The sequence below is a fragment of the Ixodes scapularis genome, unplaced genomic scaffold, assembly GCF_016920785.2.
Source record: "Ixodes scapularis isolate PalLabHiFi unplaced genomic scaffold, ASM1692078v2 PGA_scaffold9__187_contigs__length_104089568, whole genome shotgun sequence".
Taxonomy (NCBI): domain Eukaryota; kingdom Metazoa; phylum Arthropoda; class Arachnida; order Ixodida; family Ixodidae; genus Ixodes; species Ixodes scapularis.
Window position 1 is genome coordinate 34,800,565 of NW_024609884.1, and position 72,089 is coordinate 34,872,653.

The following is a 72,089-nucleotide window of genomic DNA, read 5'->3' on the forward strand; positions in this document are numbered from 1 at the left end:
TGCGGTCCATCTTCTGGAAAATCATGCTCCGAGCTGGGTCGCTGGGTCATCGAGATGGCCTGGACCACGTCGGCATCTACGTCATCATCAAAAACAGCGGCGCCACCTTGAGACAACTATATATACGGCTGGAATCACTTGGCAGCCTTGAGTGAGCACGGGATCACCCTGACCATGCGGACCACTCATTTCGTCTTTCTGCTCGTTCAGGTTGGTACAGTACCCTCGTTAAACGCTAAAAGAACAAACAGCGTGTGTTTACTGGTGTTTCCGTGCTCACAAGTGTTTTGCAAAACTGTTTGGGACTGTGTTGATATTGTAAGCCTCCTTCTAAAAGTGTCCGGCGACGTTGAGGCTAACCCCGGTCCGATGAGTGATAAACAACTGGAACAGTTCAATGACATGCACAAAATGCTGGTAGAGGTTAACGCGCGCTCGCTTAAAATAGATCAGGCTCAGTCCGGTATACTGGCATCGTTAAACGAAGTTAAAAAATCTCAGGAGTCTATTCAAACTGCTATAACAGGTATTAACGCTAGACTGTCCAAGGTTGAAAATAAAACTATTGCCGTGACTGAGGAAGTTGGCGTGACAGGACGTCTAGTCGAAGTAGTCCAACAAGAAAACTGGGCTCTGCGAGCACGTCTGGACGAGGCGCAAGACCGCTCTCGTCGTGATAACGTGGTTTTTTACGGGATAATTATTAACTTATCTGAAACTTGGGCACAAACGGAGGAGGCAATTTTGGACATATTGAGGCAGACGCTGAATATTCAAGTGGCTGATGGAGCCATTATTCGTGACCACAGGATCGGTACTTTCTGTCGCGATAAATGTCGCCCAGTTATCGTTAAACTTGCTTCGTATAAACTAAAAGACCGAATTCTACAGTCCAGGTCATCGTTTAGATCTAGTCGCATTTCCGTGAGTGAGGACTTCTCAGTTGGAACACGTCAAGCAAGGAAAAAGTGAATTGAATTTGCGAAAGCCAAAAATGCCACTTTTAAGCTTCGTCACAATAGAATGTACAATACATTGGTAATCAATGTCTTGTTTATGATTCTGTTCATGATAACGTGCTCGAAAACAGTCCCTCCGTCTCAGCTCATGTTTCCGGGACACAAAGTTTGCCTTCTGCTGAGGACACTCAAACGTTAAATTCGGAATAGCAGGCAGTGAGGGGAAGAGTATGTCATGATCCTGTCTCAAATGTGTCGGTACTTTTTATTAATATTGGAAGCATTATTAAAAAACGAGACGACTTGTGTTCAGTTATTGACTCGACAGACGCGGATATTATTGTCTTAACTGAAACTTGGCTATCTGGGAAAGTGCGTGACTGTGAACTTTTTGATCGGTCTAAGAAATATAATATTTACAGAAATGACAGGCAAGATAGGTGCGGTGCGGGTGTTTTAATTGCAGTGGATTGCAGTGGATTGCAGTGGATTGCATTGCAGTGGATTGCATTATACTCAAGTTGAATCTTTTTGCATTAACGCGACAAGTGGTTTAGAAATACTTTGGGTCTGTATAGGTTCTCACCACAACAGGTGGATTATGGGAGTATGCTATAGACCACCGTCATGCTCATCTCTCTTTGTTAAAGCTTTGCATGACTCTCTAAACAACTTAGTTATGCGCTTTCTCAGTTCACCGATTTTTCTATTGGGCGACTTCAATTTACCTTCTATCGTGTGGAAAGAGTGTAATCTATCCACAATTGCATCATCATCGGAGCGCAATGACTTTGTGAATCTTTGTTTAGATTTTAATCTCACTCAATTGGTTACTAAACCAACCAGAGTAACCCCGTTATCTTCAAATATATTGTACCTTGTTCTGTCGAGTCACCCTGACCTGGTTTCTCCCATATCATATCTTCCAGGTCTTGGTGATCATTGTATATTACATTTTTATGTTACGGCTGCAGTGCTGAAATCACCAAGTCACGTAAAACAAATTCGAGATTATGCAAAAGCTGACTTCGTCAAAATTAAAAATGATCTAGCAACTTTTATTGATACATTTCTAGAAGGATTCTCTGACCGTTCAGTGGAAGCGAATTGGCAAATATTTAAGAATAAAGTAGAATCCCTTACCAACCTGCATATTCCCCTTAGGACTGTACTCGAAGACTCCCAGTCTCCGTGGTTTAACAGAGCCCTCAAACGTCTCTCAAATAAAAAAAAGCGTTTATTTCGAGCAGCCAAATTTACCACATGTGAACGGCGGTGGTCCAAATACCGCACTGCAGCTGCAACATATAAAGAGGAAGTTAATAATGCCAAGCTTGAGTTTTTTACGCGCACCCTACCCGATATGTTAATAAAAAAAAAACTAAAAAATTCTGGAACATCATGAATAAAAAAACTGATTCTTCTGTTAGTCTAAAAAATGAAAGTGGGGATGTTATGCCAATCGAAGAGTGTGCGAATGTATTGAACCGAGTTTTTGTTGAATCCTTTTCTAGTGACAGCAGCACGGAGTGCTTTCTCTTAGACATTTCAGAGTACTTGCCGATGGACCCCATCTCGCTTGACTGTGCTGGTGTCGATCATGTCATTGAAACATTAAGATTGTCGTCTTCAGCGGGAGTGGACGGTGTTAATTCGAAGTTTTTGAAAAGTAATAAGCATTACTCTTCTATCATTTTAACTAAACTTTTTGATCAGTCTATTAGAGATCATGTTCTCCCTTTGGATTGGAAGGTGGGGAAGGTGGTTCCCATTCACAAGACTGGTGACAAACATTCACCTTTCAATTATCGCCCAATCTCTATAACCAGTGTTCCTTGCAAACTCCTTGAGCATATAATATTTTCCAACCTCGTCAATTTCTTAGAATTTAACAACTTCTGTACATCCCAACATGGATTTCGAAAAATATTTTCATGCGAGACACAGCTTGTATCATTCACACATGACCTTCACTGTATCCTTGACCGAGGATCCCAGGCAGACTGCATTTTCCTAGATTTCTCCAAAGCGTTCGATAAAGTATCTCATAAACTACTTCTTCTGAAACTGTCAAAATTTAACATAGATGCTAACGATCTTGCATGGATCCAATCTTTTCTATCATTTCGGTCACAATTTGTTACAGTAAATAATAGTAATTTTTCCTTTTCGTCTGTGGCCTCTGGGGTTCCCCAAGGATCTGCTTTAGGACCTTTACTTTTTTAATATATATTAACGACCTGCCTCTTAATGTTTCCTCGTCTATTTGTTTATTTGCTGACGACTGTGTGATTTACCGTGAGATACATAATGATCCCGATAACATCATGCTTCATTCTGACATTAACGCTATCTACCAGTGGTGTGACCTGTGGTCTGTGACGCTTAATATTAACAGATGTAAGTCCATGCGTGTATCTCGGCAGTCACGTGAAACTCGGAACTACTTTCTTAATCAGGCTCAGCTTGACACGGTATCTTCTTACAAATATTTAGGTGTACATATAACCTCTAATCTCTTATGGAAAACACATGTACAGTATATCACATCTAATGCTAACCGCATGTTAGGCTACCTCAGGCGTAACTTTTCATTGGCACCTGTTTCCCTCCAAGCTAATTCTTTATAAAACTCTAGTTCGACCGAAGTTAGAATATGCATCCTCTGTCTGGGATCCCGGACAGGCCATTCTCATCACCGCGTTGGAAGGCATTCAAAATAGATCCGCTCGTTTTATTCTTTCTAATTATCATTATACATCTAGCGTAACTTCTATAAAAACTACTTTGTCACTTCCGCCCCTCTTCCTGCGACGTAAGCTTTAACGCCTCTCTTTATTTCACAAAATTTATTTTCATAACTCTGTGCTTCGCGACAAATTAATCTCTCGTCCCTTTTATATTTCTGCTCGTCACGATCATCAACATAAAGTTGAGGTACCAGTCGCTGTCACATCTACATTCCAATATTCTTTCCTTCCTCGGACATCGCTCGGCTGGAACCACCTTCCCGGACCTATTGCATCCATAACCGAGAGTGTGCTTTTTAGGTCTGCTCTAACCAATCATTTTGTTTTATTGAGTGTGAATATCCATACATTACAGTGTTTTGATGCCAACTTTGCTCGACCCCTCTGTAATGCCTTCGGGCCCTGAGGGTAAAGCAAATAAATAAATAAATAAATACATAACATGTATGCATTTCGTTTAAGTAAAATCTATAAACAGGAAGAAAAAACCAACACGAGTCTTCTTACTCAGTTAGCTTGTTTATGTAAAAGAACAATCACATATCCCACACGTAGCATTGACATATGGAGCATTTATTCGTGTAAAACGAGTTGGGAGCAAATGATGAAACGCAAACTTCCAGATTCGTTAAATTTCTGTAATAATTGCAATATACAATTAGAATGCACAACAAAAAAAAATTGAAGTTTTTTTTTTCTTTTCTAACACGAGTATGAAGTCATGAGTATCGAGGTGTCAAGATTATGGAGAGTTTATAGTCAATTTCACGAGAAAAAAAAATTGTTGGAATGATTGATAGAGTGTTTCTGCGCGATGTGCTGTACTGTCTTCCCTTTTTGTTTTCTACATTGTATAATTTCTGGGGAGGAGGGAGCTCGTCAAGTTAATTTCTTCAGGTTTTTTTTTTCCACCTCAACCTCCCACATCGCTCGGATGGAAAATAAATACATTATTATTATCATTATTTATTATTAATATTATATGGATCCTGTGTAGACACCCTATAGAAGACTCTATAGGTGTCCTAGTATGGACAGGGCATAGGATGACCTTACATCGTCACTAGAATAGGACGTCCATGGAATGTCCGTTGGCCAATATTCTATAGGGAGTATTCACTGGACGCCATATTTGTGGGTGCTGTTTAGAGCGCATGCTCAGAACGAGCTCGCATTACTAAGCTGCTGAGACAGGCAATCTTGATGGTGCGCAATGCACGCTGCAAAAGAACTGTGGAAGCTCGCCGTCAGAACGCGCTCAGCAGTCGCGCACACAGCTATGGCCGCCAGAGAATACTTCCTATAGGGCGGCCCTAGGCTGACTTCAGGAAGGCCACAGTAGTCGTGGTCTGCCCATCGATGCCTTGTGTCCTTCCTAAGGACGCTGCTCTATAGAACGTCCTCAGAGTGTCCATACATATTTTTGTAAGGGATGCTTTCGCATTAAAATCGTCGAGTTTGAACGGGCCCGAGTGGCCCAGTAGCTCTATCCCGCGGCTCGCCGCGTTAAGGCCCGACCACATTAGCGTCGCGGAGGCTTGCCGCGCCGCTGGCGAACACATTTATGACGAAACCGTCCGATCCGACGTCCGGCCAGGCAATACGACGGTTGGAGGCGAGGGTTTTCAACGCTCTCCGATGCTACGAAAATTCTCGCCCCCCAAGGTCATTCCGGCAGTCCGCACGTCGGATCGGAAGGTTTCGTCGTACATGTGTTTCGCGCTTCGAACAGGCATGAAGCGGAAGTAAGCGGCTTGTCGCGCAAGTGAGCGCTTGGCAGGCTTTGTAAACCTTTTGAGTGCTGGTTCGAAAAGCATCGAGGGCTCCGGATTTTCATTTGTCACCTCAAGAGAGCCTGCTTGTTGCGCAGTAAGAGCGCATGCTGACCCGTGAAGTATCATGGGAAGCCATTCAATGTAAACATTTTGAGATTCTAGTTGATCGAGTGTGTATATGTCCCAAGTTCAAATGCCTCATTTTCGGAATTTAATTCGGAGCATGATTATTAAAACCCACTCAAAGACACCGGAAAGTATAGACCAAAACATGGGCTGAATGCACTAGGAAGCCCAGCAGACGCCCGACTTCCGGGACAAGCATCGAACTTCCGGCGGCTTCACTTGCGTCCTGCTCGGACAGCGGCTATGCGCCATTCAGCCCGCTGTAATAGAGATCAGGGGCCCTCAGCTGCACGCTTGGCGAAAACGACGGCGAGAAATTTGGCGGCCGCGATTGGCCAACGCCACACTTGACCTTGGCGCCGGCCAATCATAGCCGCCGAATTTCTCGCCGACTTTTCCGCCAAGTGTCCAGATTAGGACCCCAGTGCTGCCGACCAAAACCATTTCGCCCTCAGCGGCGCGCCGGCCGGCGCCGCCAAGGCAACCTGGGACCCTAATAATAATAATAATAATGTTTATTTTCCACCATAAGATGGTGGCGATCAGGGAAAAAAGCTGTCAGGTACAGTTTGACGGGTCCCTGACCGCCTACAGAAAGCAGCAACAGAGCCGGAAAAAACGATATTCAAGAGGATAAAAGAAAAAAAAAAATTGTACAATGATTGTCGCTATCACACATTTTAAAACAAATTTTTGATTTCTTTTCCCCTTTTTTACATTGAGGCAGGACAGACAGCAGAGATAAAATTATGCAAAAACTAGTTACAAAGATCACAAAGAAAGAAAGGCAACTACCTTCAGCTGCTAGAGAAAAAAGATGATTTTACTTCTCTTAGGGATAACTTATCCCAATCTATACTTTGTCTTATACGAATTGAGTAAATTGGGGAGAGTGTATTTAAGCATTTGTTTGCCATAGTTTGTTCTTGGTGTAGCCACCTCCCAACATTCAGCACCTCGGGTAGGGTAATTATGAACATTTTTTGATAAATTTCCAAGATTTGTTAAAAAAGTTGAGTCTTTAAGTTGCTCTACTTTAAGGCTAGTGCTAAGCCTGTAATCATATAATGCATGCGCGTTTAATACGCGAAATTTTTGAAATAAGCCAGCTGTGTGAAAATCATACGAGACGGCAGCTATAGCCCTCAGTGCTTTTTTTTGCAATACATGTAACTTTTCTAGGTTTGTTAAAGTTGTTGTTCCCCAAACTAAATGGCAATAATTTTCGCCAAGCTCGACGCTTGGCGAAACCGACGGCGAGAAATCTGGCGGCCGCGATTGGCCAACGCCACACTTGACCTTGGCGCCGGCCAATCATAGCCGCCGAATTTCTCGCCGACTTTTCCGCCAAGTGTCCAGATTAGGACCCCAGTGCTGCCGAACAAAACCATTTCGCCCTCAGCGGCACGCCGGCCGGCGCCGCCAAGGCAACCTGGGACCCTAAGCTGGACGCTTGGCGAAGACGACGGCGAGAAATTTGGCGGCCGCGATTGGCCAACGCCACACTTGACCTTGGCGCCTGCCAATCATAGCCGCCGAATTTCTCGCCGACTTTTCCGCCAAGTGTCCAGATTAGGACCCCAGTGCTGCCGAACAAAACCATTTCGCCCTCAGCGGCACGCCGGCCGGCGCCGCCAAGGCAACCTGGGACCCTAAGCTGGACGCTTGGCGAAACCGACGGCGAGAAATCTGGCGGCCGCGATTGGCCAACGCCACACTTGACCTTGGCGCCTGCCAATCATAGCCGCCGAATTTCTCGCCGACTTTTCCGCCAAGTGTCCAGATTAGGACCCCAGTGCTGCCGAACAAAACCATTTCGCCCTCAGCGGCACGCCGGCCGGTGCCGCCAAGGCAACCTGGGACCCTAAGCTGGACGCTTGGCGAAACCGACGGCGAGAAATCTGGCGGCCGCGATTGGCCAACGCCACACTTGACCTTGGCGCCGGCCAATCATAGCCGCCGAATTTCTCGCCGACTTTTCCGCCAAGTGTCCAGATTAGGACCCCAGTGCTGCCGAACAAAACCATTTCGCCCTCAGCGGCACGCCGGCCGGCGCCGCCAAGGCAACCTGGGACCCTAAGCTGGACGCTTGGCGAAACCGACGGCGAGAAATCTGGCGGCCGCGATTGGCCAACGCCACACTTGACCTTGGCGCCGGCCAATCATAGCCGCCGAATTTCTCGCCGACTTTTCCGCCAAGTGTCCAGATTAGGACCCCAGTGCTGCCGAACAAAACCATTTCGCCCTCAGCGGCACGCCGGCCGGCGCCGCCAAGGCAACCTGGGACCCTAAGCTGGACGCTTGGCGAAGACGACGGCGAGAAATTTGGCGGCCGCGATTGGCCAACGCCACACTTGACCTTGGCGCCGGCCAATCATAGCCGCCGAATTTCTCGCCGACTTTTCCGCCAAGTGTCCAGATTAGGACCCCAGTGCTGCCGAACAAAACCATTTCGCCCTCAGCGGCACGCCGGCCGGCGCCGCCAAGGCAACCTGGGACCCTAAGCTGGACGCTTGGCGAAGACGACGGCGAGAAATTTGGCGGCCGCGATTGGCCAACGCCACACTTGACCTTGGCGCCGGCCAATCATAGCCGCCGAATTTCTCGCCGACTTTTCCGCCAAGTGTCCAGATTAGGACCCCAGTGCTGCCGAACAAAACCATTTCGCCCTCAGCGGCACGCCGGCCGGCGCCGCCAAGGCAACCTGGGACCCTAAGCTGGACGCTTGGCGAAGACGACGGCGAGAAATTTGGCGGCCGCGATTGGCCAACGCCACACTTGACCTTGGCGCCTGCCAATCATAGCCGCCGAATTTCTCGCCGACTTTTCCGCCAAGTGTCCAGATTAGGACCCCAGTGCTGCCGAACAAAACCATTTCGCCCTCAGCGGCACGCCGGCCGGCGCCGCCAAGGCAACCTGGGACCCTAAGCTGGACGCTTGGCGAAACCGACGGCGAGAAATCTGGCGGCCGCGATTGGCCAACGCCACACTTGACCTTGGCGCCTGCCAATCATAGCCGCCGAATTTCTCGCCGACTTTTCCGCCAAGTGTCCAGATTAGGACCCCAGTGCTGCCGAACAAAACCATTTCGCCCTCAGCGGCACGCCGGCCGGTGCCGCCAAGGCAACCTGGGACCCTAAGCTGGACGCTTGGCGAAACCGACGGCGAGAAATCTGGCGGCCGCGATTGGCCAACGCCACACTTGACCTTGGCGCCGGCCAATCATAGCCGCCGAATTTCTCGCCGACTTTTCCGCCAAGTGTCCAGATTAGGACCCCAGTGCTGCCGAACAAAACCATTTCGCCCTCAGCGGCACGCCGGCCGGCGCCGCCAAGGCAACCTGGGACCCTAAGCTGGACGCTTGGCGAAACCGACGGCGAGAAATCTGGCGGCCGCGATTGGCCAACGCCACACTTGACCTTGGCGCCGGCCAATCATAGCCGCCGAATTTCTCGCCGACTTTTCCGCCAAGTGTCCAGATTAGGACCCCAGTGCTGCCGAACAAAACCATTTCGCCCTCAGCGGCACGCCGGCCGGCGCCGCCAAGGCAACCTGGGACCCTAAGCTGGACGCTTGGCGAAGACGACGGCGAGAAATTTGGCGGCCGCGATTGGCCAACGCCACACTTGACCTTGGCGCCGGCCAATCATAGCCGCCGAATTTCTCGCCGACTTTTCCGCCAAGTGTCCAGATTAGGACCCCAGTGCTGCCGAACAAAACCATTTCGCCCTCAGCGGCACGCCGGCCGGCGCCGCCAAGGCAACCTGGGACCCTAAGCTGGACGCTTGGCGAAGACGACGGCGAGAAATTTGGCGGCCGCGATTGGCCAACGCCACACTTGACCTTGGCGCCGGCCAATCATAGCCGCCGAATTTCTCGCCGACTTTTCCGCCAAGTGTCCAGATTAGGACCCCAGTGCTGCCGACCAAAACCATTTCGCCCTCAGCGGCACGCCGGCCGGCGCCGCCAAGGCAACCTGGGACCCTAAGCTGGACGCTTGGCGAAAACGACGGCGAGAAATCTGGCGGCCGCGATTGGCCAACGCCACACTTGACCTTGGCGCCGGCCAATCATAGCCGCCGAATTTCTCGCCGACTTTTCCGCCAAGTGTCCAGATTAGGACCCCAGTGCTGCCGAACAAAACCATTTCGCCCTCAGCGGCGCGCCGGCCGGCGCCGCCAAGGCAACCTGGGACCCTAAGCTGGACGCTTGGCGAAAACGACGGCGAGAAATCTGGCGGCCGCGATTGGCCAACGCCACACTTGACCTTGGCGCCGGCCAATCATAGCCGCCGAATTTCTCGCCGACTTTTCCGCCAAGTGTCCAGATTAAGCGCGATCCAAACCAACGCTTCTTTTTGCGGTTGTAGGTCGTGCGCGCCCCGGATGTGACGTATTCCGTGACGTCGCGCCGGTTCTTCGCTCCTTCCGGGCGCGCATAAAAAAGTTGGATGATTTCAACTTCTTTCTGAACGCGCACGGAAGCGCGCTGTGACGTAGTGGGGCGCTCCTGTCTCCCGGCCAATCGGTGGAGGGCATGCTCCGCGTATCTTTGCCATCCTGGCGCAGCCAGCGCAGCGCGCAGCGGCGCAGTTGGCGCAGATTATCTTCACAGTTGCCTGCGAGTATGGCGGCATGGCCCGTATTGCTGCATCTATAAACTTCCCCCTGTTTTCGACGCGAGGAAGGAGACCGAAAAGAAGGCTGCTGCGGACGCGCAGAGGCAAGAAGAAGCTGCGCAGAAGGCCGCAGACGCTGCCGTCTTTGATGACCAAAGCAAGTGCTTTCAGTTGCTCGAGCTCGTCCGGAACTACCCTTGGCTGTACCCTTGGTCGTACGGGAAGCTTCGGCGCGACGACAAAGACAACCGGAACGGGAGAACGTCTCGAAGGAGATCGCCCGTCTGTTCGGCATCGTGCGCTGTAAGTGCGGTTTTGCATCCCCTGACATCGTGTTTTCGCATTTTGTGTTGCCCGTATGGTTTACTTGATATGGGATGATGTTGGGTTGTTTTTGTAACAATATTGCGAAAAAAATCATTCAAAAATCGACAGACGAAGACGGTAATATTTGTAAATACCCAAATGTACTTTTGTTCTTTTTTCACGTCTTTGCGTTGGTTTGACGATTGTTTCAACCAAAAATGAGAAGGAAGGAAGATGATCACTGCGTCGCCTTTATTCCTCTTTTTGTTCACCACCGAGAAAGTTCTTCCTCGGTTGTATGGAAAAGGCTGAACTCCATTTGTGTCCTTCAGACAATCGATCGTATTTAATTATAACTTTCGATTGAGCCAAGCATTTTAAAAATACTTCTCGAAACGAAATGACAAATTACAGTACCATACCGCCCGAAACAAATTTTTACGATTCTTGTTTTATATATTTGTTCGAACTGGCCCACAAAGTATACATAGCATCGTACACATAGCAGATGTTAGTGAGATCGGTATTAAATGTCTGAACTTGGTTCACTGCTAAGTTGATGGGCAGTGAAACCTATGTACTCTCTGTCTCTAGATCAGCCAGTCGCCTGTCCCCCAGTGCCTGATCCATTCTATGCCCGTGACTACCCGGAGAGTATGACACTATTGTTGATTGTTCCTACGAGCATGTAGCGTCTACCGCCCTGTCAGCCTAGCAGTGAACATACTATGGTCGTTTGCTTGAGAGCTTGGCGAGTCATTTTTAAGTGGGGGATTAAATTGGTTGTGCAAGTGCTTTGGACATGCGTTTTGTGTGTGGACAAATCGTGGATCTATTTCTGGGACAGTTGAAAAGCTAAGTAAGCCAAGACCTGAATTTTCCAAAAACTACTAAACTCTGAAGACATAAAACCGTACTTATAAAGGAACACATTTCCTTTTGAGTGACATCCCACACCCTCTCTTCTCTTCCTGCAGCCAACAAGCCATCGACTGCCCGCCAACAACCCGATTTTTACGGTGCCGGACCTGCCCAATAGAGTGACTGGGGAAGGATTGTAACAATATTAGCTTAGAGGATTTGATACACAAAGACTACTGGACACTACATGGCAGCCCGTTGCTGTACATTGTTCTGCAAGCCTTGTGTCGCACGCCCTCTAAGATGGTAATGTTACTCATCATTCATAGTCAACCACTCTGAAAGCACTGGCAAAACCTTTTCAAACAGCCTTTTTAAAGGCCAACCATATCCGTTTTCGAGATGCCCACTCATGGAAGCTGCCTCCCATGTCTCGGAAACTTTATAGTTGAAACCGTTAAAGAAAAGTGTCCAAATTACCTGGAATATGCCAAGATCTATAATATCATTTTTACTGTGCACTACCTTTTTAGGAGCCTTTAAGTTAAGACACAAAACACAGAAGTTAGAGAGGTACAATCTTTTTACCATTTATTACGTTGAAAGTGCAATGTTTCAGCCCAATGTCATTGAAATATAAAATGCGCCTACAATTTAAACATAGCAACACCACTTCGCTGATCTTAATCACGCATCAACCTATTTTATACCGAATAGAGCTGCATGGTCGGCTGCCCCAGGACAAGTTTGTGTGCACTCTGCAGTCTTTCTAGCCTCCAGGCAATGCTGTCACTTCCATCATTACATGCACCCAAACGCCAAGGCAAAGTAAACAAACCAGAAAGTAACTGTATGGAAATGTCTTTATTCCGTGGGGAGCACAATGACGTCGTGGCAAGACTTTTAGCAGAACCTGCATGCCTGTTGGTTTGCGGATGCAAGCGCCAAGTCTACCAAAACGGAGTTTCGGTTCATTTGTTGTGCGACAAACATTTCTCGCACTGCTAACTTTTAGTCAAGGCAACAAATTCTTGGCCACAGTGTGTACACCAATGATGCTCGATAAAGACGGATCTCCATTGTGATAAATAACTCCTATCCACCAATCGGCAGACGCATTCTCTAGCAGTCAGGCTCTGCCGAGAGCCCCAGGCCCGTACCTGCAAAATACACATGAAAAGCAAGCATTAGACACACAATACGGAACTGGGCAGTCGACGAAGTGCTCAGTTCTCTTACTCAGTTACTCGCAGGAACTGAGCAGTCGACGAAGTGCTCAGTTCTCTTACTCAGTTACTCGCAAGAGTAACCCAAGCTGACTAAACCCATGCTGCTACCAAGAAACGGCTGCAACTGAAGTGCCTAGACATTATCAGGGAACATGAGCGCATGCATTTTAAGGCAAACCTCAGGCCCGACACAGCTGTGATCGAGTAAGATCCCTGTCGCCCTCCAGCACACGAATCTCCGAATAGCAGAGTGCCTCGGCGAGATAAGGAATGAACACAAAGAAAAAAAAATGACCTGAAACTGTCAACCCGACACTTACAAGGGAGCTCGCAATCTCTTTACACGCGTGCAGAACAAACATTATACCTGACTTACCTGCAAGCACCCTCAGACCCACAACCAAGACATGCGGTTAGAAAAGCAAGCATGCCATGTGGCTCAAGACAGCTGTGAGCGAGGAACACCCATAACGCTTTCAGCAACGAGCCAAACCAAGAAGCACAGTGCCTCGGCCAGCGGGTGTTATGCAGTGAAAAGAGAACACCTTGGGCAGCAAGCAACAGATGCTGCATACAGTGCATGTACGAAAGTTATCATGCAGTGTAAGCAGGTTGAATGTCTGACAATCGGAACATGCGCTCCGAGCAAACAACTGTTAGTACGAAAGGATGGGACAGAATAGTTAGCACAACGCGGACCTCCTCAAACTGTGTCGGGATGGGATCCGGAACCCACACCGGTGTTGCTGCAGAAGGTATGTGCACCTCACTCGGGGTTCACATGGAACATACTTACAACCCTGGCTGGCTTCGCAAGTGTTAGCTAAAGGGTATTTGACACAGCATGTGGATATATTTTTCCGTGTACTGCAAGGACCATACTCTCCGTACACAGTTTTATTGCATCTGAGGCTCTGAGAATGCGATATGCAGTTAACGTGAAAGATGGCATGCCTATGACCTATGACAAGGTCATAGGTCATAGGCATGACCTTGTCATAGGCTTGGCTCCTGACTAAAGATCCTTGAAATTTGTGATTTAGGTGGAATATGGAGGAACCCTTTACCGTAGGAATACGCATAGCCTTTCTCCTGCAGAGATAGTGTTGTCGGCGCTCGTAGTCTCCTTGGTCAGCAGTGGAGCAACGAGAGACAGGAGAGGCTCAAACCTTGAAAATACACAAACACAACTGGCTACACGCACTGTTGAACAGATGGGACTCAGGAAAACGTCTATACACACATGAACTGTTGACGTGCAGCACTAGAAAAAAGTGATAAATAAAAAAAAAATAAACGCAGAGAAGCTTGTAAAGTAGGACAAAGTTAATCTTTAAAAAAAATAGGCCAAAATGTAATTTTAAAAGGAACCGAAATTGCATGACCGATTCTTACACATCGTTACATCCACTGAAAAGGCTCGCACCTGCACAAATACTCTAAAGGACTATTTGCAATAGCGCGATATTTGACCAATTTCTCAAAGCGACCCGCTCCATTGGGCAGAAGCTTCTGGAACCAATTCACGAAAATTCAGTCGTTTGCATTAGATGTGACAAAATTAGTGATCCCTGATAGTGATTATTCACCTGTACAAAGCATGCCAGACAGCAAGTGTAGCGAGTATACCTACGGTGTTCACGTGCAAGCAGCCTTTAAACCCACGTGATAGTACCTGGTAGTACACACCGCTAAAGGAAAAGACAACGCTTGTTCTTGTCTCGCACGCGGTCGCGAGAGCGGAGGCAGGGGGAAGCACGGTGTAAGATGCACTCTTTAGGTGAGGACACGGCGGGGTTGAACGCGCGGCGCGAGGAATCGGATAGTGTTCATTCGACGGGCATCCGAAAGGCTGCATCATTCCGCTGCCACCGTGCCCGCGGCTGACAGTGTCGCCGGCGGCCAAACAGCGAAACTGTGTGAGAGCGAAAAAAATTATCCCGTTGCCATGACACCCCGGTACACCATGGTCTTTCTGCACGTGCGACAACCTCGTTGGAGCTCTGCGCGTGTGGAGCATGAGGCGGCACGAGCCGTCTAGTATGTGCCCACGGGTCGACGAGTCACCTGCCGGCGCCGCTTCAAATATAGTGAGAGAGAGTGAAGAGCGAACCAAATCCTTTACTAGGGGGAATACATTCCACTCCTCTCAAATACGATAGCTTCGGCGCGGACAGGTTTTCTGGGCTTGGCGAGAGCCATCTATCGTCGTGGAGGTCTCGGCTACCGGGAGGTAAATATACTTCGTTTCACCTTATGTGCGAGCGAAGGCAAAGCTGGAAGCGCGAGCACGAAAGCTCCGCGCGTTCAGGCTTTGCTCGAGCGCGCGAGCTGGGCAGAAACGCAAAAAGCGCTGCTCTCGCGCTTTTAGCTTTGCCTTCGCTCGCAGATAAGGTGAACCGAAGTATAGCTCAGTGCTGCGCCAAATACTTTGCTGCGCTGCGCCGCCGTAATCTTCCCAAGGGTTGCACGTTGCACGTGCCTCGTGCATCGACGCACCTCGCGGAGACGACACCGCCGCGGCCGCCGCAAACATCCACGAGCGCATGCGCGTGGACTGACGCGGACCTCAACACCGTCAGCGGCGCTGTAGGCGTTCTGTCTAATGCAAATGAGCAGAGTGGAATGTATTCCCCCTAGTAAAGTATTTGAGCGAACTTTATCGGGCACGTCGGAAGGAGCGCGCTGTCCTCACCTGAAGAGTATTATCTTACACCGTGGTGGGAAGCAAAGTATACCTTCATGTAGTCAGCCAGGCGTTTAGACGTATAAACATTGTGAATTTGCCGTCTCGCGAAAGTACAGTGCCTTATTTCACTGAGATGGTGCACGCTTCACGTTAATATTTATGCGGTGGTACATATGATGAAAAATATACTAAACATACCAAATAAAAGCTAGCATAACTTACCTGGCTCTTGACATACGGAAGGACTCGAAGAAGTCCCGGCCGTCAGGGTCCTGGTACATCTGTCGCACAGTGGTGGCGTACTCGCCAAGCGTCTTTCGAGACCTCAACAGCGTGCAGATTGCCCTTCGCTGCTTCTTGCTGATACTCAAGTACTGGTCACATGCAGCCGCAAAAGCAGTCAGCCGAGTCATGTTGACGGTTCTTGCATTGCTGACGTACTACCTTACCACACAAAGGTTCATTAGCTCAGCAATCCCAGCTTCGTACGTGGGATCCTCACGAAACGCCATCACGAACCAAAGGAATGAAGACGGTGCCGACGGCACCGACGGCGCAACCAGCGCAACGATCCCACAGATTAATTTTCATTGGACACTCGCTCTGGACCAAAGCTGCATTTCGATTGGTCGTCATTTCTCCGCCAGAAAGCGCTCGTGCCTACGTGCGCGCGTGCGCGCTCGCCCGAAGCTGGCACCGTCCAAACCAAACCGCACGGTTCTGACTCAGAAAGCGCGCCGGAAATAGCAAAAACATCACGAAATACGTCACACCCGGGCCCCCACGACCTACAGCCGCAAAAAGAAGCGTTGGTTTCGATCGCGCTTTAGGGCCCCTGTCCTTGCGCGGCTGAGAGCTCGCCGTTCCGCACCGCAGAAGAAAAGAGCCAAGGCGTAGATAGTGACGTTGCGATGCCATGGCAATCGCAAGCCGCTTCTCCGTGCGTCTTTTACGTTGCAAAGGAGCGTAGCATTCTTTCGTTTCAGCCTGCTATCCCTACTTCTCCCAATACCTTTAACAACGGAGCGGTTCCTCGAAACTGTGCGACTGTTTATTTTCTTATACAAGACGCAGTCAGACTACCTAGATAAGGGCGCTAAGAACAACTGCTGGGAAATTATAGGAGCTCCGTAGCACTTGTCGCATGTCGCCTGCGTTGTGACGGTTGTCGTGTTGATTTGGTGACACTCTCGAAAGTAGCCTTCATTAGTGTTGACGATTGGGCTAGTTGGTCATTCATATTAGCGGAAAACAAACAGCGCAAGGACAAGGACAGAGTAGAAGGCGGTAGACACACACAGCGCTGTGTGTGTCTACCGCCTTCTACTCTGTCCTTGTCCTTGCGCTGTTTGTTTTCCGCTAGTAGCCTTCATCTCTGGCGCGCAGCCGAGGCAGCAAACCACTGACCTGTCCCTCGATGTTTCGGTAGTATCAACTTGGCCAAACCCAAATCCTGCGCCTCCTTCCCTTCAGAGCGCGACGACGTCGCAAGATCAAGGAGCAGGCTATGATGGTCACATTCACCCTAAACACCAGGTCATCATCGACACGTACCATGTAGGCAGCGAGTGCGGTTTCGATGCTGATATATGCGGAAGATGAGAGCCAAAACGGAAGAATCTGACAAAGAGTAGACGACGAAAGAGCAGATTCCGGTGGTAGGTAGGCGCGCGCACCATCGCGAGAGCCAGTGCTGTCACGTGACAATAGCGCCCGCAAAACAGAGGCCATTAGGGAGTTTTCGTAGATCGTTTTCGCCGTCCCGCAAGGCCCTCCGCAACCCGCTACAATAGCGGGATCTCCCCAGTCAAGGCTATCGGCGCGCAGGTGCAGTAGCAACTTTTTCGTTGCGGAACGCTTAGCGGAGGGGGCAGCGCGGTCTACGAAAACCCCCTATTGTGGCCATGGCGACGCGAGCGATCGAAAGCGTCGCTGTGGCGGCGAGACACACCACGTTGCTATGGCATCACTACGTTCTGCATGCGACGCCTCTCATTGGTCCAATTTTTTGGACCTCTAAACACTCTAAAAATGGGGTTATCACCCTTTTGTCCCATATAATGCACCCCAAAACTTCAGTTCGACATACAGCGCCCTATAGTCGAACACGGCCCCAAATTTTACGAGGGGGTTGATAATGGTGCGATATAGCTTTTTAAATAGCTAAACTACGTATCGAAGTCCACACATATAAAACACTGCGTTTTTGCAGTATGGCCAAGAAAAAAAAGCTAATTTTTTTTCTTGTAGTCAGTAACACGTACATTAGCTATTTTAATAAGTTGTACCACACTGCTATCAAGCCCCTCGTAAAATTTGGGGCCGTCTGTTCGACTATAGGGCGCTGTACGTCTTATTGAAGTTTTTGGGTGTATTACATGGGACAAAGGGTGTAATAATACACCCTTTTTCCTGAGAGTGCAGGGAGAAAGTTCACACAGTCCATTCTCCGACAAGACGGCAAAACGGCAAAATTACATGATCTCGGCGTTGTCAAGCGAAGGACTCGTGCCGTGAGTCGCCGTCAATGTAAGCTCGAGAAAACAACAACAGAAACAAGTTCTTTGTCTTGGGGAATTTGTAGGAACTAGGGAGGCTCAAGTGAGGGTTGGTGCAACTGCTGGATCGTGGATCACGGGATATGGACGCCATTTAATTACTAAATTTTGCTTTGAATCTACGGGCAAAGAGTCGTTTTATTTTCTAACTCGGGTCATAAGAGCTCATTAATGCGCTTGAATAGTTTACGCAAGGTATAAATGATTACTTTTCCATAGCCACCAGTTTTGTCTCGATAGGTTAAGTATTTGTTTAACGCGAAAAATGTAAATTCTGCAATCTCTGATGTTGCTGCTTGTCTGGCAACCCTGCTTTCTCCTCTCGGCGCTTGCATGACCCGGAGCGAGAAGGAAGCGAGAAAGGCTACGCCAAGGCGTTCGTTGCTTGCAATGGGAGGCGAGAGGAGGAAAGGCGCATGGAGCAACAGAGTGGCAACAGACTATGGAAGGCGAGAGGAGGAAAGGCGCATGGAGCAGCAGAGTTGCAACAGACCGGGCGTCTGCTCTCCTGCAGGCAACATTGGTAAGTATCCTTTCTCAATCCTCTCCCTCAGGCGCCGCCATTAAATTGCAAACGCTCTCCAGGTTTTGAGTTGCGCCCACCCTCACTAGAGCCTCCCCAGAAGGAATTTGGTGCTGATGTCGCCATCGCGTTGAACCTATTGAAAATAATCTAACAAAAACAGCCCTGCCAAATTTATTTACACAAATATGCAAATACCAACAAGTTTAGTCTTCCCGTAAGGGTATTAAAATTAAGATGTGAGACGTCTCTAGCAGGCGCTACTATTTGCTTTGTCTAATTTATCTTAATAAGTAATTTAAATTTCAAAATTGCCTCAAAATGCGTTAAAAATGCGTCGAATAGTGACATTTCTGATTTTATTCAAAATCTCCGGAGTTCTCAGGGGAAACATCCAAGGGTCGTTCGACCTTCACTACATATTCATAGTGAACCTCAGAAGTAATCAATACTCTAATGCATCCCTGAAACTCAGGTTTGTGTAGCGAAATTTGCCTATTGCGTGACGGGCGGGTAAATCCCCCTTAAACGCTGTTGCACGCGTTACAGTAAAGTTCTTGTTGTGGTGGGGAGAGGCGTCAGATGTCGAAGATCCTCTCCCCTATCGCCGCTCGTGACTTTGATGACGAGGCAGTGGCAGCGACAACGATTTGATGATTTAACTATACATTTATTCACAAAGGGCCGGAGGACGACACACGTCCGCCACCGACTTCGCGACCTCTCCAGCGAAAACTCTCCCGACCCCGCTTCTACGGGGGTCCACCTCCGTCCCCCAAGGAGACACATTCCTTCCGTGCGGTTGCACCGCGCGCTCGCGGACGGGCCATTTTGCGCACCGCCAGCCCTCTCGGAGAGGAGGTCCGTTCGGCAATGCCGGCAAGTCACCAAAAATAAACAACTATTCGAGATAAACACACACTCTAATCCTTACATTACTCCTCAAAAGTAACGAAATACCGTTACTCGTTACTTCGCCTTAAAAGTAACTAAGTACGGTACTCGTTCCTTTTTTTTAAAAAGTGACTAAATACGTTACTCGTTACCGAAAAAAAGTAACTAGATAGAAGTAACTCGTTATTAGAAACGCGTTACCTACAAACATGTCTGGTTGACACGCGCCCTAGTGATACACCCGCGCGTCTCCGAAATGGGCGAGGGGAAAGTCGCCGGGGTTGCTAGGGCTGTGGCGCCATTCCGTGGCCAGGTTGCGAACTCTATAAACGTGTCCTCCAACCACGTCCAAGGTCCGCGGTAAAAAGACCACGAAGTGATCTTAGACGGAACGCTAAATCTTCTATCTCTGGAATTTGCTATTTACACGACTTCGTCGGTCCTTTGGACTTTGGGGTCTACTTGGACGGCAGGGGCTAGGAAAGCTCCTTGCACAGCAAGAGAAAAGGGGTGCATGCTGGTATGTCTCTTTCCGAAAACGACATATCCATCACGGCAGCACAACACCAGGCCAGCAGCGCACTCGATGAATCCCAGAATCGCAGTCGATCTGTCTGCTCAGAGACCGCCAACATGGAGAGCGAAAATTCCGGAGGCGAGAGGCGCAAATCCGGCGGGAAGCGCTGTCGTCCAAAGAACAGCGACTCGTCTTCAGACGTTCCGCAACAACCAAAGAAGAAAGATAACACTAGCCTCACCGTCATCTTTGTTCTTGTAAAAGAGGAGACCAGGCTTACAGCGCCCAACAGCGTGAAAGTTTCCGAAGCCTTTGAGAAGCTATGCCAAGAGTGCATCACCCAAGTGCGCCCCAACGACCGATTGAATCTGATCGCTGTTGATGTTCACAACAGGCAGGCAGCGAAAACTCTACTGAACACTGCAATGCTCTGCGCTGTTCCAGTAAGAGCCTACTCACCACTGTCAGGGTCCATTTCGCATGGTGTCATCCAAGGCGTCGACGCTGAAATCACCGAAGACCAGATTGCACGAAATCTTCGCGCTGAAGACACATGCTGCAAGATTGCCAACATTCAGAGACTTGGACGCTCCCGCGTCGTGAAGATCGCCTTCACCAATACTAAGCTGCCAAGCTACGTGCTTCTAGGGCACGTCCGTTATCCAGTCTCACCGTTCACAGACAGACCGTTACAATGTCACAATTGCAATGGAATTGGGCACAAGAAAGTCGCCTGCCAGCGTCCGAAGACCTGCTGCCGTTGTGGGCAACACCATGACGGGACGGGTGTTGAATGTCAGTCCACAACAGTAAAATGCGCCAACTGCAGTGGAAAGCAGCAAGCCACATCACGTGACTGTCCAAAATGGATTAAAGAGCGTGACATTATAGTCTACTCTAAGAAGAATTCAGTGGGACTCCGCGAAGCGAAGTCAGCCTTGGATCCTCAAAAAAAGCAAAGGTCTATAGATTATAATAGAAGACGAATCAGAACCAACGATCTCTAATGCAGGCGCCAAAAGCTACGCTTCTGCGGTTGCTGAGGACCGTCAGAAGAAAAGCGTTATCAACAAAGTACCCTTGAATGATGTCCCAAGTGACGAAAGGCGAATGTCGTCGACGCAGCAGCCTCCTCGCAGGCGCTTCTAAGCCGTCAGACAACAAAATGAAGCACTGAAAGGAAAGAAAGCGACGAGACCTCAGGCTTACCCATCGCAACGACACCCGCCTGGGTCTCTATAATCAAGACAGTTGCCAACAGATCCCTGTCAATATTGTCTAAATGTGAAGCCTCGTGGGCCCGAGCAATTGCTACAATCTTGCAGGCAATGCTTCCCCTTTTTGAGGCATGCGCAAGTGGGACCAAGTAACGCTAATGCGCGATGCCGTGGACAGAGGACCTTGATCAGACAAACAGCTCTAATATCTCGCCAAGAAAATAGCACTCGTCAAGAACGGCGCCAGTCTAGTGTTTCCTTCCATTCTCCAATGGAACGTAAATGGGCTGCGCACGCGCCTACCAGGGATGCGTGAATCTTTGAAAACTGTGGCTCTTCAAGAAACGAATGTCGTACCTGGAGAAGAGCGCCTTTCTCCATATGTGTTCTTCCACAGTGCCCCCATAAATCCCAATGATAGGTCACGAGTGACGACACTTATTCGTGATAATCTATATCATAACCCTATAGACCTTTCAGACTTGAATTCGGCCATAGAGGAGTACTCCGGCGTGATTGTTAGAATAAGAGGATGCGAAACAACGATTGTCTCAGCATACATCACGCCACACGGAGTCTGGAACACGAAAGTGCTGGAAAAGATTAAAAGCAGAAGCCGCGGACAGCTCATCGTCTGCGGAGATTTTAATGCGCACAACGAGGCTTGGGGTGGTAGACGAATGGATGCCAGAGGACGACCCCTACAGGCTACCATGGCGGAGATTCAACTTCGAGTTCTATACGATGGGTCCTCCACAATTCGTAGAAAAGGGCTCAGCCCCACTACCCTCGACTGGTATCATCCGAGATATTTGGGTTATGAACGGCTCGACCCGACACAGAGGGAAGTGACCACGTGCATATCTGTGTGACACATCCAACTACAAGCCCCAAAAAACCTAAAAACCTGTAAGGTGCCAAACTGGGATTTATTTCGTCAGCATGTTACTTCAGCCATTGAGAGTGGCAACTATGAAGATCTGACGCCAAAAATGTGCGTAAGACAAAACGTAAGAACAAATTCGTCTTCACGAAACGAAATTATCGTAAGTTTTGCGCAGGTTATGACGGAATCCTACGACAGCTCCGAAGCTGTCTTACGCACTTTTTACGATCAAATCAGCATGGCCGACAGCGTCGCTGAGTTATTTGGTCGCGACGACCAACGGACGTTTATTTTTCTACGTGCTCTTCTCGCGCGTCCCGATTTCAAACAGCAAGAAGAAAGTAAAAAGTACTTGAAACAGACCACGACGAACAGGAACGCTGGATCCACAAACACCCGGGAAAAGCCACAACGGCCACGATTCCACCGACCCCGACCAAGCAAGCTCGGCAATGTAGGCCTAGCAGGGACTGCGAGTCGGCGCAGCGTTGCCCCGACGTTCCTTGGCCAAGACCGTCTGCCCACGACCGGCTGGCGTGCTGAATGAAATATGCCAACGCGACCCTTGTGGACCCTTCCCGTATTATAGTTTGGTCAGTATATACAGCGCCAAAAAACGGCAGGACAAAGACGAGAGTAAACAGGACGAGTCGCCCTGTTCACTCTCGTCTTTGTCCTGTCGTTTTTTGGCGCTGTATATACTGATCATGAACCAACTAGCCCAAATTTCTACTTTGCTATAGTTTCGTCGCCGACCTCAATTTTAGATTAAGAGGTCAGTCTCTTCCCCTTGTCATCTCCTTGTTTTCCGAGGCAGCGGTGACGAACGCTGTCGTCGAAAAGGGACTCTCATCGATTCTATCTCCTTGTTTTGTGCGATATAGAGCTAAAATAAACGCCGTAGGGATTACCTTCGCAACACGGTATATGTACACTTTGTTATTAGCATGCCATTTTTATTCTGACACGACTGCACGTCACTGTCGAGCTATAGCTGTTCGTGGGAGCTACGCAATGCCGGTCCAACCTTTCTTTGCCGAGTGTCACGTCAGTACCGAGTTGCGATCGTAAAAGATCGGTCCCGAAGCGCTCACCAATTCGCGGTCCAACTGCGCGAATCCAGCACTTCGATCAAACGCGCGCGTCCGCTCCGAGTGTGAACAGGTATTTACGTGGCTCCTGTTGACATTCTCGTAGTTCAAACGTATATTTTTTAACATCGGCTCGCTCCTGCCTCTCCGAGGCCGCCGAAAAACGCCGCGTCAATTTGTTTCCGTCTACGTCGCCTTGCGAACGACTGACGCGGGCCGTCTTTTACCAACGATGACAGTGTGTTGACTTCGTAGCGATCGAGTTCGTAGCAGTCAACGGAAGTGGTTATGCATCCCGGCCTCGGCATTCGGGCGCGTTTAGATCGTTTTAGCGTCGACATATCACTGCACGGACACGAACTGGAGACGAGGGATTGCGGAAAAGCCGCCTGTGTTTGTTATTAAAAATCCACGTGCTCCGAACTGCTCCGAACCATGCCGAGCTCTCCGATTGGTTATTCGTGCTGCCGAAGACGCCATCGCCATAGCAACAGCACCGGTATGTTCTAGTTTTTCCGTACGAGAACGGCGCTTTCCTCCTCTCACTTAAGAACGCGTTTGTGAATACCAATTTCTCCTCTTCTTACGATGTTCTTAACTTACGAACTTAGCTAAGTTGTCGTAAACTAAGAAGCTCTTCGTGAATCTGGCCTCAGATATCTTGTATCGTGGAGTGCCTGCGACTTGCCACGCGCTCCGTCACGGTGCCTGTTACATGTCCTGCACCTGACTTGGAATGGCTAAATCTCTCTGCAGCCCCAAGACAATAATAGCACAGCGAAAGGCACTTAGCACCGACGCCTCATGGGACTGGACGGGCTACAACCGGATCGATGCTAAATTTAGAAGACATAAAAAAAAACTTCAAAAATGGCAATGGAGACAAGGATGCGCATCCCTTGGCGGTGCTGGTGGTGGTAGACGTGCTTGACGACTCGCTCGAGCCCTCGCCGGCGTGAAAATACCGCGTCATCCCTTTGCAGGTCTTGCAATCGAGTCCGGTTGGCCTATGACAGTGGTGGCGGAGGTATTAGCGGACGAATTTTCCCGGCAGTGATCCACTCCGTTACAGTACCAGAAACAGTTAGGACGACTACCTCAAGTTCCACTCCTCGGAGGTTAAAATAACAAGGCAATGTTGGCGAGCCATTCCAATTTCACTCTGGCGGAGCTCACTGAAGCCCTTCGCAAGTGTAACAAAAAGAGTGCTCCTGGACCGGATGGTATAACCTACCAAGCGCTCAGAAATGTCGATCCTGCCTACCACCTTGATGTTCTTAAAAAACTGAACCTCGTATGGACAACCGGCATCATTCCTGAGGCATGGAAGGAGTCAACTATCATCCCAATACTCAAACAAGGGAAACCGGCCGCGCAGCCGTCGTCTTACAAACCAGTCTCAGGCTTACAAGTTGTGTCGGCAAACTGCTTGAACAGATGATCCTTCGACGTCTCACCTGGCTATTGGATAGGATAAAATCGTTTCCACCAGAACTAGCAGGCTTTCTAGTAAAAAGGTGCAGCGGCGATGCCATTGGAGATCTCGCGTCAACCCTCGAGGAGACAAAAGCTACAGAAAAGATGGTACACTGTATTTTAGACACCAGTCGTGCATTTGACACTCTCCCTCACTTCACCATCATCCACCGGCTGAAGACTCGGAATTGGTGGACGGATTCTTTCCTTTATCAAGGCGTTCCTTTCCGGGCGAACTATCCGCGCCAAGTTACCTGAAGCTGTCAGCTCACCACGTCCAACCGACCAAGGAGTTTCTCTAGGCAGCGTGTTGAGCTCCATACTTTTCAACATAGCGATGGCTACCCTCCTTGGTTGCTTACCAACAGGACACTCCAATCTCTGTACAAGAATGACCATATACGCGGATGATGTTGCAATTTGGTGCGTCGGACCCTCGAAGAACGCGATTGCAATTCGCAATCGCCTTCAAGTGGCCGTTGATGCCTCGGCGCTAATGATATCAAAACTGGGCCTTACCCCCTCAGCTGAAAAAACAGCTTCACTTCTATACCGGCCTGCAGGTCGAGAACCACAAAATACACCGCAGCTGAAACCTGCTGGGATGCCACTGAGAAGGGTTTGACAGCACTCCTATCTCGGAGTCGTCTTGTATGACTGCGTGACTTGGAGACCAGAAGTTCATAGGACACTGGGTCGATGCTGACGGCTCTTGCGAATCATACGACAACTTGGAGGATGCTCTTGGAGCGCTCCACCAACGCGCTCTTTTCCAACTTTAAAAGGGTCTTATAATGTCCAGGTTTCTGTACTCGCTCCCTCTTTTAGCCATTGTAAGAGCCCAAATTAGAGACCTTGACACATTCCACCGAATTGCTTCTCGCAGCTGCTTGGGGCTCCCCCATTTGGCGGAAAATATTGCGACACTTGTATCTTCCGAGGAATGGCCGCTTTCCCTAAGACTGGAGGACAGAGCCATGCACAGCATTAGTCGCACGAGTGGTGTGCCCTCCGAGTCTAGCATCCGATGTCACCTTCGGGCAAGACGAAACTCTCACCTGGGGCACTTGATATTGCGATTTGATCGAGAGATTGGAGGCCCTGGAGGGTTCCTTCCTTCTTTGCCTCCGCATTCGACACGTCCACCACTGGTGATATTTGAGAGTCTACATCTTCCAGAGCGAAAAGCAAATGTACCGACAACTGTTGAGAGGTCAGCTGCCATAAAACGCCTAGATGACGACTACAAGAACTGGATTCGGGTATTTACAGATGCATCGATCAACAGGACCAAAAAACAGAAACAGTTGCAATCACAATTCCAGACATGGACTTCGATGTTGCTTGACTACTCAACTTTGTGACGCCATCAACAACGGCAGAGCTGGTGGCGATTTGGGGAGTGCTCGAGTCTATCAAGAACATTACGCTGCCCACCATGGCTGTAATTTTAACCGACACTAAAGGTGCACTCCAATACCTCCAACGAACTGATAAACTTAAGCCACTACTTGCTACACTGGAGGATCTAGGGTGGACCCTCGCCATGCAGTGCATCCCGTTTCATGTTGCAATTTCCGGCAATGAGCGAGCAGACACACTGACTGCAAGGGCCCGTGACGATCAGGCGCCGACATTTCTCTTGGACCGATTCAACGAGGCGCATCAATTTATTTATGATGAGCTTCAGCAATTTCATCCACATCCTGGACTGGCGATTGGCAAGCCGCCTCCAACGAATGCTCGGAACCTTCCACGTGCCGACGCCTCACTGCTACACAGACTCCGGGCTGGGTGTCCATACACGGGAAAGCGGCTTCACACGATGGACCGCAAACACGACTCCAACTGTCCAGACTGTTGGCATCCAGAAGATTCCGAGCACGCGCTCCTGTTGTGCCCTGCTCATGAACCCAGAAGAGCGCTTCTTCAGAGTTGCGCCCAAGCAGGACTTGTAAATGGCACTTTCAGCGACATATTGAATCCTGAAGGCTACCGGGAATGACAGAAAGAGCGTTCCGTGCACTTCTACGATTCCTTCGAGAAACAGGCCTTGAAGACAGACTGACTTTACTAGGGGGAGTCGGCCAGATGCTGGTAATGGATCAAAGTCAAATTTGGGGGTTTTACGTGCCAAACCAACGACGGGCATCTGGCACGCCCCAGCGGAGGACTGAGGATCAATTTGGACCACCTGGGGATCTTTTGACGTGCAACCGAAAGCTCGGTTACACGGCGCCTCCTCCTCAATAAGCCTCCGTCAGATTGCGGGCACCTCGGCCGGGATTCGAACCCGCCACATGGGGATCCGTAGGCCAGCGCTCTCGCCTCGGAGCCACCGAGGCGGTTATGCTGGTAATGGATCACGTTTCCAGCGAAAGAGTGACTAGAGAGTTTTAGCATAGCGGTGCCGCGGTGCCGTTTCTGTTGCTGCGATGCCGGGACTGGGCTGGGGCCGTACCGGAGGAGGAGGAGGGGTGATGTTTTGGCCGTCCGTCATGCGAGAGCCGCGCTGGAACAAAAACTCCAGGGCAGTGGTGCACGGTGGCTGGCTGGAGCGTTTTCTCGCGGTCGGTTAGGGGTCTGCTCTCGGCGTGGTGGGGACAGTGACGTTATTGCGGTGGCGTTGTGCTGAACATTTCATGTCCCTTCTTGAGCCTCTCTGCATAGCACTCACAGTATGCAAACATTAGCCTTTTTCTTGTTACTTTTATTCTCTCCTATTCCCCTTTTCATTCCCTTCCCTAACCCACCAGGTAGCGACTCACCGCATCAACGGAGGCCCACAATCTCCTGTTGTCCACCTTTCTCGTCACCCCAGAAATAAACAAACAAACAAGGCCCGCGCATCTACCAGGTACCAGGGCACTAATGTTGACGCATTGCAAGCCGTTAAAGCTACAATTCGGCCTGTGCAGGTGAGTTATAAGGCTGGGGGGACATATTGTAAATGGCCAATTGTCAGTACAAGTTAAAATAAATAATTTGTTCAGAAACGTTTTAGTAGGTGAAAACAGTCCTGCACCATTTGGGCCAGTGGACCGCGCTTCCTACGCGCTCCAAATATATATATATTTCTTATTTACCTATTCAGTGGTTTTCGACGATGCTCAGCCCATTTCTGATTGAAACTAGCGAACCAGCGGGCGACACCACGTACACGGTAAAGCAACAGGCACCAGCCCATGCACAGCGAACGAGGCAAGAGCCACGCGCCATTAGCGGCAGAAACGCAACACAACCTCCGATGGAACAAGCATAGCTACAACCCAGACTCAGCTCGCCTACCTCACATTATCTCGGACTCTCGTAAATTATGCAAGTAACGAGTGTGTCAACAAAAGAAGCCTCTCGGTACGTTACTACAAACCCATAGGCTTTACGCTAACTAAAATGTAACAAGGCTACCTTTAGTATGTCCCCCCGGCCGTATAACTCAACCTGCACAGGCAGCATCATTCTGACTTACATGATTTTCTTTCTTCAAATCTGTAAAGCCTAAAAAAATAAAAAAAAACCTATGCGGTTTAAGTGAATATAATGGCAGGGACTGAACATGTCCCGTCATTGCCACAGGTGTAAACATGCAGTCAAGCTAGGGCGCCCGAGCTCCTTGAACCCCTGCGAAACTTATTCACACATATTCACTTGTAACTAAAAAGCCACATAAAATGGGCCCCGATTATACCGGGTTAGTGAAACCTCCAAACCTATTTTACTTGAAGCTATTTCGAAAACATGAACAACTACGTTAACTTTACCCAACATTTTTTACAAGATCGACTTAATAATATTGTCACGAATGACAAGTGATGAGGCAATAATGACTGAAGAAACTAAACGTTTAATGGGGGCGAACTTGTGCCCAAAAATAAAAAGGAAACAGAAGATAACAGCAGAGCGTCGGGGGCGTCGAAGTCGGCGAAAGAGCAGAGTCGAACGCTGGGGCGAAACTCACCCCGGCTTGCCACGCGGAGCCGCTTTTGTACACGCGTGGGCTTCTGGAGCATTCGGCGTAGACGGTTCTCGAATTTACCGGAATACTAGTCTGCAGGAATAAACAAAAAGATGCGCCGCTCCCAGGAATCGAACCCTGGCCCTTCGCGTGGGAGGCAAGCGCGATAACCGTTAGGCCACGGCCGCGCTGCCTACTTGGCGCGCGGCAATATAGCACATTCAAAAACAGTCAGTTGTCCTTCCTAGATTCGACGGAAAACGACGTTTTCAAAGTGCCGAAAGGTCACCGGTAAATTCCGCCACTTAAAAACTTTGAAGTGATATTCAAACCTTCATTATACTAGCAATGTTCGACCGCCGCTACATTCCTTCGGGGAGGCCGCGCTGGCGCAAGAAACGAGCCAAAAGTTGTTACGATCACTTTATTTCAACGAGCAAAGAGCAAGCAGGGACGACAAGGGTAAAATAGCCGGACAACATTCGAACTGACAATGATATTCACGGTACGTGACTTCTATATAGGAAGAGCCCTATCATTCTATCAATGGGCTCAGCTTGCTCAACTATACTGTATGAAAAGCTACATAAAGAGCCGAATGCGTATATAGCGAGAGAGCTGAGCAATTCAAGCGTGACAGATGACCTGGTAACCTAGGATACCCAAACACCACAAAAATCGCTTTTTTTTTCTTTTTCTTTTTTTTTTTCGAGGGGGGTTGTTTTTACTGGGATGCTATGCTTATGGATCTTGTGTAGCATTCCCGTCATTTCTTTGGGCTCACTTTAGGAGAGCCTTCTTCACAGATCGAATCCACAAACGCATTTATTTCAGGGAGGCTGGCTTCGAGCCTGGTCAGAGTTTCTTCGACATCGTCTACCTGCCCAGCACCAGCGGGCTGATCTCTGTTGGGCTGGAAAAGGAAGGATGGCCCTGGACGATCCAAATCCCGTATGAAGGTCAGCAAGTCGGAGATATACTGCGTCTGGTCCGGAGGAATAAAGGCCGTCTGAAAGAAATTCAAGATTCGTTCAAACAAGTTGTGCAACTAACTGTGGTCTTTTGCAACACAAGGGTGAGGAGCCCCTCCCACGAAATTCTCCGCTTGCCATGATTGGTGCTTTCCTTCTCTCCGCTCGCCTTTTTTTCAGCGTTCGCTTTGCTTAAGCAAAAAGGGTGAAGGGCTTTGCGGGAGGAGCTTAATCGTCGTCCCTCGAAACATCCCTAATGTCGCTGCAATGTTGTCCCTTGTCGCTGGCAGAGGTTTTGAGTCGCTTTATATCTATCTTCAAACCCAATATTGAGTCGCCGCTAATCAAAGACACTGCTGTACAGTGACCAACGAAAAGAAATGGAACAACGGAGCGCATGATTCCGCTGGAGAAACCTTGCGATGCCGATGTCGCGAGTCGTACAAGTGCACAGCTGAGCCTTGCACACAGCAGCTGTTCGCTCTCGGTGCACAACTTTCGAAGGGTTATTGACGCTATAGCCATTGACATACAGAACGCACGTATTTTTTATATATTCTTTTTACTCCCAATAACGTGCATGTTATTCGCAATGGCATGCAACTTGTCCCGAACATCACAGAAAAGAGGAAAGAATTGACCACCCCTGGCACAGAGCTCAGTTTATGCTTAATAAATGTGTAGTACCCAGGATCCTGGGTTCAATCCCCAACCCTGCCCGTTTCCATCTGGATGAGCATCGTAACCGGTGTGCGGTCGACTATCTCTACTGCGTGATGCACGTTAAAGACGCCAGGCTAGCAGTTGTACTGCACTGGCTAAATTTCTCATCTACAGCTGGAAGACTCGTCGCACGTTGAGGCCGACCAAGTTCTAGACTGTATAAATATACACACAACTCTATTATTTTTTTATGTGTAGCGTCATGGTACGTGAATTTTTTATTCAAATAATTAAAAATAAAGCTTTGTTTTTACGCGTGGCGATTTAGATTTAAAAGGAAAAAAAGAAAAAAAGACGGTTGAATTAGAAATGTGTGGTCTGCAGTGATAACGGTTCGGAGGTCTCGACCCGAGTGCGGAAAGTAGCCGACTGCTCGACTCAGCTACGCGCATGTGGGTCCCGCCACACCAAATCGCACGGTTCTTCTCGGCGGATGGCGCAGCAAGTACGCGTGGCCACGCGTTCCGCTGGTCCATTTCGTCTCGATGAGCACTGATCACTTTGTCCTACAGTCTCAACGAACCGAGGTATTGAAATTGCTAACGATGAAGTACGAAGTAACCGAGAGGCTCTCCCCCATCGACTGAAACTGTTTGAAAAATTGTATAATTAATCAACCAACACGAGGACACAAGGTAACCACAAACAAGAACGCCGAACTGTAGCGTCTACACATTTACCCCACAACGTAGGAAAGCTAACTTCAAAAGCCTTGGCAAACACCGTTCTCAAAGCAGACTTGTGCCTATCTCAAATACACTACTCAAGATACTGCATTTCAAATTCTTTTTGAAGTACTTGGTATCTTATTTGAGACTCCATTCTAATTACATTTCTGAGTATCTGGTACTGATTATCTCAATTACATTTGACATTCCGCCAATTCCCGAGTTTTTCCGTATAAAGTTGCGTGGGCTTCGCACGAGCAAACTTGTTCTTTCGAGCAACTAAATCCTGTTGCTAGCTCCGATAACTCCCGATGACTTAGAGTTAGCTCGTGAAAACATCGCTTCTATGCCTATTGTGACTCATATTTCACCCCAAAGTTCGTACAACGAAGGTTTTCCCCTCGCCCTCACAAAAGCGCCTTTTTTCCCCAGAGTTTCTTTCAAAAAATCCACAAACAAAAGGGGCGGTTCTACGGAAGTAAAGATTGTCACACTAAGGCGCAACACAAAACAGGAAACTACCCACGACAGCAATGCAGACTTCAGTGCCAAGAAAATAACGAATAGAAGAAAATGAGAAGTGAACACAAAAAGAATACTTTTTTTTTTTGCTTGTAGTACTGTAAAACCCTTAATGTTCGCGAGCCCTCAATTTTCGCGAATTTCACGAATTGGAGAATTCGCGAAATTTAAGGGCGCGCGAAAATTTCGGTCCTTAAGATTTTCAATGCAGGCGTCTGGAATTCGCGAAATTTAGTGGTCGCGATTATGTCATCTGTGACCGATTCGCGAAAACTAGAGGCCGCGAAAATAAAGGGTTTTACAGTATATTTAACCCAATTACGGCAAAACATCAAGGTTTTTTTTTTTTTCAGTTTGGCATTTATTGTTTTTGCGAACACTGTCTTTAAGCGAACTTTGATAAGCAGAGAACAGGACAGCTGAACTAGAAGCAGGATGACCTCTCAAAATGCCAACAAAGCGTACCCAACGTTGAGTGCCTTCCTGAACGCAACCTACTTGCACGCGATTAGTGCTGTGGCTATTATGTGGGCTCTCTTCGTTATTCATTCACTCATCTCCGTATTCCAAGTTCGTTTATAGTGAACTCGCCCTATAGGGAATATGAATTGTAGTTGAACGATGCGTCTAAGGTGCGCCGCAGGACGTGATATTCAACGATGTCATATAACTGAAATTACTCTTTTTTCCGGAAATTGTAACATGAATAAGTGATATCCTGCTCTTACGATTTTTTTTCTTCAATTTTGTGTTGTTGGGTGTTAATAAACCATTCTGGTAAACCCGATTTGAGCAACTGTATAATTGTGTTTGTCACTGATGTCGATACAGATTACGCAAAGCGAAAGCATCTTCTAAAGTAATTGAATTATATTTCTAAGTATTTGTACTCTACTCAAAATACTTTACAGCGAAAGTAACTTGAGCAGTATTTTAAATACACTATGAAACAGGTATGTATTAACTTAAATACTTTGAGTATTTTGTCCAACACTGTCTCAAAGCAATCCTAACCTACAGCGTGAACCCAGGATGAGTCGTTGACCCTTTGAAGAGACCGCACAAATCTTTCTTAACGTATCGCGCTACGATTTACACAGACGTTACCGTAGGTGATGCATTCATTATTTGAAAGTAAACAAATATGAGCGAAAAGAACTCCTTGTTTTGTTTTTCCTATGGACGAACGTCCAACAGTTTTTCTTTTTTACGCGAAATCATTGAATAGCATTGTGGGCCATTCTGACGTTCCTCGGTGGTTTTTCCCTTCACCGGCATGACGCGCGCGCATAGTCAGAGGCCGCGAGTGCCTCCGTCTTCGTCCTAGACTGTACAGTCTCCAACAATATAAAAGACCCACTCGGAGGGCGTGGCCTAGACAACGCCCGGTGGGGGCGCCGCTCGCGTTTTGGGAAATTCTATGTCGTTTCGAAGGGAGGGAAGGCGCTTCGTCAGTGCGCACCGAGATAATTTTGGTTGGGTTATCAAATTTTGCTCCCCTCGGAGCGATATGGAACTGTAACAACGCACGCCGCGTCTCGGCCACGTGCTCCCGGTGGGTTTTTCACATCGATGGAGACTGTACTATCTTCACAGCTAGCAGGGACACGTGAGCGCGTGGCATAGGGTGCTATCGGGCACTAACGGCCAGCCGCGCGACTGCTGCGGTGCAGATGCGCTGCAGCTCAGTGCTGAACAAGGGAAAAATACAATCACTGTTTAATCAAATAAATTAGATGTGATCTAAATCATATTTATTTCATATAAATCATTTATTTCGTTTGAATCATTTATTTCATTTGAATCATTTATTTCATTTGAATCATTTATTTCTTTTAACTCAGATTTATTTAATTTAAATCATATTTATTCTAATTCAGATTTATTTAAATCAGATTCGTGCGATTTAAATCAAGCTTAGATAATTTAAATCACTTCAGCTAAAAATAGCAACTTTTTATCACTAGATGTGCGTTTTTGTTATGACTGCCTAATATAAATATTTACTGCTTGGCCATTCTTGTTTTAAATACAAAATGCCTTTGGCAAGCAAAGACTGATCGACAAACGGTAAATAGAAATCTTTTCAGTATTATTCTGGGTAATAGTAGTGTTTGATTTAAATCATTATAGCCAAATCGGTGCGATCTAAATCACGATTTAAATCTTGATTGTTATTCTCGGCCTTGGTGCCGTGTCGTTGGAGTGCCACGCGCTCCCGTGTTCCCGCTAACCGTGAGTAAGATAGTACGATCGGCGTCCGCTGATGCAAAGTGTCTGAACCCGGCATACCTGGCAAGCTTGCAATTATATGTGCCCCGCCCACACAAGAAAATACAGCGAAGAGGCCAAAATGCCCCGCTATCAATTGTGCATTAAAGCTTCAAATTACTCTTGACCCATCGTGCCAAAATCGTAACTTACCAGCCGCAAGCCCGTTATTTCAGCAAGCGAGCAGAGCACGGAAAACTCAAGCTGTGGCAAGTCTGAAACGCACATGCTTGCCGGCACCCACGCATACAGTCGGCAGCAAACGTTTGCGGAGCACAGAAGCGCCGGCCGAAAGGACTTGCTGCGCCTTCTGACGTTAAGTTACGTTACGAAACATTACGATGAAGTCACCGGGACCTCTGTGCTTCATATTAAGCGAGGCAACCAGTTCAGGAGAAAGCATGACTCGCGACATTCGAGACACGACTGTTTCGGTCAAATTTGGGGGTTTTACGTGCCAAACCAACGACGGGCATCTGGCACGCCCCAACGGAGGACTGAGGATTAATTTCGACCACCTGGGGATCTTTTGACGTGCAACCGAAAGCTCGGTTACACGGCGCCTTCTCCGCAATAAGCCTCCGTCAGATTACGGGCACCTCGGCCGGGGTTCGAACCCGCCATATGGGGATCCCTAGGCCGGCGCTCTCGCCTCCGAGCCACCGAGGCGGCTAATGTTTCGGTGACTTATACGTAACGTAACTTAACAAAAACAAAATGGGGCAGTGTGAACCAGCCTTTACCAGTTTCAGTCCTACGCGCATGAGATAACCGAGACCGCCGCAAGGTGCCGCAAAACGACATCTGAAACACTCGAGCTTCGTCACTCATCGCGGTGGTTGAGGCAGACGCGGCATAACGGCTTACAAAGCGGCATCTTGCGCGCGGTCCCGGTTATCCCGTACGCGTCGGACGGAAGCAAATAAACCAATTACATAACCGCACGCACGAAAGTATGCGCATGCGCAAAGCGTGGTACTTGAGCGGTGGCGCGCCGTCAGGAGGAGCAGGGGCGCATTTCGGCTGGCGCTCCCACGTCCCCCAAAACTGTTGCAGCCGACTACGTATAGTACACATGCAAGGCCTGCCTGAAATATTCATCGGCGAAACCAGATGCTTGAGTACCATGCTGACTGGGAAGTATAAGACGCCGGTTCTAGAAGCGTGCTACGTTCCTTTGAGCCGGGCAAGCGAGGTTTATAGATTGCGCTGTATACAAGGATAGTCGATAGCAATTCGAATGACTATGAAGCGTTACCTGGGAACTTCCGTCCCGGGCTCTTGATCTGGTGAAACTTGCGCTTGGCTGTTGACTGGTGGTCCGAGCATCGGTGAACACTGGGGAGCCTCTGGGGGCCCTCATGCCTGAAAAGCTCGGGAAAGTCGAGCAGTCCTCAGCCCAAGGGAAGGCATTGGCAACTGGTCTTGTGTCTCCACGGGCTCCCAAGCTGTCGTCGGGGGCGCGCAGACCCGAATAAACCGCACGTTTTGTAGATTCCCGAACCCAGGACATGATATCGAGTTCGCGTTGTGTGGCAAACTGCTTGAAGTCAGTGGGGTCGCTCGTGCCACCGCAGGCCCCAGGTGTGGCATCGTCCTCGGCGCAGGCTGAGACATTTTCACGGTAATCCATCGATTCCTGGGAGGCGGCCTCCGCTGCCAACGTGCTGGGCGTCGGCGAAGTGTCAGCCTTGCTTTCTTGAGGCTTGGGTACCTCGTCGCACATGTTAACGGGCCCTGTTGTGACGCAGGTCCCAAACTGAGACCGCAGCTGCTGACACGGAGAGTGCGGCTGACGATGCCTAATGTCGCTGAACGCTTGCTGCCGATTCTGGCAGGGCCTTCAAAACCCAAACTCGAACAATCTGTCGTTAGCGCTTCGGTCGACGGTCGAGCTTGCTGTGCTCAGTTCCAGAAAGAACGCACGGTTACATCCCGAAATTCAAACCGGCTATTTCATTGGTTAGCAGAACAAAGTGATACTGGTGCTGATAGCGAATTATAAAACAAATTAAAATAACAAAAATGATTTGACTTGGTCCTTATCGTGAACAAATCAGAACATTTTAGCCACGAGACGGTGAAATCGTCGTGCGTGCTTGAGTAAAGGATTAAACTGGGCTTCATATTATCGTGTTTTGGAACGGAGCAGCATACTTTGTTACGCCAAAAGTAAGAGCGCAGTCAAGGGCTGGAAGGCGTACGAACATGACGCACGTACTATAAGCACCAGATCACCGTGGATTCACTGCGCTTGATTGGTTAAAGCAGACTCACAACAAAATAAAAAAAAATATCGTGACGGTGCATTTTTGGCGCTCTTTGATTGGCCTCTTCGGCTCGTAGAGTCGGTTACGCTCTGGCCTAATGTGAAACAAAGTTAAATGAAGGTATTTGACGGCGCTGAAACTGCGTGTTCGTCTGCATGCAGTGGACCACCACCACCCTCCAGACCTCGGAGATAACGCTCGAGGTTTCATCTTGGTTACATCGCCTTTGTACAGTTCGTCAGGACAAAAAAAACGCCCCCCCCCCCCCCCCCCCCCCCTGCCAGTGAGATATAATTGATAAACATGTCGGCATTGCTACTGTGACTGTTGAGGCCAGTAGAATTTCAGCATATCTCTGCACTTCGAGACTATGCCTCCGTTTACTGTTCCACTCCAAAAACCAAACATTTGTCTAGTTAGGGATCTAAACAATTTGCACGTCCCCCGAAACTTTACAAAAAAAAAAAAGACAGGTTTTTCCATTAAAAAGAAATTGCCTAAAGCGCAAAACAAAACGTTATTTTTTTTTTAAATCATTCAAGCCACAAGCATTTGCACAGTGATCACAGAGTTGTGCTCTTACAAAAAACATTTTGCAATAATTTGAGGTTTAGGTACTTATTTATACTCTTGTTTTTCTCTGGACGCTGTCGTGCGTATCCGGAATTCAACAGTTTTAGCAGAAGACGCGGTACCGATATGAGCAATATACTGGTCCCCAGCCTGAATAAGAGCAGTTTCCGCACCTGCACGTCGCGGTGGCCAGATGTCCTGCTTGCAATCGTCTATAGCCAGCCGGCAACAGCCAGGTAGCGTCAACAGAATGAGAGCCCAAGGTTATACCCTGTCTCGTTGTACCTTGGCAAAGGGTGAACGATATGCGCTACATATGCGAGCGCAACGCACACATATTGGAGCATGACGTAGCGAAAAGCGCAGTAAAAGCGCACTCCAGTGATACGTAGTCACGTTCCGATTGGCCCGCCAGGGCCGTAGCTTGCGCCGTACTGGCATGTTATGCGATCAAGGCTTCCTGGCCCCTACCCAGTATTTCTTCCTTCCGACGCTCGGCTACCCAGCGCCACCAGAGTAATAGCCCACGTTTGAACGATGCAGCCGTAACTCCCAGGCATACCCAATGTTTCTTGCTTCAGTCGCTAGATAGCGCCAAACCAAACAGCATTGCAGGTTGCCTTTAGAGTAAGTGAAAAAAAAATGAAAGACGTTCATCCCCTGTAACGCCGTATTAGAGCGCAGCTCTTGAGGTCGAGGAGGGGAAAGTACGGAGAGGAGGCTATATAGGGGGGGGGGGGGGGGGGGGGGGCCCATCCACTCTTACTCGCCTCCCATTTTGGGAAAAATTTCCCCGCTAAATTTAGCGGGGAATTTTTTTTTTTTTTGCTAAATTCAGCTTGGAATTGTTTTTGATAAATTTAGGGGGGAAATTTTTCTGCTAAATTTAGCGGGAAAACTTTTTCACTAAATTTAGCGGGGAAATATTTCCGCTAAATTTAGCCGGGAATTTTTTCCGCTAAATTTAGCAGGGAAGTTTTCCGCTAAATGCTAAATTTAGCGAGGAATTTTTTCCGCTAACTTTGGCGGGGAATTTTTTCCGCTAAATTTAGCGGGGAAATTTACCCATAATGCACCGCGCGGTTACGCCGACGCCGGCGGCGACGGCGCTCAAGCCGGCAACAAGCGCCAAAGAGATGCGCTCTAAAAGCGCCTCAAAAATACGTGGACACGAGAAAGAAGGAAGAGAAGCGCTTGGTTCTGTTCCTTCTTTCTCGTGTTCACTTATTTTTTATACGCTTTTTCACTTAAATATTTACCAACAAGCCCACATAGCTATTTTACCTCAAGTCTATAGGGTTTTTTCACGTGATGTCAATCCGTCACATTGTTGTTTGCATGTTCTGCGATGAAACCCATAAGCCCCAGTGCACACGTATTTGATGGAGTCAAATACATCTTTCAAATGTTCGCCTTTGGTACGAGCCAGGCTAGTTCTAACAACCAAACAGTGGACATAATTACGCCAATGAAAACACACTATAGTCGCAGTTCCGCCCTCCTGCTGAACGGTTGCCTCAGCGATGGTCTACTGCTGTGTTCCGAACTTCCATTGAAACTCGGGAAAGGCTTCTAGGAGTCTTTTCACGAGCTGCCCAGCGATGACTCTTTAAGCAGCGTGTGGAAGACGAAGATACCAAGGACCTATAGCTGTTAACGACAAATCTCAATTTACTGTTGTTTGCAGCAGGCGCTTCAAGCCAGAGGATTACATACCGGGATGGCGCATAAAAAAAGCTGGCCTCTGCACTCTAAAAGAAAAAACTCCGTTCTTGAAAAGTACTTTGACGCCCCAAGAACTCGTTCAGCTTGTGAAGAACGGTTTCGCCTCACGCACTATCCCCCCAGCCGCACTAGAAAGACATCTGGGCGATAAAGCTTGAACTCGTTCGCATAAAAAAAAAAAAGAACACCTTATGGGTTTTTTCAGCAAAAACCTTTATAGTGGGTGCTTAAAAGCAATTTTTACGGTGCAAAATATGGACAAGCCGAAAAACCCCAAGAGTTCCTTTATGACAGGATTTTTCTTTTTATGGTGCATATCCACACACACACGAATGTTTAGAACTCTGATTACTTTCGCCTCGCTGGCCCGCTGTATAATTTCAGAAATTACTTTGTACGTTTATTAAAAAAACTGTTCTGAAAAGTAAAAAAATTAAAGACGTTGACAAATCTCTGTAATGCGAAATTAGAGAGCAGCGCTTGAGGAGGAGGAGGAGGAGGGGAGGAGGAGGAGGGAAGGGTACAGCATCCACTCCGTACCCTATCCTCCTCCTCCGGGTTAAGTTTCCCCGCTAAATTTACTGGGGAATGTGACATCCCGGTATGCCGAGACAAAAGCACTCCCGTCGGGAACCGCTGTGGAAGTAGCCAAGTTTTTCGTTGAGTCTATCGTAAGAGATACTCCGATTGAGCCACACCGACCACCGTCGAACAACGGCATACCACCCGCAGACCAACGGGCTAATGGAGCGATTAAGCAAGACCATAGCCGACATGATCTCGATGTACGTGGACGTGCACAGAAGACGTGGAACACAGCTCCATCCACTGCTGTCGTACGTCCAGGTTGGATCTCGTGGAAGTACAGGCCGGGGTCTTTGTTTCTTAATTTCGAAGTGCACGACGGCACACAACAGCAACGCATGATAGATCTGTCGAAGAGTCAAAGGCAGGCCAAGGTATAAGCTCAAAGACTGCGCTTGAACGGAACCGCGCGCCCGCATGTGCTTGGCTTGGCTTGGGTTGGCTGATCGGTTTTCCTTTTCCAGTACGCCACGTAGCGCCCCGAGCGGCAATGGGCAGCCAATTCACTCCGTAAGTGTGACGCAACGTTACTAAAATACACAGTTGGGAAACTCGCCGTCAAAACCTGGGCCGCTGGCGTCCACCGAGACCGAGCTAAATACGACAACAGCGCCACTCTTTATCATTTGTCTGTACTGCGGTCAACTTGAGCTTTTAGAAAGCACGTTTTTGCGTGAAAATAAACTGAAAAGACTCTTTTTGTTTGAAATTTATTGGAGTTTAGTACAAAATGAACGGCGCGTGATGTTTTTAAAACCTCAGCGGTGCTTTCAGGTAGCGCGTCCCGACCTAGGTGCATTTTAACTTCGGTACTAAGACGCGGCGCGTCCGCCGGGGAGACGGGGCTGGCACCCCTGTAACCAGACTTGTACGTAATCCGTTACAAGTAATGAAATTACTTGTAATCCCTTCCATTTATCAGTAATTTAGTAACGGAATAATTACATATTTTCTAGAGTAATTTTAAAGTAATTCCCTTACATTTTTCACGTAACGGATTCCTTGTAATCCGTTACATTTTTTTGGTCAGAACCAACCCCCCCCCCCTCCCCTTCTAGATAAAGTTTTTTTTTTTTTCTTTTTTTTTTTTCATTTTTGTAAAATCGAGCGCAGTGACACTATCACGCGAATTGACCAGCGCAAAAGGGGGCTTGGCACCTCAGTGCCGCAGAGCCTTTTTTTTTTTTTTTTTTGCAACACTAAGCCTTTGAATTTATTTTTTTTTTAGACCCTAACAACAATGTCAAAAAATCCAAATAAACGTTTCTACACATAAAAAGGGGGGGGGGGGGGGGGGGGGGGAGGGCGGAGGGGACAAGTATTTTTCCCTTTTTTTTAGTCCCTCTGTTTTTTCTTTGCGACCGAAGACGGGGAGAGGAGAACACCAAGTGATTGTGCGCCTCTTCGAGAAGCTTGATGCGGTAAATGCACTGAAAATAATTAACTACGACCATTTTCATAATGTCGCAACACGAGACAACGCTCCGTCTGCCCTACCCTTTTTGTGAGTGAGCTTTTCGCGAGCACTTAAAAAATGGTAATAGTCTTCCCTTCTTCTTGTTCCTGTTTTGTCCCAGCAGGGCCCATCTTATCTCAGGCAGATATTTTTACAAATAAAACATAACGGTGGCAGACGTAGACTTGATATTCTAGGCTTGAGGAAAGAGTGAAATTCGTGAGTGGGGCCATAGCGCGGCTTACTTCTACCCTTTGCTGCCCGTGCCATCAGCGGACGTCTATCTTGAAAACACCGGAGTAAACTGCAGTCGATTCGTGCTCCGTGCGTTTTTGAACGGCACCAAGAAAGGTACACACGGCAAACGTGCGTTTACATTTCCTTGTTTTAACCGACGTTCTAATTAATTGTTGTTATCAGTGTCCTTTTTTTTCTTTTATTACTTATATTTATATACTGGAAACTTTCTTCTCTTCACCAACATCTCAAGTGAGGCTTGAGCGGTTCAGAACCAAAGGAAGAAGAATATCTAGCCAAACATTATTTATTATTTAATTATCACCTTACTGTTACAACTATATTTTGCTATTGATGACTTCCCATGCTTCGCGATTTAGACAATGGAGAATTTTAGTAGATCGGTCCGATGACTCCGATAACGATGTCCGATACTTCGCCGCCGTCTTTGCGTATGCATCATATCCTTATCGCCGGTATCAAAGGTATCGGAAGGATCTACTAAATCTCTTGCATAGCAGGCAACGGCTGCAACGACGAAGCTTTGCTCTACATTCGAGTTAAATAGTATTTCCCTTGCTTCGCTGAAAAAGCTCAATGCAGAGCATGAAGCATTCGTGAGGAACAATATGGCAGTCCCATCCAGTGCCTCAGCTCAAATGGTGTTCAGCGTAGCAGTCGACATATTGAGTAAGAAATAACGCAAAATGTCTGACGAGACATTCGAGGGCCAGCTGTTGCTCAAAATACTCAAGGTCGTTAAATGGAACACGTTGCAACAATAAGAACTTGAATAACCCTCTTCTCTTTGTTTCTTACTCGAGGACAATAATGTTAAAAGTAACGCCACGAAAGTAACGGATTACTTTTTGGGGTAACGGTCGGTTACTTTCATGGGAGGGTAATTGTAATTGTAATAAATTACAATTTAGCCTCGAGTAATTGTAAATGTAATTCGTTACTATTTTTCAGTAACGTGTACAAGTCTGCCTGTAACCTCTTCCGCTGTACCTAGCTGTTTCGGCGCCAGAATGGCCGATTAAAGCCATAATAGACGTCACGTGCAGTTCCTCGAGTGGCCGCTGCGGGAGAAATGGCGGCGTTGTGTTCGCCATTAGCTCGGTGCTCGAGGACAGATCGGGGACACTCTTTCAGAGCAGCCTCATGGCAGTTTCCCAACTGAGTGGTTTAGTAACGTTGTGTGACGTCATGGGTCGAAACAAACCGTTGCTAGGGTCGTTGTTATGGACAAATACATGTGGCTAGGTTTCGCTACGAAAACCCGACCGTTAAAAAATTAAGAGTAGGATTTAAACTTCTAAAAAATCACAGATATAGAAAGCTTGTTGCGACAGAAGTGTGCCGGTAATCGCTTGTTTGTTAAATATTTACGGCGGCAACTTCCGGTCCTCAAGATGACTGCAGCAGACGACGAATGCAAGAAGTATGCCGTCTGCCACGCGCCGGCCTTCCAAGCCAGCGCCGTCGTTTGAATCGTGTGAATAAAGACGACATTCTGATATTACATTTGTTTGAAATATAATGAGTTTCAGACACTTATAAGAATTCATACTGGGGTGCGATGCAAAATATGGTTTATCAAAAGTCCGGGCGTCGATCGAGATGATCGTCTGCTAAAAGATCATATTGCACCCGTGAGAAAAGCACTTCAGGCGATCGGTGGAGATCCCAAATTTTGTTTGCGGACTCGCGCTATGGGAGGGTGCTTCGTACCTGGTTGTAGCCATCGCGTGGAGAAAGATTTTTGCAGTTTCTTCAGATTTCCACAAGACCCCAAAGCGCGAAAGAACTGGGTAAAAAACATAAGGCGAGTACATGTAAGTTGCCTTGATTTAAAAAAAAGGGCCAAACCAGCCAAGAGCACGTAGAATCCATATTCTGTTCGGTCATAATGTCTTAAATATGGCGCTATATTTATATATTATTGCTATATTATTGATAAAGTAGTTGCATGCAAGTAGTAGTGAGAATAAAATCTAGCTAAAACCTGCAGTAGTCTTACACTGCTATGGTAAAACAGCGTTGAGACGTATGCTTGTGTCCGTGCTTTATCCGGTTATTTTGTTTATGCTTATATATCTACCTTTGGTGATGTTTTTTCATTGTGCTCTTCATATGTTCACCTGTTCAGACTAGCTTTTTAATTTAGTATTTAGTACAAGCTTCAATAATAATAATAATAAACAACTTACCTTGACGGCGTACGATTTGTTTCTCATGCTGGCCTGCACTACGCCTCTGAACTAAGCTGGGTGCTTCACAGAAAAAAACGCACATTGCAGAGGCCTCTACGACCATGGCAATGCACTTGTTTTTGTCGCTTGTTTACCGACGCAATTCAATGAAGACGCCCGCTGCAACAGAGGCCAGCAAATCTACCGTGTCGTCTGCTACCAAAGCAAAGCGGAGTGTAATACTTTAGAAATGGCTTTCGTCGTTGCAATACGACACTGAGACGACAAGGACATCTTCATAATTAGATATCAAGAAGTTAGGTTGCTTACAAAGATATATTTACTTACTTGTAAGCAAAAATCTAGCCTCATGTGGAGTCTTCATGCATTAGCCCATAGCAACGTCCCTATAGCAAAGGTTTGTTTGGACCCAGACGCCATGTTGTGACGTAGTCACTTCCGGGGTCAATGGGTCCAGCGCAACCGGGAAGGGCGTGATCAGGGGGCTATGTTGCGCTTTTTGCACTCCCAGGAGACTAGGAAGAAGGAAGTGACGTCAACAACGCAGCAAATGCAGATTGGATGTTGATTTTGTTTTGTCTCTAGTCGTTGACGTCACTTCCTTCTTCCAAGTCTCCTGGGAGTGCAAAAAGCGCAACATAGCACCCCTGATCAGAAAAGCCCACGTGACTGGCATCTTATATAAAGGGGCCGTTATTCAAATAAAGGTTTATTGTTGTTTTTCTTTTTCTGCGACCACCCTCTTTTGTTCGTTTTGCAGGTGAGCAGCGTGCACCGATCCTACAGATGTCAACGCGACATCCGGCCGGTAGTGAACTATTTGTGCGTTGCCGAGGTACATTGGTCGGCGGTAATGAGTGTGGGGGGAGCTTTTTGCGCATTCTTCATCTTGCCAGGCACTCAAGACCGACCTGCTAGAAGTGACCAGCCCATGGCGGCCCCGCGAAGACCACCGTCGCAAAGACCGCTCTAGGCCTAACGCTTCTTCACCCTCTTCACCATCCCATCATCATCATCATTCCACATGCATCCAGTCAACAAACCCTCATCACCCGCAGCATCAAGCCGCATCCTCGCCCACAAGCTCCATTTCAACATCGTCGTGCATCTTGTACATTATGTCCGCCCATAAGCACCCTTACTACTTTTTATACCTTTTTTATTTGGTGGTGCTGGCCTCTGGTATGGACTTCGGTCTCTCTGCAACCACCAGCATCTCTCCGAATTGCAAATAAATATTGTCATTACCATTGTCATTCACGTGTATGTCAGTCTGTCAGTCTGTGTATGTCACTGTGTATGTCACTGTGTATGTCCGTCTGTGTATGTCAGTGGTTCCCACAGGCCCGTTTTCAAACAATATTACATTATGAAAGCTTACGCTACAAGTTACGGGGACATCTGTGCTTCATATTAAGCGTGGCTACCAGTTCAAGGATATAGCTTGGCAAACAACATTCGAGACACGAATCTTTAAGTGACATATACGTAACGAAAGAAAGCGTAAGAAAGCGGTGCTGTGTGAACCGGCCTTTATAGTAATTACTCGATTACTCAACTTACGACTATCTGAGGCTAATTCCGTTGGATAAAAAGTAATAATTATATTAAAACATCTATGTTAGTCAAACCAACAGTCCTAACCTCCAGACATAATTTTACGAAAACAGCCGGCGAAGCAGCTGATCGAGATTTACCAGGATAAGCACAAAGCGCCTGCGAGAGCGAAAAAAAGAACTTTTAATGCCAGTAAGAGAAAAGAAAAACCACGCTACACGAGAACCTTTCGTCGACCTCATTTTCACCCTTTCTTCAATAGCCCGGCCGCCACGTCTTCGTTCGGCTGATCCGAAATTACATGTCTGCACGATTCTGCGTATTTCAGAGCCACGATGTTCCACAGGCTTGTAGGCTTTCCTTTTCTGTCCATGCTAGGAACCGGCGCCAACTCAAAGCACGGGTTGGGGCACAAACGCGCCAGCCACTCACGATGACCCAGCAGACTATTTTGATGCGGCATCGATGTCGAATGCAAGTGGGACTGCGAAGTTGCGAGCATGGCCACGCCAATAGTCCGAGGCTCCGTGGTTCTACAATTGTACAAGTCGCTGTGACTGTCGTATCACGGTAGCCATCGAATTACTCACAGACGCTGTTGCAAGCGGAGATACCACATGGGGCACCTTAGCTGAATCTGTGATACGAGAAATACGTACCATGACGGTCGCATGTCTGGCTCCCGACGAAACCGCAGACGGGGTTGCAGGTGCTAATGCAAATTCCGGTCGAACCGCTCCTTTAGCTCCGACTGTGAGCCTTGGTTGAAGATTAGCTTTGCAGAGTGACAGCTGGAAGAGTGTGACACGCGGCTGCTACCGTCGGAATGCCCGAATAGAGCAGAACTTGGACCCGGGAGCGCAAGCCGTTCTGTGGGAAGCGTCGACATCGGTGAGGCACCCGATTTCGTGATCTTCACGGGACGACACTTGGTAGTTTCCTTTGGATGTTCCGCTTGCGCTCGGAAGACCCTCGGTACTTCGGGCATTGGTGCGTGGTCACCATCGGAGCTACACACGACCACAGAGCGTACAGCAGCGAACGCCGGGAGTCGGGATCGAAACGGATGAAAGAGCTGACTCCCAGCGCCGGTCACGTGAGCGTAGCTTGTGTCGAATTGAGAGGACCTTGTGGCATCAACGACTCGTCGAGCTTGACTTATTTCTTCCGGCGTGTAATGGCGGGTCACGTAATCGACAAGGTAGTCGTGGAGCATGCGAACGCTTCTTCTCCTGCTCGTATTCGCCCCGTGCAGGGCCTGCTCTCTGAATCCTGGGGCGCTCTGTGAACTCGCCGGCAGATTCACATCTCCTTCGCGAGCCGGTCGGGCGTGGTGAAGATCCAAGAGAGCCTCAGCACAAAGAAGCCTGTTCTGGTCCTGATGAAAGGCACTGCTGTCGCTCTCTGGTGCGAGAGCGTGACCACTCGAAGCGCTGTTGGAACAGACTGGACGTTCCAAAGCTGTGCTTGAGGTACCTGCATAAAAAGGAAAAAAAAAAAAAGTGGATATCCTTTTTATGTTGACCGTGGAACGAAGGCTCGGAATATACCTTTGGAGCCACCACATTGCATTAATAGGCGTATGACCTCGCCACATAGCCGCTAATATCGTGTAACCTCCCGAAGTTTCGCACTCGTTATAATGGCATTGGCTTGGTGATGTCATCTGACAAAATGGACAGCCTTCTTGATAGTCGTAATTGGTTGCAAACAATTATTCTATAACGTTCCCTTTGGGGGAAATATTTAAAGCCCAAGTTTCCATTTAATGCCCCAATATGTTTCATGGGAAGCTTGCATTACAGGTGACAATTAAATTATTAACACTTGTTCTTGCTCCATAACTAGAATTTAAATGTTTCGAATGCAGCTATTATATGATGAGTATCTTATTACGGGTGCTCAAGATTATTTCAATCCATTCAATAGCATTTAATAATACGACATATACTCGAGTCGTATGCGATTCGATCAGAAAGTCCCTATTTGCAGATTCGTGTGAAGTGTTTCTGCTTGCAAAATCCCACCAGGAGAAGAAGTTCCGAATAGGACGGCATTTTAAAGTCCAAGGAACAGCTCATGCAAATAACGCACCAGAGAACGGCTAGAAATTCTTTCGGACGGCCTATTCCGATTTACGTCATAAAAGCCTATTCATCGCAAGCATCGACCCAACCTCACGCGTGCGTGCGTGCGTGCGTGCGTGCGTGCGTGCGTGCGTGCGTGGGGGTGTGCGTGCGTGCGTGCGTGCGTGCGTGCGTGCGTGCGTGCGTGCGTGCGTGCGTGCGCGTGCGTGCGTGCGTGCGTGCGTGCGTGCATGTGTGCGTGTGTGATGTACGTGTTTCTTTTTCATTTTCCTTTTTTTTATGAAAGCTAAAAAGGATAGCAAAGTATGGGACTCGAAACATTACTCGAAACTGAAGTATAGTGGTCAATAAAAACAGAAAAAAACAGAGGATGGGTAGACGAATTAAGCTACCTCCTTGCTCTCTCTTTGTAGGCTTCGTCTGCATGTCCTTCGTTGTTATAGCACTATTTATGTTTTTACCTACTCGGAAGCCTTTCAAGGTTAAGCGAGCGAGTGTAGGTAGCCAGCTGCTAATCCCAATGTAAACCTAATTGACGCAGAGAAGAAAAAAAAAAAGCGTAAAACCAAAAAGTCTTTAAGCTCCATAATGTTTTCGTGGCCCTGTTTTTCGCTTACGTATGCTTGGACCTTAGTGTTCAATCGAACCGTTCTACGAAGCCGTCGGTTCGGTATACCTGCGCCCTCGTACGATTCCGCCGGATTGACTGGCGGGTGAGACAGCATCTTCTTGAAACCGTTCTTCTTCAGAAACCTGCGCAGGCACTTGCGGCTGAGCCGCATCCCTCCCGGTGGACGCATTCGTTGGACGAGAGCTGTGGCGTAATCCCAGATGTCCTTCCAGAGGATCTGGACGCCCAGTTCATGACGGTCCTTGACGAACCGGAGGACCAAGGACTCGATGTCACCCGCACCGAACGCACTCTTGGAGTCGGGAAGCGTGCCATCCGCCGAGATTGTTATCGCGTGGTTCACGCCCGGTTGAGACGTGGAGCTCGTGGAGGGTGTCGGGAGAACCGGTTCTGAGACCGGATTTAGAGACCATGACCAAGGCCTGTTGGGAATAGGGCCGCGGGATGGCCCTGGTGCAGAGACCTGTTGCGCTGAGCTACTCGACCCGGCGGTTGTCTTCGTGACACCAGAGCAGCTCGGATCACCTGTCGCAACGGCATTAGCCATGTATGCAATATTAGCACTGCGTTCCGCCTCACTGCTCACTGCAAAGTGTGTACCCACGCGTGCCATGTGTACCTCCGACAAAAATTAATTAACCGAGCACCCATCACTTCTAAAGTTACGGGTGCTCAATTTGGTTTAGGATATAAACCTACGTTTTTAAAAGTTTGCCTTCTTTTTTTACCGGTAGCATTTAAACCGTAGCATTTAAAAATGCTACCGGTTATTGTAAACGTAGCTGAGAGGATAAGCCCAAAACTAAGACAAGTGATGCTGGGAGTGACGCGGGTGACCCTTTGAGGGGGAACGCGGTCACTAACAACTGGCAAATTTGTTGTAAAAAACAAACAAAAAAACACCGCTACGCAACACACAAAGCACCAGAACCAAAACATGAAACAACCGAAAGAAATCAAATCGACACCTTTTAATAAATTGGTATATATATTTTTTTTATGCAAACAGAGCTCAAGATATGACTGACAAACGTATCTGATCTTCGCTCTCAATGCCGTAGGCATCGAGCTACTCGGCAATGTCCGTTGCCATTGAAAAAATTGGTAGAGAATTGTTCTGTCAAGTTTCGACAAAATAGGAAACACATGTTAGGGTAAAAGAAAAAATAAAGATTACCAGGATAATTAGTTGAGGCTCATGGCTCCAAAAAGGGAGATCACCATCAAAGCTCTAGACCAGGTAAGTGTGGCATCCACACTTTTTCTCTGCGTGCAAAAAGTTTATCGACACGTGCACATGCTCGCCCTTTCTCCTTCGAGTTGTCTATTTTCTTTTTAGTATAGCCTATCAATACTTTGTTATTGTGCGGTGGTTTTATTTTTATAATTGGAGGGGGCGGGGGTTGATTGGTTTACGATTGTACCGCGATACCAGGAATACAGAGGAAAACGTATTCCGATACAGAACTACAGATACCAATTAAAAAAATATATCGCGATACAGAAATATAAATATAAGAAGTATTTATAAAATACTTTTGCGATACATTTGTATCGCGATACTGCCCAACTCTGTACGGTGACACTGTCACAACCAAGAAAAAAATCGAGAGTGTGTTCTCTGGGTGTGACGTTGTTAAAGGGTGAACCACTGACCGAGCGATAGGTCCACGCTCTGGTTGAGAGGCTGACAAATGAATAGAGACAGAGACGTATCTCGGGAATACAAAGAAGCTTTAATTTAGTGGTAGGCAGAAAGCTAATTACGATACATACACTCTGCGCAAATAGCTTCTGTAATGTTGAGGAGAACGCTTACGAAAATAGGGTTTGCAAATCAAGGTTTACGAAGGCTTATACAGTCACTAATGAAGATGTTACGATTAATCGAATCTAAAAGATGCTAATTAAAGAACTAATAGCGAGCGGGGAAAGTCTCATCTGACGAGTCGATGGCTGACGTCTCTCTGCGCGGTCAGTCCAAGGTGGAGGAGTTCCGGCGGTCGGCTGGCTCACTATGGGCGGGGCCCCCTGGCGTCGCACCCACCTTTTCAGCTGACACGCTCACACACGGCAGAACTCCGTCCTGTGCTTGGCGAAAGGCCGTCAACAGTGGTCTCGTCGCCCCGCTCGACGACGCGATGCGTCCATTCGGCGTTCGCCTCAGAGTCTCTTCTCGCACTGCCCTCTGTTCCTCGCACTCAGACCCAGGTTCACGCACCAAACGTAGTAATTCCCCTCTCCCAGACGGTCATTGCCCTGCGGATCTGCCCTTTGGCCCTGAAAGTAGTCTGCCCTCTAAAGGCAAACATTCCCTGCCGTTTAAGGTAGCACAACTCTGCTAGGTTCAAAGACCTCAGGTTATGTTTTTGTGTTTGGTTTGTTTTTGGGCAGAGTTACGAGGCCGCGTGCCTCGTAATATTTATGCCTGTGGCCGCCACCCGTCTGCGTCCCATGGCTTCGGGAGTAACCCGAGCCTCCAACAAGGCAGTCGAGAACCGGGGGCGACACGCGTTCGCCCACTGGGCCCAAACGGGCGAGGTGAGGGGAATGGAACCACCGAGCGAGGTGCCGAAAAACACCTCCCACACGCGTCGGAGAATTCGAAGATAGGGGAAGACTCCGGGAAGCCAGGCGACCGCTCACGTCGACAGTCTCCCTCTCCAACCTCCGTATACTATCCTTGCCGTTTTATGTGACAGACACTTACACAACATTAGGCAGTTTTAGAATAGCACACGCTAAAGCTTTGCGTACGCAAAGAATAGCGTCGTCGCCACTGCGCGTGCGCCGAACGCTAACCACGTTTCGAATTTTGCTTGCGCTACTTTAGGGTGCGCTATTTTTCGGAGATTGTGTGCGTACGCAAACAGTCTTTGCGCTCCTCCAAGGAGGATTCGTGATGAGAAGTTGGCTAAAGCCAAGACGAGCACAATTAAAAAAATGGCGGCTTCCAGGGCAGTGTCTGCGGCCGCTTTGGCGGAGTCGTGAGCGCGACGTTGGCGGCATCCTCGCGACTGCAATTTTCAATACGGGACGACATTGCACTCGGTTTGGCAATGACCAGCGGCAGCTTGATGCTTGCGACGCGCGAACATTTCTCGGCGCATGTCCGTACACGAGACCTCTCAGACCGAGGCGACGCAAGCGGACACGACCGGTCGACTGCTCGCGTCGCATTCTCATGTTTAGACAAATCTAAAATGTTACTCTGGACCAAAAAACTTTTTTTTTTCTCAAGTTACAGCCTTTCGTGTGTGAAATAAAAATTGTGACTGTATCTTTGTGGCGTTCCAAGCGCGAGATGCTTCGGCTTTTGTGACGCGGCGGAGAAACGCTATTCTAAAACTCTCTCGCGTAGCGTGCGCTAACGCAAGCGCTAAATTTAGCGCTAGCTTGCTCTAAAATAGCGTACGTTATTCTAAAACTCCCTATTGTATTAACTTCTATGACTCGTAGCGTCGTCTGTAGTTCATCATAAGGTAAAACGGAGCACATGACGAGAAGACGTTAGGAATCTTATGCACCAACCGATGGCGGTCGTGGCGAGGGCGGGACAGTAGCAGGGTTGCGTCTAAAAGAAAATTAAAGGAAGATCTATTGATGGATCCTCAGTAAATGCGTTAGCATGACCCCTGGGAAACGCCACACACGTCCCCCTTTGGGAAACGCTAACCATGACCCCTTCATTTTTCTGTTCTGGCTTCCTTCTTTCCATCAATAGACCTTCCTTTATTTTTTTTTCCCCCGCCTACTAGGACCAGCGCTAGTTGGCACTCCATTTTGTAGCAGAAACCAAGGCATACGCGCTCTGCAGACCTGCAAGTTCAGGCTTGACCCAGCAACCGCGCGCGCATTGGCTTCCGCCTCGTGACGTCGCCTCCCTCTCGCCTTTGTCCTTCACTACTCTCCTCCTTTCTACGCGACGCGCTTCCCTTTCCACCGTTTTGTCCAATGATGGACGCCGTCAGCTTTTCCCTGTAATGTGGGTACTAATGCTAACGTATTAGAAGGGGCAAAGTAGTGGAAAGCTAGGTAGCGACATTGGACCAGCATTGCAGAGCCTTGTGTCTTTGTGCAAGTGATACCTCTGATGTTTGTAACACCACTGCACACCGGGTGATATTTTCACCACGCAACTGAAGGATGAAATCACCCAACACCATGGTGTTGGGTGGTTTCGCATGAAATGGAATAGTGGGTAAATGGTCGACATTTTTATTTTAAGTAAAGGTTCGCCCCTTGGTTGAATAGATCATGACTGCACAGCGGTGTCTTGCGGGGCTAACCATTTGATGAACCTTGTTCGGTAGGTGATCAGAAGAGTGCGACAGATGCGGGAGGACTTCGTCTAAACCGTTTATTTAGACGTGACGAGCTATTGTACACAGTATATACAAAGCAAAGGAAATTCGCCGTCCTCCAAATTAGTTCAAGTCCAAGCCAGAAAGGGCCTCTCTCTCTCCCCCGTCACGGGCTTTTGAATACACTGACCCCCTCACTCTCGGGCGAGGATCAACCAATCATTTCAAAGTTTTGCTGGAGCCACGTGATATCCACAGTCCAATGGTTGGCAAGGGCGTCGATACACATTCGTTAACTTGCCAACGGTCTACAGCCGACAGCTCCGTAACTTTGTCCGTGCATCCCGTTGCAGACACAGCGGCGCCTCTTCGGAAGCCCCAGGTTGAAACCCAAGAAGCCCCCCGTAGAATGCGCAAGCCTCCAGATTCAAAGCAAAACAACATCCCTTCCCGAAGGGTCATCCCGATGGGGGAGACACAGGAAGATGCTCTCCAGGGGTGCCGCGTCGGCGGAAAAGCCCACGCGGTCTCCCGTTAGAAAAACGAAACTACACAAAAGGACCGGGGAGGGAACATCATACACGCCGCCAGACAAGACGACCGTCCCCCGGCCGATCGAGAAACCAGCCGTCTTTCCCAGAACCCTTATGATCCACTTGATATTTTACATGTCATCGTCCACTTCCAAAACTATTTTGCAAAAAAAAAAAAAAGTCTCCGGACACAAAGAGTAGTACATTATGAAGAGCTACGTTGTCACTGGCTGTTACGTGCACCCCGGTGTCATCATGTTTGATAATAAATAACTTAAAAGGGGCAGTGCAAGGTTTGTGAGGTTGAAAGAATTTACCGTTTCAATTTCTTTTTAATTTTATACTGCTTATTGCTCCACAAGCTAACGGAAACATGCATCCTTCCCCCGAAATACAGCAATTCTGCTGCGTAATCGCAAAGAAAAAAAAAAGATCCATTGGTCTTTTTACGATTGGTATGGATGTGGTTCTTTCCACATCCATACCCATATGAATGATCGCATCGAAGGGCGCCCCGTACCCTGACAGGCAGAGTACAAAAAATCGGTGAAAAAAAATTACAGGAAAATCCATTGGTGGATTCTTGGGGAATGCGTTAGCATGACCTTTAGTAAACGCGACACACGTCCCCCTTTGGGAAACGCTCACGCTGACCCCTTCACTTTTCTGTTTGGGCTTTCTTCTCTGCTTCCTCTATTTTTGCTGCCTCTTTTTAGCCTCGTTACGTGGTCAGTGTTAGCGTTTTCCGAAGGGGGACTATGTGGCGTTTCCCAAGGGTCATGCTAACGGATTCCCCAAAAATCCATCAATGAATTTTCTTGTAACCGTTTTCACTCCTTTTCTGTTCTCTACCTGTCGGAGAACGTCGACGTCTTTGGATGCGATCATCCATATCACTGGCAAAAAGAACCACATTTATACCACTCGTAAAATGAACCGCATCCGTCGTTTTAACTACACACACAATATGGCCCCCAATCAGCGCTACTATAGAAACCCAGTGCAATGACCGGCGAGAAAAGAGCGGCAACTGAGCATGCCCGCATTCCACCGCGCCGCGGCGCAACACCTCCAAGATAACCAAGCCGTGGTGCTGAATGATATGGCGTCATCAGAGAAGGCCAACGCTGGACACAGATGGGAAACAAGTGCTGCGTCCGCGGTCGGCTCAAACTTGACTCGAAGCCGAACGCTGACGCAGCACTTGTTTCCAATGTGTGTCCAGCGTTGACCTTCTCTGATTCTCGCCGGTATCTCCATTCCAGGAATTGCTATCGAGTGTACTACATACATGCCACGCGATAAGCCAGTCGCTAAACTAACCGATGAAGAGAGGGTAGACGTCAATCCCAGGGGAATCGGACTGAAAATGCATTGCAAATTTCTTGTCCATTGTTAATTGCGTGAAACACCAAAGTATCGCCAAAGTAAACCTGCCACACGTTTCACGTGCAACACTATTGCCCAGCAATTTGCTATGCGCTTTGCTTTCAGTCTGTCTCGTATATCTGCATGCGCATAGAAAAAAGCCTTTCTTTTCTTCTTTTTTTTTCTTTTTTTCAATTCGCACATTGCTTGAAGTAGTTCACCTGTGGTGCCTGAAACTTGGCCGTTTGTAAATTATAACTTATAAGGCACTCAGAAATCGGTGCATATATTGTATATATTTTACATACGTGGAATAAAATTAAGATCTAGAAATGCCGCGAACATTATCGATGGCGAAAGATGACTAGATTGAATCCCAGAAAATGTACCCGGAAATTTATTCACCGACGTAATTTTGGCTGCCATATTTTCCACATAAAAAGACCGATCGTCCCCGGTTTTGTTCTTCAGAACGCCACCCTCGTCGTTCTCGGGGTGCAGTAAATTACGACGCTTGAAAGCTTCCAACAAAACGGCGCGAGGAGATCAAGTGCCTGTGCCTAGTTCAGCGGCAGAACGGCCGAAATAATTTGGATTATATCGGAGAGCGATCAAGATGCGACTAGCACAGCGTATTAATTTATTAAGCCCCACAATCCCTTCTCAGTCGCTTACCAGCAGCCAGCTGCCGGGTGATGTTAGGCCGCTGAAAAGGCTGCAAGCCTTCGAAGATGGGCGGTGGCATATTTCAGCTTCGTAAAGCGTCGCAGTCGTCGAGATGAAGCGTCACATCGGTCGGGCCTTCCTCTTCCCAGCAAGGGCGCTCAAGTTACCCGCAGGTAAAAGGACGGCGGCTTCCAGAGTGTCGCATCAGTGTGGAATGAACGAGCACGTAGCGCGTTCCAACGCTCGCGGCAGTGAAGACATTTTGTTTTCCCCTTCTTCCTTGTATAGCATGACGCCCGATATCTGTTTCTGGTTGTTGTGAATGCCCGATGTTGTTGTTGTTGTTTGTCTCATATATTTTTTTAGAATTGAACGCAAAAATACTCCAAAAGCCGGGAGACGTCATAATTAAAATAAGAACGCCGACTTGACATAACAGAAAAAACAACTTCATTAGACGTTTCGCCTCCCATGCGGGAGGCATCATCAGTAGTTACACAGCAAATGCAGGGTTCAACCTAAACTCAACGCTATTTATCACGAATGTCCGTGTACGCTTTGTGGAGAGGGCCGCGGTTTTTGTTGCACACGGATGTGTCCCTGCGAAGAAACCACGATTCTAGAAGCTTTCGGGGCCCCCATCTGTCCTCTCTCGCCAAGGTCGTCGCGGCCGGAAAGTCGAAAGAATGCCCCATTGTCCACGTATGGTCCACCAGTTCAGTCTTCAGTCGCGTCGCGTGGGATGCGTACGTGACGTCACGCTTGTGTTCTTTGAGTCTGGTATCTCTCCTCCGTCCGGTTTCACCAATGTAGGACGCTGGGCAGTCACTGCAGGGGATCTTGTAGATAACACCTCTTTGGACGTTCGCCGGGGTTGGGTCCTTTGGTTTGGAAACGGAATTTCCAATAGTTCTGTATGGCTTGAAAACAGTTCGGATGCCAAGGGGCCTCAAAGCGCGACTAAGAGGTTCGGAGACTCCTTTGACATAGGGGATGCACACTACATTCTTATCTCTTTCCCTTTCGCACGGTTCCACATTTTGTTTCATTTTGTTTTTGACCTCGTCAACAAAACGCCTCGGGTAGTGACGTTTCACCAAAGCTTCCTGTAAATGAGTCATCTCCTTTGCGCCATGGAGCTCATTAGATGACACGGTATTTGATCTCTGTACAAACGATCGCACTACTGATTTCTTGTGTTGCACTGGGTGATGGGACAAAAAATCCAAAAAATTATCTGTTTCACATGGTTTGCGGTACACCCCCGTTTCAATCCTGTGGTTCGGCTCGCCTGTCCTTATTACAGATACATCTAGGAAGGGCAATTTGCCCTGCTGTTCTGCCTCGCAAGAAAACTGTATCGCGGGGTGAACACTGTTTAGCTCCCGGTGGAAATCATTAGCATGACTTTTATCTAAAATGACGAAAGTGTCATCCACATATCGGCGGTAAAATTTGACCGGGAACAGAACTTTTTTCAGCACTTTCTCCTCAATATGCTCCATAACGAGATTGGCAACACTGACGGATACCGGGCTCCCCGGGCGGCGGAGAAAAGCTCACCGGAGAAAAGCTCACCGGAGAAAAGCTCACCGGAGATAAGCTCACCGGAGATGAGCTCACCGCAAAACCGGCAGATGCGGAGAAAAGCTCACCGATTTTTTTTTGTTTAACTTAGCGGATTCTGCGTTAAACATGACAATTTAAGACAATTCGCATTCGCCACTTCATTTAAAAAAAAATATTTCCTCTTTCTTGTAATCTTCTTGAAGGTCATTGGGCATATTTACTAATTCCTCAGAAATTAGTAATCACCCATTCTGTATATTAATTAAGCCGCAAAAATGATATCAGAACATCGTACACCGGTAAAAAAGACAACAATTTATTGACAACTGAGGGTGCGCCGTCGGTAGCTCTGTCAAATAAAGAGGTTTGTTATTAGTGAGCTAATATGAATAGCGGTGTGTGAACCGTTTCAGCTTTAAATATTTTGTAGTGCCTAATAGTTAAGTATGTATTTGTTGATGCAATCAGTGTCGGCTACGCTGTTTTCTTTCTGTTAATTTTACTGAGAAAACTTTAGTTGCGAGAACAGCTTAAGTAGGTATTTGTTGATGCAATCAGTGTCGGCTACGCTGTTTTCTTTCTGTTAATTTCACTAAGAAAACTTTAGTTGGGAGAACAGCTTCGTCCTGTCGTGTTTGTTGTCTTCAATCCGTCGTCGTCGTTTGAGCGGTTTTCATTATGTATAGCAGGGGTCTCAAACACGCGGCCCGTGACTTGCTGGGAAGTGGCCCGCAGGCAACCGGCTGCGAGTTCCGGTTTCCGTGTCTCGGGCGCTAGAAATAACATGCGTCATAGTGATTTAATCTCGTCGATTCTTTTTCGCTCAAAAAGTAGCTCTTCTCTTTTAACGTATTCACATAGTTTATACTAATATGTGTTAATTTTTTCGTTTGTTTCGCTTTATTTCTTGCTTCCAAGCTTTTTGTAATATAAAAAAATTCCGCCACTAGTCTACCAGCGCGAGCTATTCGTTGAAGAATGCATGCCGGCTGCGCAAACTCTCGCTTAGCAGGGGCAAATGCGAAAAAAATCGCTGTAAACTCGAAATTCTCGCATTAAAAAAAAAAAAAATATATATATATATATATATATAAAGAGTGACGAATGTTGACAAATGCTTCCGTTGATATATGGGCAAAAGTGATGTGCGCAGACACAGCAGCCGTAGGATGAAAAGAGTAAAATTCTAATTTAATGGCGAAAAAAAGTCACGCAAGAAAAAAGGGTGAAGTGCCGAAAAAACGTTGTATTAGTTTACGGGAATGATGAAGACTAGGCACAAGAACGCTAATTACGTGGGAAAGAAACTTCTAAACAGGACGGAGTAAAAGTCAAAGTTAACACACAAGAACTTACAAAAATAAATTGTTAAATGAAAAATAAAATAAAGAATTGAAAATAAAAAATTAATAAAAATAAGAAAAGGGCCTGACGTCCGTCGACGTTTCGGCAGTGGCACTGCCTTCTTCAGGACGGGGCTGATATATATATATATATATATATATATATATATATATATATATATATATATATATATATATATATATATATATATATCAGCATTAAAAGACGAGTATTTGTTCAGAGTATTATAATAAAAATTGTAAGCAATTCAAGAACTGACAAATTAACTGATTGTGTTTTAAAGACATGTTGAGCTGGGAACGACAGATAACTAGGTCTTTTGTTCTATTAAAAGTGCCAGCACGTTGGCGTGGCGATGTCATTTTAAATCTTGTTATCACATCAGGACAGGACCCAAAGTAGTCATATAAAAAAAATGAAATTTCAAGATGTTACTGCCAAGACTGTGAGTTTACAAAAAGCATAGGTCACAAGGTCTCTTCTCATTCAAATCTTCTAAACCCCTCCCCCCCGGCCTTACGAATTGGATTCTGCTTCTCTCCTTGTGTCCTGCTGTCTGCTTCTCTCCTTGTGTCCTCGTTGTTTTGGCGCCTCACTTCAAGCATTACGTTGGCCCTCGACCTTTCCGGTGTGGGCTATCTGGCCCCCACACTCGAATGAGTTTGAGACCACTGATGTATAGCGTTTACCAACTCGCCCTATTCGCTACCTTACAGAAGACTATTTCTTATATAGACCGACACGCGGGCTTGACGTCATGGAGCTGCGGCGGCGCTGCGATCGCGCCGGAGCCGGGGGGTGTGGGCAGAAAGGCGCACGTTTCGCATGGGCGTCATAGCATTTCAGCGTGCCGCGAAGCCGTGTTGCTGTTAACTGCATCGAAAGGTACAGGAAAAGTAGCGGAGTGAGTTTCCCCAAGTACCCGACAGACTCTGAAAGGCACAGGAGGTGGATAATATCCGTGGATCGAAAAGAATGGGCGCCTCGCGCGAACGACCGTTCGTGCGGCAAGCACTTTCTTGAAAGCAAGTGCGGCTTCCATTTCAATCTCCGTCCCGACGCTTGCTTACGTGCAGGGAAACCGTCGTCTGGTCGACACCAGCCATATTTTGTTCCACGGTGTTCGCGCACAAAGCACGGGCCAAGCGCTCGTCGGAGGCTCACTGCGCCCGTGCTACCAAGCAGAAGGGGATCGGCGACAAAACGGCAGTGTTGTAGGCACTACCGAAAAAAAAGTAAGAAGATATGTCACTCGTTACTTGCAAACAAAAGGTACGCGTTAACGAGCTATGTTACCTTAAAATGAAAGGAACGCGTTACCGCTACCGGTAATAAGTAATGCACGTTACTTCTGCATTACTTTATAAATTATGCTTTAACACTCGAAGGTGAACATTTCGGCAGACGTCTGCCTGGTTGGGTTAAACATTATAAATAAAGGGCAAACGTAAACCAATCCCTAAAAGATCGTAGGGTCCCAACGTTTCGATCTTTTAGGGATTGGTTGGCGTTTTCTCTCTATTTATAATGATTTAACACGTTTTACTGTTTAGGCGATTCAGGTATGCATAAGGTCATATGTCAAGAAACATTTTGTTCATGAAGAAACTGAACATAATTACTTTATCTCTTTTTACGATTTCACCTCAATACTCACCAAGAAAAAATGTAAAGAAAAACGCAGAAATTCCCATGGCTTGACGGATAAAAACACGAAAAAAATTGAAGTGTGATTTCTTCAAGACTTGGGAAGTAGTAACAAGTAACGTAACTATGATACTTGAAATAGTAACGTAAATACTTTACTCGTTACTGTGCCGAAAAAGTAACAAGTAGGTTACTACGTTACTGAAAAAAGTATCGCGTACCTGGAAACGCCGTTACTTGTAACGTGTTACCGCCAAGGCTGCAGAACGGACAAAGCGTTATTGCTTGCGGTCATGAGGGTAGGACAAATATCATTCCTTGACTCGAAGACGCTGTGTGTATTTATTTAATTAATAAATACACTTCCGCAGAATCACAGTCTGCTCATCCGCCGGCAGTGCGGAAACCGACTCGAAGTAATCGTAGGCATCGGGAGACTCCACCGTGTCGGACGTGAACTGGCTTGGCGAAGAAACTAAATAAACGACGACGTGAGACGCGTCGACTACGGTGGCAGCAACTTCACGGTGGAAGTCCAGCAGGCCTTGTTTGCGGCGTACGGATCCTCAAAGGCAACGCCGTCCACGCACAGTTTGTTTCGATACCACTGCCGTTCAAACTGGGGTGGCGAGCTCAAATAGTCGGGCATAGCATACGACTTATGTTGTCAGGAAATACGGCGCACAACTAAAGCTAGAAGCGTACCTACAACGTCAACGACGAGCGCACGCCACACAACGCAATGGCGAAAACACGGCGAGCCGGGCCGCTTTTGCCCACATAGCTTGCGCGCATGCGCGGCCTTCCGGCCGTGTTGGTAAACAGAGCCGCTCCGCGTGGCGGTCTATAGGTCACGAGTAACAACGGTGCCAGTGTGCAGCTCTGAAAGCCATGAGTGGCTCACCTTAGAAGTGCACTATCACACAAAGGCAACGTGCGGAAACACCAGCACGAACGGCTAGAAAACGTGCATGTCCGTGGAAGAAAGAAGCCTCAATATCCTACTGACTGTTTTATCCTGTTTTCAAAGGTTAATAAAACCTTCCAAGAGAATTTCAGGCACCGCGTTGTTGCGCATGCAATTTCGGATTTTCGGTGTTGACAGTTTTGATTTTTAGGTTTTGGGGAGACATAAGTTTTCGAACTTTTTCATGCTATTCAAGTTCATAAAATTTTCAGTTAGCCTTTAGTTGCCTAGAGAGTAAGCCGCAGGAAACAGTGGCCCGCCATTATTAATTTGGGAGCAATATACTTAATAAGCTTGGCAAATAATACAAAAAGGACATGTTCTTTTTGACAAAGCTGACGAACTTTAATGATAATAAATTGATATATGTTACGCATGATCCAACAGCCTCCATATAAAAAAAAATATATCGGTGAGCTTTTCTCCGCATCCGCCGGTTTTGCGGTGAGCTTTTCTCCGGTGAGCTTATCTCCGGTGAGCTTTTCTCCGGTGAGCTTTTCTCCGGGATTCGGGCTCCCCATCGGACACCCGTTCACCTGATGATACGTCTCCCCACGGAAGGCGAAAAAACATTGGTTTAAGCAAAAACGCAAAAGTAAAATTGTATCATCAACGTGAAGCAGACTTGTACGTAATCCGTTACAAGTAACTAAATTACTTGTAATCCCTTACATTTATCAGGAATCTAGTAACGGAATAATTACATATTTTCTAGAGTAATTTTAAAGTAACTCCCTTACATTTTTGACGTAACGGATTCTTTGTAATCCGTTACATTTTTTTGTCAGAACCGACCGCCCCCTTCATCTAAATAAAGTATTTTTTTTTTCTTTTTTTGTAAATTCGAGCGCAATGACACTCACGCGAACTGACCAGCGCAGAGGGAGGCTTGGCACTCTTCAGTTCCGCAAAACCTTTTTTTGCAACACCTGAATCTATTTTTTAGACCCGAACAACAATGTCAAAAATACCAATAAACATTTCTACAAAAAAAAAAAAAAAAAAAAGGGGGAGGGGGGGGCCACGTTATTTCCGTTTTTTTTAGTCCCTTTTTTTTTTTTTTTTTTTGCAGTCGAAGACGGGGAGAGGAGAACACCAAGCGATTGTATGCCTCTTCGAGAAGCTCGAGGCGGGAAGTGCACTGAAAAGAATTAACAATGTCCTTCTCGGTTATAGTGACTACGACCATTTTCATAATGTCACAACAAGAGACAACGCTCCGTCTACCCTACCCTTGTGTGAGTCAGCTTTTGGCGAGCACTTAGAAAATGGTAATAGTCTTCCTTTCCTCCTCTTTCTGTTTTTACCCAACAGGACGCATCTTATCTCAAGCATATATTTTTACAAATAAAACATAATGGTGGCTGACGTAGACTTGATATTCTGGGCTTGAGGAGAGAGTGAAATTCGCGAAGGGCCATAGCGCCGGGCTTACTTAGTATTCTACCCTATGCTGCCCGTGGTATCAGCGGACGTGTATCTGAAGAACACCGGAGTAAACTGCTGTCGGTTCGTGCTCCGTGCGTTTTTGAACACCAAGAAAGGTACACACGGCAAACGTGCGTTTGCATTTCCTTGTTTTATCCGACGTTCTAATTAATTGTTGTTATGAGTGCCCTTCTTTTTCTTTTATTACTTATATTTATATACTGGAAACCTTTTTTTTTTTTATTCACAAACGTCTCAAACGAGGTTCGAATTGTTCAGAACCAAAGGAAGAAGAATATCGAGCCAAACCTAATTTATTATTTAATTATCGCCTTACTGTTACAACTATGTTTTGCTATTGATGACTTCCGCAGCTTCGCGATTTAGACAATGGAGAATTTTAGTAGATCGGTCCGATGACTACGATAACGATATCCGATTCTTCGCCGCCGTCTTTGCGCATGCATCATATCGTCATCGGGTACCGTTATCGCGGGTATCGGAGGTATCGGAAGGATCGACTAAATCTCTCGAATAGCAGGCAACGGCTGCAACGCCGAAGCTTTGCTCTACATTTGAGGTAAATAGTACTTCCCTTGATTCGCTGAAATAGCTCAATGCAGAGCATGAAGCATTCGTAAGGAACAATATGGCGCTCCCATCCAGTGCCTCCGTTAAAATGGTGTTAAGCGTAGAAGTCGACATCTTGAGTAAGAAATAACGCAAAATGTCTGACGAGACTTTCGAGAGCCAGCTGTTGCTCCAAATACTCAAGGTCATTAAATGGAACAGGTTGCAACAATAAGAGCTTGTATAACCCTCTTCCATTGGTTCCTTACTCGAGGACAAAAATGTTAAAAGTAACGCCACGAAAGTAACGGATTACTTTTTGGGGTAACGGTCACTTACTTTTATGGGAGGGTAATTGTAATTGTAATAAATTACAATTTAGCCTGGAGTAATTGTAAATGTAATTCCTTACTATATTTCAGTAACGTGTACAAGTCTGACGTGAAGTGACGTGCGTGCTCTTAGGCTTTGATCATCAAGTAGACGCTCGCGTGCGACATCAATGGCAACATCGTTAGGAACATTAGTGAAAAGAGAAACTACATCAAAAGAAAACATGCCTTCATTCGGAAAATGGTCTGGGCGCGGACTAACTGAACGAATTCTTGGGAATTCTGCACACAAAGACCATTTTTCCCTGTCACCGGCGCCAGTAGCTCTACCAAATATTTTGACAGGTCGTACGTGGGGCTACCGATAAAGGATACAATCGGGCGGAGAGGGCATTCTGGTTTGTGCACTTTAGGTAGGCCGTACATTTTAGGTGTGCATCCGTCGGAGGAAAAAAGGCGGCGGTACAGAGAATCATTTATCCTACCCTTCTTTCGAAGTTCCCGGAGATTATCAACTAACGAACGTTCGGTTTTCCCAGTTGGGTCGCGAGCTAGTTTGACAAAGTGTGCGGGATTACTAAGAACGTTATACATTTTCTGGTCGTAGTCGGTCTTGTCGAGAATCACCGTTCCCCCACCCTTATCAGCACGTACAATGACGATCGACTCATCAGCTCTCAACTCCTGCAACGCCTTGCGTTCATGCTGGTCCAGGTTTGGCTGCGGCGGCTTGGCATTGTTCAAAATGGACAACACTCGACTTCGGGCAAGGTTGACGCCAGTCTCGCTAGATATGTGGCGGAGTATACACAGGTATAGGTGGAGACATCCTAGATATGTGGCGGATATGTGGCGCTAGATATGTGGCGGAGTATACACAGGTATAGGTGGAGACATCCTTTGCTGCACTGGGTATACCGCCACGACGTGCCGAAACAATAAATGAACATTAGAGGCGAAACTCTCGTCAAAGCGCTGTAGGGATGTGTCCATTAAATAACGCTACAAGTGGAAAAATAATAGTTTCTTATTGAAGTGTTAAAACTGAACTGTAATATTCTTCACCGTGTTCACCTCCCCTATCTATACACCGTTGCGTACGAATTTTCGGAAACAGTGCTGGGCAGGTCATCAGCAGCGCAATCAGCGCCACCGCTTTCTCTTTTCCCTCGTCCACAGTTCTTGCCTTGCCAATAGACCGATCTCACCAAGCGTTTGGTGCATGCGTGAAGCCGTCATGACTTTAGTTCGTAAAATGCAGGTGGCAGTGTCCAAGGCGGCTCGTGCCGTTCCGTGCTGTGAACGCGTAGAGCTCCAGCGAGGTTGGCGCACGTGCAGAATACGTCCCCTCGATACACTGCGGCAGAGGTATAGTCAAACTAGCGTGGTGTCATCGGTCAATGCGACGAGGAACCGAGGGAGCGGAGGAGACGAGACAGCTCGTGGACATCAGAACGCCGAGCCCTGGTTGGAATGATTAGTGGGTAGACCTAAAGACTCTCTTTTTTTTTTTTTCTGTGATAATAATATTTTTATTTGGCTCTGTAGAGCCGCGGCACCGCGGAAAGGCAGCAGCCCGTACCATGGAAGCCCGCGGTGCCGCGTCTAGTAAGGCTGATTATGGGCTGATATAGTATACAAGATGCATGACGATGTTGAAACGGAGCTTGTGGTCGAGGGTGCACTCTTCGAACGCGTTCGAATGCGAGCGCCAAACGCCGCACGCCGACATTGCGCGTTCTAGCCCGTTCGACGAGCGCAGTGGGGACAAAGGCATCTATAGCTTGAGGTCTACCCACTAACCATTCCAATCAGAGCTCGGCGTTCTGCCGTCTCCGTGCGCCCTTGTATTCTCTCTCTCTCTCTCAGTTTCTCGGTGCATTGGTTTCTCGGTGACGTAAAAGTTTTCCAGACTAGTGATTTTTTTTTTCTTTTACAGATTGTACTTGAAAATCTACACCTCATCACATCTGATTTATGTTTAGCGAGTCAGTTTGAGATGCGAGTCTTTCTAGTCGCAGCTCCAGCCCTCCGCTCGCCTTCCCGCGGACGAACGAAGAACCGGAGGAGCGGGGACGGCGACGGAGACGGTGGAAGGGATTGTCAGCCTTGGTGCTGCTGTTACCGCATGGTTCTGGTCGCCGTGTTCGTGCATCATACCGTTTAACGGAAAAAAAAGCGAGGGCGTTAAAATAGGAAGCGTTATGTTCTGCTTTGCAACGTTTTAAAATCAACATGCTCGTTTTCTTCACGCGCATCAACATCTTCGTCACCCGGTGTTGCTGAATCATAAAAAGTTTCTCATAACAACTCCAAGGGACAAAAAAAGATGCTGAATGGTAACGCAGGTAAACTAAAATATAGATTTTAGAAATACTTTCTATATTTCACATACGTTTAACAAATTAAGTTTATTTTTGTCCATTGCAGCTAGGTTTTCCCCCCAAAAGTGAACATTTCCCACGATTCGGCAGCACAGTCTGCAATAAGCTCCTGCCTTGACCCCCTTCATATTTGTAGTTAAATAAATCAATTTTAGCGCATACACTGACCAGCGTCAGCCAGGAAGTGTATGGGAAATCCTGGAGAATCTACCCAAAATTACTCGATCAACTCAGTTGGCAAACTCCCACGGAGAGCGTGTCCCTTCTAAGACACGCGCGGATACACGTCAGTTTCCACTGACCCACTAGATTCGGAAATGCCGTTCGAAGCGTTATCCTTCTTGCCCGCTGAATGTTCTCTGCAGTTTTATTTGCGCTACAAGAGATGACCATGAGACAACAAATTCTAGGATTATCATAGAGAAGATTATACGGCCATTCCTGGTCAACATAGGCATGACCACGACAGACAGGGTAGTGTATCGAAAGAAACTGCTCGAAGCCACTGCACCGCAAAGCAGTTCGCGTCTAATCTAAACATTGAAGGCTTCGAGTCTGTAAATAAACCAGGTTGGAAGTGAGGGAGACGAGAGTGGAAGACGACGGGGCGGAGGGCACATGACAGGCGGTCAGGCGAAGAGGCACGAGCTGGCGCGTGAGAGCGAGCTGCGCGTGAGAGCGAGCTAGGCGAGGCTGGGGGCCGGTCTGGCCTAAAGCCCCTCGATATGTTTGCGTTTGTCGTGCAAGTAGCGCCAAATGCGCGAGTGCACGAGACCCACGTCTCGAGCGGCCCTTGGAAGCGAATGGCGGCGCAGCACTGAAATGAGCGGCCCTAGGAAGCGAATGGCGGCGGAGCACCCCCGCTCGTGGCACGTGTCTCGCGCGTTTCCACAACAATGGTTGGCGGTACTTGTAAAAAAACGCCTTTATCAAGGGGCTTTAGTCTGGCCTAGTCTGGCCCATGGCGATCCCCGGAGCAGTCCACCAGCGAGGTTTGGAGCAGGACCGGTGGGAAACGGCGAGCCCTGGCCATTCCGGCCTGGGCCATAACGATCCCGGGGTCGTTCCGCAGAGAGACTAGGGCTACGATAGCCAGGGACAGCTAGCCTACGCAGCGCTGGCGATGGGAAGGACGATCTGCAGGCCTGGACACGGAAATTAAAAAAGTGCAAAAGACAAGGACAAGAGGGAGACAACACAGGACAAGCGCTTACTCTCAACTGACGTTTTAATTCGGAAGATGAGGAAGATGAAGAACCCTAACGTTAAATGTTAGAAATATTTATGAGAAAGGAGTGAAAGGATCTGAAAAGACTGAGAATTGAAAAGGAAAAAGAAAAAAGAAAAAAAAGAAAATTAGTAAAAACAATAGGAAATGGTGGGCATGATTAAAGTAACAGTGAAAGAAATGACAGTGAATATATTAAGAAAAAAAGAAAGAGGAAGGTAAAGCAAATTAAGAATATCTAAGGAAAATAAATCATGTACTCTAATTCTTTTGATGACAAAGTCACCGAAGGAGCACTGATGCAGGCGTCTCCTTTGGTCGCAATCACTTCAGCTTCAAGGATTTCTCGAGTTCGCTTATCTGGACACCTCTTCAGGATCCTTGTGCTGGACAGTAGCGGGGCACATCTACAGTCCCTCACACGTAGAGCGAGATGCCCCGACGGAGAGGATTTTAAAGATAGCGCATGTTCTCTGAGCCTTACGTTGATGCATCTTCCCGACTGTCCCACATATACCTTCCCACAGGTGAACGGGATCAGGTACACTACCCCGCTGCAACAGTTGACGTATTTGTTGCCGTGCCTAACACTGCATTTGTCAGGCTTTGTGCGCGGGGTGTTGACTTTGGGGCAGAGCTTTTTAAGCTTGTCGGGGGCTGAAAACACAACTGGCACTTCGTATTTAGAGGCAATTCTCTTGAAGTTGTGAGAGAGGCGGTGTATATAAGGGACGACCGCAGGTCGACTTCTTCTTTCTCCACTTCTTTTGCTTGTTCTGTTTGGTTTTATCATGCATTCAACAACGTCAGACAGGATGGAGGTGGGGTAGCCTGACGCCTTGAGCCTTGATACTTGCGCGTCAAAGCTTTCCCTTGCTGAATGAATGCAAGACTTTTTCAGGGCAGCGCTCAAACAACTAGACACAATGCTCCTTTTGACTAGTTTTGAGTGTGCAGATTCATATTGGAGTATTCGTTTCTTGGATCTAGGTGAATACATCCAACAGACGTGGTCATTTTGAAAGGTGAGTCGCGTATCCAGAAACTGGAGGTTGTTGTTAGTCGGAGTCTCGTGGGTGAAATTCAATCCTTGGGCCTGACCTAGGAATATGTTCTTGATGATGGTGATGTCGTCTGCGTCGGGAATTTTTGTCATGAGCACAAGATAGTCGTCAACGTATCTGAATATGCGTGCGACTGGATAGGACATCAAACCCTGGAATATGCCCCTGTCACATTTTGAAAGAAAAATGTCACACAAAATGGGAGCTACGCATGACCCGATGCATATTCCTCTTTTTTGTATGTAAGTTTCTCCTGAAAAAGTGACAAACGTTGAGCACAAATAAATCTTCAAAAGCTCTAGGAAAGACGCAACTGGTATGCCACAGGTGTTTTGAAAACCTAGGGCTCCATTGGAGTCGATGCATTCGCTGACGGTGTCAAACAATTCTCTGTGTGGTATTGAGTAAAATAAGTCTTCAACATCCAGGGAGAACCCATATCGTGTTTGGGTTGAGTCGTCTTTCAGGTATTGAATCATTGCTTCTGAGTTGGAAATCAAGAATGGGTCATCAAGTTGGAGGACAGACAAATGACGCAGAAGGTACCGCAACATTTCACCCTGCCAAGATCCCTTCTCGGTCACAATTACGCGAAAAGGACATTCTTCCTTGTGGGTCTTGGCCGTGAAAAAAACTTCCAATTGGTTGCCTTTGGATGCGATGATTTGTTTTCGTAGTTGGTTTAAATCCAGCCTGTGGCACAGTTGTAGAGCCTTGCCCTTGACAAGTTTCGATTTGAAGTCAGGCAGGCGGTTGAAGTTTTTTCCCAAGGCCACCTCCGCCTTTTCTAGGTAGATGTTCTGAGGTGCCACAACGAATCCTCCCTCTTTGTCGAACAGTAACAGTTTCATATTGTTACGATGAAAGTGGCCCACAATGCTTGAAAGTTTCATCTCGCTTGCACGATTAGGACCCACCCTCAGTAACACATCAACGCAGTCATCGATGCATCGCGGCCTGTCATTTTCTGGAGCTTTTGCCGCGATGTCGTGAACAGTAGATAACAAGTGGGCGCCTTGCCTTGTTTGCGTCGTACAGAATTTTGGACCCTTCTCAAGGACCTTACCTAGGTGTGCAGGAAGCGACGCATTCCCCAGCACGGTGACACACTCGCCTTGGTGTTCCTTGTTTTTGGTGCGGAGATGTTTCAGGAGTGGGATGTAGGACCACCAGAGGAAATCAGTCATCTGGCTTGCTGAACGCAGAAAGTGGTTGTGCCTTGACCACTGGGCACTGTTCGAACATCCACAGCCAGCAAGAACCTTGAGGCACATCCGATAAAATCGCACCTGCCTCCACAACTCGGAACGAACGATCTTACATATTCTCTTGGCGTGATGCGTTGAAGGTCTTCCGCAGCCGAACAGTCCGTTGATGTCTTGGGGAACCACATGGTGTCGGATGGCGAAGGAGTAATACCTCGCCTTGCATGTTGAGATGGCGATTAAATTAATGTAGAAAGAAACAGGGTCCAACATAGAAGAACATGGAAGGTTACACATAAAGGGGCCTATTGTAGAAGAAAGGAACTGTAGCAAAATGATTTGTTGGCCTAGTTGGTTAAACATTACGAAAATTAAAAAAGCGCAAAAGACAAGGGCAAGAGGGAGACAACACAGGACAAGCGCTTACTCGCAACTGACGTTTTAATTCGGAAGATGAGGAAGATGAAGAACCCTAACGTTAAGTGTTAGAAATATTAGGGAGTTTTAGAATAGCGACCGCTAAAGCTTTGCGCACGCAAAGAATAGCTTCGTCACCACTGCGCATGCTTCGAACGCAAACCAGGTTTTGCGCTTTGCGTGCGCAATTTTAGCGCGCGCTATTTCTCGGAAATAGCGTGCGTATCAAAGAGTCTTTGCGCTTCTCCAAGGGGGATTCGTGATGAGAAGTTGGCTAAAGCCAAGACGAGCACAGTTAAAAAAAATGGCGGCTTCCAGGATTATGTCGGCGGCTGTTTTGGCGGCGTCGTGAGTTCGACGTCGGCGGCATCCTCGCGACTGCAATTTTCAATACGGGACGACATTGTACTCGGTTTGGCAGCGATCACCGGCAACTTCATGCTTGCGACGCGCAAACATTTCACGGCGAACGAACGATGTGCGAAGGTCAGTACACGAGACCTCTCTTGCCGAGGCGACGCAAGTGGACACGACCGGTCAACCGCTCGCGTCGCGTTCTCATGTTTAAACAAATTAAAATGCTACTCTGGACCAAAAAACTCGTTTTTTTTCTTCTAAAGTTACACCATTTCGTGTGTGAAATAAAAATTTTTACTGTATCTTGGTGGCGTCGCAAGCGCGAGATGCTTGGGCTTTTGCGTCGCGGCGGAGAAACGCTATTCTAAAACTCTCCTGCGTCGCGTGCGCCAATACAAGCGCTAAATTTAGCGCTAGCGTGCGCTAAAATTGCGTACGTTATTCTAAAACTCTCTATTTATGAGAAAGGAGTGAAAGGATCTGAAAAGACTGAGAATTGAAAAGGAAAAAGAAAAAAGAAAAAAAGAAAATTAGTAAAAACAATAGGAAATGGTGGGCATGATTAAAGTAACAGTGAAAGAAATGACAGTGAATATATCAAGAAAAAAAGAAAGAGGAAGGTAAAGCAAATTAAAAATATCTAAGGAAAATATTTCATATACTCTAATTCTTTTGATGACAAAGTCACCGAAGGAGCACTGATGCTTCCTCATCTTCCTCATCTTCCAAATTAAAGCGTCAGTTGCGAGTAAGCGCTTGTCCTGTGTTGTCTCCCTCTTGTCCTTGTCTTTTGCGCTTTTTTAATTTTCGTAATGTTTAACCAACTAGGCCAACAAATCATTTTGCTACAGTTCCTGTCTTCTACAATAGGCCCCCTTTATGTGTAACCTTCCATGTTCTTCTATGTTGGGCCCTGTTTCTTTCTACATTAATTTAATCGCCATCTCAACATGCAAGGCGAGGTATTACTCCTTCGCCATCCGACACCATGTGGTTCCCCAAGACATCAACGGACTGTTCGGCTGCGGAAGACCTTCAACGCATCACGCCAAGAGAATATGTAAGATCGTTCGTTCCGAGTTGTGGAGGCAGGTGCGATTTTATCGGATGTGCCTCAAGGTTCTTGCTGGCTGTGGATGTTCGAACAGTGCCCAGTGGTCAAGGTACAACCACTTTCTGCGTTCAGCAAGCCAGATGACTGATTTCCTCTGGTGATCCTACACCCCACTCCTGAAACATCTCCGCACCAAAAACAAGGAACATCAAGGCGAGTGTGTCACCGTGCTGGGGAATGCGTCGCTTCCTGCACACCTAGGTAAGGTCCTTGAGAAGGGTCCAAAATTCTGTACGACGCCCACAAGGCAAGGCGCCCACTTGTTATCTACTGTTCACGACATCGCGGCAAAAGCTCCAGAAAATGACAGGCCGCGATGCATCGATGACTGCGTTGATGTGTTACTGAGGGTGGGTCCTAATCGTGCAAGCGAAATGAAACTTTCGAGCATTGTGGGCCACTTTCATCGTAACAATATGAAACTGTTACTGTTCGACAAAGAGGGAGGATTCGTTGTGGCACCTCAGAACATCTACCTAGAAAAGGTGGAGGTGGCCTTGGGAAAAAACTTCAACCGCCTGCCTGACTTCAAATCGAAACTTGTCAAGGGCAAGGCTCTACAACTGTGCCACAGGCTGGATTTAAACCAACTACGAAAACAAATCATCGCATCCAAAGGCAACCAATTGGAAGTTTTTTTCACGGCCAAGACCCACAAGGAAGAATGTCCTTTTCGCGTAATTGTGACCGAGAAGGGATCTTGGCAGGGTGAAATGTCGCGGTACCTTCTGCGTCATTTGTCTGTCCTCCAACTTGATGACCCATTCTTGATTTCCAACTCAGAAGCAATGATTAGGGTGACCAGACGTCCCGTTTTGGCCGGGACAGTCCCGTTTTTGAGGTCCGCTTTTGCCGTCCCGTCTTTTTGTCCCAATAATGAATCATGTCCCTTTTTCGTAGGAGTGCATAGTTTCGAAATTGGCACTAAGCGAGCTGAAGCAAACCGAAAATATGCCTACTCGTTACAAGTATGTTTTACAAAAATAACCGTAGATACTTTAAAATATTTACCCAGAGGGAAAAATTTAGAACTGTTCTTGCCCACAAACACTTCTACTTTCGCGAAAACTCGTGTGTAGGAAAAAAAAAATATATATATATTTATATATATATATATATATATATATATATATTAGTTACTGGACATAGATGAAAACAGAATGTATGCTGCGCCGAGATTTCCCGGGTCGTGGAACTGGCTCTATGCTTCTCTGGAAGCACGTTTCCAGTTTCGCCTTCTTGTCTCAACATTGCGAGCAATGCTACTTGTGTGGTTCAACTTCTCACAAAAGTGTGCAGACTTCTACAACCGAGTCTTGCAGGATAAAGTCCTGCTTAGAAAACTTCCGTCGTCGGCAAATTACGCCCACACCAACGAAGGACCCGGAGCAGGACCTTCTAAATGAGTGAATACAACTGAAGTGGGAGTGTGGCTGTTTCCTAGGGCTTAGTGCAATATGCGAACGTTAGGAAATAAGACAAGTTAACTTAAAACGAAAGAAACACACAAGAGGACGAAACAGACGACACAGCTTTCAACTTGCAACTACAGATTTACTGGAGCGGCTCGCCGCTTAGAGCTCGACTTGGGGAGACGATGGGGAAAGGGGAAGGGGGATGAGGGGAGGTGTAAGAAACACAGGGAGACCGCTAGAAAGAAAATTAAAATTTTCTTTCTAGCTCAAGCTTCAGTACGCCCCTCCCCTCCCCCTTCCCTCTTCCCACCGCCGCGGCTGGGATGTCCCGTTTTCTACCTTGAGGAATATGGTCACCCTAGCAATGATTCAATACCTGAAAGACGACTCAACCCAAACACGATATGGGTTCTCCCTAGATGTTGAAGACTTATTTTACTCAATACCACACAGAGAATTGTTTGACACCGTCAGCGAATGCATCGACTCCAATGGAGCCCTAGGTTTTCAAAACACCTGTGGCAAACCAGTTGCGTCTTTCCTAGAGCTTTTGAAGTTTAATTTGTGCTCAACGTGTGTCACTTTTTTAGGAGAAACTTACATACAAAAAAGAGGAATATGCATCGGGTCATGCGTAGCTCCCATTTTGTGTGACATTTTTCTTTCAAAGTGTGACAGGGGCATATTCCAGGGTTTGATGTCCTATCCAGTCGCACGCATATTCAGATACGTTGACGACTATCTTGTGCTCATGACAAAAATTCCTGACGCAGACGACATCACCATCATCAAGAACATATTCCTAGGACAGGTCCAAGGATTGAATTTCACCCACGAGACTCCGACTAACAACAACCTCCAGTTTCTGGATACGCGACTCACCTTTCAAAATGACCACGTCTGTTGGATGTATTCACCTAGATCCAAGAAACGAATACTCCAATATGAATCTGCACACTCAAAACTAGTCAAAAGGAGCATTGTGTCTAGTTGTTTGAGCGCTGCCCTGAAAAAGTCTTGCATTCATTCAGCAAGGGAAAGCTTTGACGCGCAAGTATCAAGGCTCAAGGCGTCAGGCTACCCCACCTCTATCCTGTCTGACGTTGTTGAATGCATGATAAAACCAAACAGAACAAGCAAGAGAAGTGGAGAAAGAAGAAGTCGACCTGCGGTCATCCCTTATATACACCGCATCTCTCACAACTTCAAGAGAATTGCCTCTAAATACGAAGTG

The 72,089-nt window shown here is 47.4% G+C and overlaps 1 protein-coding gene across 1 annotated transcript; it reads right to left on the reverse strand.

Moving 5' to 3' along the window:
* Nucleotides 1–29,111: 29,111 nt before the first annotated feature.
* LOC115316412 lies at nucleotides 29,112–35,515 on the reverse strand. Its single transcript, XM_029975792.4, has 2 exons — nucleotides 34,844–35,515; nucleotides 29,112–29,439 (listed from the first exon to the last, which is right to left on the reverse strand). The coding sequence occupies exons 1-2, from the start codon at nucleotides 35,309–35,311 to the stop codon at nucleotides 29,197–29,199; spliced, it is 711 nt and encodes a 236-aa protein (XP_029831652.2). The 5' UTR covers nucleotides 35,312–35,515; the 3' UTR covers nucleotides 29,112–29,196.
* Nucleotides 35,516–72,089: the final 36,574 nt, after the last annotated feature.

Excerpts from the sequence above, each read along its gene's own strand:
- LOC115316412 (XM_029975792.4), bottom strand. The coding sequence starts at position 35,311 with ATGTGCGACGAGGTACCCAAGCCTCAAGAAAGCAAGGCTGACACTTCG. Across the intron at positions 29,440-34,843 it reads CCCGGGACGGAAGTTCCCAG|ACGGCCTTTATTCCTCCGGA; the intron begins GTAACGCTTCAT and ends AATTTCTTTCAG.